Source organism: Lissotriton helveticus, chromosome 6 (genome assembly GCF_964261635.1).
Source record: "Lissotriton helveticus chromosome 6, aLisHel1.1, whole genome shotgun sequence".
Taxonomy (NCBI): Eukaryota; Metazoa; Chordata; class Amphibia; order Caudata; family Salamandridae; genus Lissotriton; species Lissotriton helveticus.
In genome coordinates this window covers 916,000,102-916,072,190 of record NC_136067.1, presented here as the reverse complement: position 1 = coordinate 916,072,190, position 72,089 = coordinate 916,000,102, and positions in this window count along the sequence as shown.

The window sequence follows — 72,089 nt, the reverse complement described above, 5'->3', positions numbered from 1 at the left end:
AATTTGTCAATGAGGATGGGATTTCTTTACCCTGAGTATGCTTGTCTTCAAAATCATTCTGTAGTAGTTTAGTGGTAAGTTACGCTATACGTAGGATGGTATACTTAACCTTGTCACCACTCAGAATGTAAATGAGCGGCTTGTGACCAGTCTGAATAATGAACCTTGTCTGAATAATGAACCTTGTTCCCCATGCATAACCTCTGAACTTTTCACATGCCCAGTAACAAGTCAAAAGCTCTTTTTCTATAACTGAGTAGTTCAACTTAGACTCACAAAGCAATCTAGATGCACAGCTAATGGTAACCTCCTCATCAGTAGTGCTTTGAGCCATTACCCCACACCCAAACCATCTTTACTAGCAACCACTGTGATGGTACAAGGTATGGCAGGGTCATATGAATTCAATGCATCTGCTTTTGCCATTTCTGATTTGGCCATGTCAAATGTTTCTCAGCAGTTATACCAGATAAACGGGTTTTTCAACATGTTAGTGAGAGATTTCATTTTGGTAGCGTATTAAGGAATAAACCTGGCATAGAATTCTCAGAGGCCAATAAATTAAATTAAATCCTCCTTATTTTTGGAACTGGGACATTCCACCACAGCTCTAATCAGCCCAGGCCTTGAACAAATGCCTTTTCCAGGTATACTATGCCTAAGAAACTCTATGTCAGCAAGATTGCAGAGGAACTTTCCATAGAGATGAGGTTGTGATGAGATGTGACAAGTGTGTTCCTCCCAATACTATTCGTGCTTTGTTTGAAAAATCATGCTCATGAAGGACATCAAGGGTCAACCATGACGAAGAGAAGATAGATAGATAGATAGATAGATAGATAGATAGATAGATAGATAGATAGATAGTGTTCCAAGTTATTAAAAACCATCAGAGTATGAAAATCACAGTCAAGATAAAGCAGCACATAGCATAATCATTCAATTAATATAGCAGCACGCAATTCTGTTAGGAACCAGTTTCCCTAAAGTACAAAGTGCAATGCAAATCGCGTATAGAAATGATTTATCAAGAGTAAAAACCAACTCTAAAAATTCTAAAAGATAGAAACTGTTCTCCAAAACAACTATAATATTCACTTGGCCAGTTACTGGCAATATGTGTGATAAACAAGCCCCCTCCAACAACCTCAATGTGATTTTGTCAAAGCACCAGGGCGTATCTCCTACAATTATTAAAATAGGAGTACCAAAATACCCTGCTAAAAAGTACTACATTTAGACTGAGTCTAATAAGAAAATTCAGCACATGAAGCAGCACATACGCCCCGGCTCCTTTGGCTATGATAAAAAATAATAAACCATACTATGGTCTCAGCAATAATACTGCATTCTTTTTCACAGTTCCATAAACACTTGAAGTTAAAAAATGTCTTCAAGTTTCATTGTTGATCACAAAAGGGAACCAGTATTCAACCCCTATATAAATAAATATAGGAGAAGTGAGAAAAAAAATCACCTGCGTAAAATGGCAAGAAAATAAAAGTCATTGATGACACTAGTAATTAGGAGGTCGGTGGCAATAAAGTCAGTCATTTTTTTACTTCTTTGAAGAATTTCACACATCTGGCTGATAACTGCAGGCTCACACCTCTCAGACATGCGGAGATAGCCGTGTTACATTGCATTATGCAAAGTTTATGAAACAGGGGTTTCAGCTGGAAACAGCTTACATTTTTCAAACTTGGGCAGACACATATTATGTGGGCGAGACTTTTTTCTTAAAGTTACATACATGGCACTGCTGCTCCATAGACCCTGTTAATCTTCCAAATTTCTCAGCTTTTAGAGAAATTAAGCGGCATCTCAGCCTCAACAGCTCTTTCTTGACTGGCAAATTAATGTGGGAGGCTAAATATACAGTTCTCCCCGGCTCTTAATACAAAAGGGCCATATGTAGCATACTTCCGTTTTGCGAATTCCAAAAAGCGAATTTTAAGGAATCGCTATTTGGAATTCGCAAAACGGTATGTATGTACAAAATCGCTATTTAATAGCGATTCCTTACCAGTCCTAATTTGCGATTAGCAAATTGCTAATCGCAAATTACCCATTCATTTCTATGGGCCAGGAGGCCCATAGGAATGAAGGGGCAATTTGCGATTAGCAATTAGCTAATCGCAAATTAGGAATTTTTTCAAGGGTGCAGGGGTGTCTCAAGAACACCCTGCTGCACCCCTGAAAAAGACATTTGGGGGCATATGGCGCACATACATGCCCTAAGGGCATGTATGGGCGTCATATGGCACCTTTTGTTTTTTGGAAAAAAGATTTTTGAAAAGAATTCGCAAATTACCACCAACTAGAAGTTGGTGGTAATTTGCGAATCCATAATGGCATTTTTTTTATATGTTTTGTTTAATACATTGCATTTAAGGAATCACAACATTTGCGATTTCTTAAGTGCAATCGCAAAATAAGGAATTGCAAATTTTGCTATTCCTTATTTTGCATCAAACATGTTTGATACATACCATTTGTCTAATTAGCATTCGCAAAGGCCGAAATTCGCAGAATTTCGGCCTTTGCGAATGCTAATTAGCTTGATACATATGGCCCAAAGTCACATAAACTAGCATGAGCTTTCGAGACAGTTCTTGAATGTCCATGACCCTCGATTGTATCCTCGCGGTTTCTAATAGCAGTTTTACAGAGAGCTTTGGGGTTAATTTAAACGCTGTGATGTTGGGCACCTCCAGGACTTCCACTGCATTCCTCAAGTAGGATTCCAAAGTTAGTGCTTTATCATGGATGCCTTGCCTTATCATTTCCTTTAATGCCCCTGGATCCATTTTGCTAAGTTTCCCATTTCACAAGAATCGAGCCTTTAGTATTAATGTTTGCTTAAAAAGACTGAAGTCCAGCCATAGTTGTGAAGATGGAGTGGCATCAGGGAGATTAAAAAGACCTGTGTAGCATCTCAATTACGCTTTATCCACCCAACCCGAGAAAAACAAAATCAATGTGCCGTATGTAAGAGTAGGCATGTAGGCATAAATTTGGCATTAGTTATGTTACAGTTGCCTGTAAAACCAGGCCTGCTTATCTTAGAGACCAGTTTTTTAAAACTCATTGTCATTCACAAAGCCGAGATTTTAATGTGCCCTAGATGTGTGCCATGAGAACCCCATTGTTAAAATAAATGCCCAGATATTTTAGGCTAGTTCCAAGACCACATTATTGATTGAGAAATTGAATTTGGCCAGACTTTTATTTCTCAGTAAAGAGAAAGGTTAGTGCCCATTATTGGTGGCCCTCTATGGACAGAGATATGGATATGGTGGTAAAGGGGTGCATGGTATGCAGTAGAACGGCGAAAGGGCTCAAAGTAGTGATACCACATTTAATACCAATTCAGTTCCCTAAGAGGCAATGAGGGAAAGTAGGGATAAACATGGTGTGAATTTTCAACTTTCTACCCTTTCATCAGAAGTATGCGTTTTTGTGCTGATGGATTAAAATAGCAAAAGGTCTGAAGTTCATTTCTGTTCAACCCCCACTGCGAGTAATGAAGTGTTAGTTCTGAAAGATATCTTTATGAGGGAAGGTTTCCCAGAATGTCTCAATCCAACAATGGGCTTCATAGTATAAGTCAATACATGGAGCTTTTCTTGAAAGAGTCTGGGGTGAAACGTCAAAGGACATCACTCAATCATTCCCAAATGTATGGTTTGGTGGAAAGGGTGAATAGGGTAGAAACTGAGTGTATAAAATGGGCTAAGAACAATAGGTGTAACATTGAAGAAGCCATGAAATCTATATTGTGGTTCTATCATACTACGCGACATTCCCTCTCCAAGGTGACCCCTTTTGAGTTGCTAGGAGGACATCAATCCACATCGATACTTTATCCAGCCTGGTTAGACAAAATTGTCCAAAGAAAATTCACGAGAAATGTGGACCAAAGGGCTATGCTTAGATGAGTGGAAAATGAACAGAAGAAAATAAAAGAAAAATACGATGTTAAAAAGTCCACTACACATTTGGCATTCCAAGTTGTGGATGGGGTACGAGTAAAAAACTCTAATTTTGTGAAGAAAGGGGATGCCAGTTATGGAGAGCCTGAGAAGGTGGAACAGGTGTGTGGTAACACAGTGAGGGTTGAGGGTGACTTGGTGGAATGTAGGTACAATTGGAAGGTACAGAGTGATATGATAAAGGGGTTGGGTGAAAAGACAGCCCACTCCTCAAACCATGTGTCTGAGTGTGTAGCTAATTTATCAAGTGAACATGGTCCCTGAAATGGGGTCAACGGACAAGGTCCTATCTAGGTCTATGCTTGAAAGGTATATACCATGGAAGTTGTGGTAATGTTCTATAAACAAAGCCCACCATGGGACTCTTTGAAACCTGATGGAATCCTCTCTGTGAGAATCATGGGAAACCTGCAACAAATGTATAATTTAGACAACCCACTGGAAGGTTCTCATTTTGGTTGAAAAAATAGACAATTAGACTGGAAATGTTTTTGTTGCCTTAGTGTATTCTCCTCAAGTATAGATGCTAATAATTGTGTGACTTTTGAACACAGAACCAAAGGAGATGTGTGTCAACGTTTCGACCCCTCTTAAGTGAGAAGGTCTCTTCAGGACTAGTCTTATGGCTCAATATCTGTATGTTATGGAAAACAAAAACCAGACAAACCATCAGTCTTCATTGGATGACACTATACGATATGTGTTATATGCTGTGTGTGCTGTTCAATAGGTAACCAATCTGCACCAGAAGCAGGTCTGAGTGAAAGTCTATTCTTTCAGTATATCAAAAACATAGGGGGGAGGTAGAGCCAATCGCTGGATTTGTGCTCCAATGGTACATGAATAAACAAAAGAAATCCAACTAGTGTTGTGGAGGTTGAGTGATCAAATGGATAATGAAGCACTCATTGTTTGTAAAAATACCCCTCACACACCAACAGGCCCCTTGGTGTCATGCTTCATCATCGGGGTCTTCGCACCCCTCTATCGGGATGCGGCGTGCTGCGACCTACGGCTACGCGGGAGCACTACAGGTGTTGGCTATGTGTGGTGTCCAGTGTGTGGGTTATGTTTATAAGTGAGTAGGGTGTGCGGTGAAAGTTAAAAAGTACCTGGCGCTAGAGTGAAAAAGAAATTTTATTCTGTGCTCTGGCTGGTACTGTTAAAAGAAAGTGCAGGGTGAGGTCTGACCTGTTATGTTGATGAACAGGACCTCTAGTGTGCTTTTTGTGTCGACATGTTTCGGAGACAGGCTCCTTCTTCAGGACAGGGGCACAAACTCCCTTCCCTACTCACGTCTTTTTTACATAAAAAGTGTATTTACATAAAAAGTGAAAAGTTTTAAATTGGCTAAGTGTGCCTGTAGTAGGCACACTTAGCCAATTTAAAACTTTTCACTTTTTAAAGAAGGAGCCTGTCTCCGAAACATGTCGACACAAAAAGCACACTAGAGGTCCTGTTCATCAACATAACAGGTCAGACCTCTCCCTGCACTTTCTTTTAACAGTACCAGCCAGAGCACAGAATAAAATTTCTTTTTCACTCTAGCGCCAGGTACTTTTTAACTTTCACCGCACACCCTACTCACTTATAAACATAACCCACACACTGGACACCACACATAGCCAACACCTGTAGTGCTCCCGCGTAGCCGTAGGTCGCAGCACGCCGCATCCCGATAGAGGGGTGCGAAGACCCCGATGATGAAGCATGACACCAAGGGGCCTGTTGGTGTGTGAGGGGTATTTTTACAAACAATGAGTGCTTCATTATCCATTTGATCACTCAACCTCCACAACACTAGTTGGATTTCTTTTGTTTATTCATATTCTTTCAGTATAACTACTGCACAACCACAATAAACGAGTGTCACTTGCATGACTGTAATATCTATAGGGGAGACTATCTTCTTCCGAGGGGAGGTGGGGTGGGGGGAGAGAAAAGGTACTATCTGAATGTGCCAAGTAACTTCATATGATCCAATCTGGAATCCCGTTACATGAAACAATGTACAAGTAACTCCATGTGAGTGCTAGTTATGTTACATATGTGTATCAATGTATCAATAAGGCCCGATATGAGGCATGGATCCTCCTCATGAGAGTGTGGGAGAGTTGCGTAGTCACCCCATGCATTACGTGAACAAGCAATTTGATTAACTGATGTCTGATAAGATAATCAGAGCATGGCAAATCGTGGTACACGTGCAATAGAGGCCTTGCTTCGTGATGAGTGACAATGCTGGTGTCCATGTTAAGAGGAATCCATGTGACCAAAAGGTTAGGCTTCACAATCATGCATCCTAGTAAACCCATAAAGTAAGTGGCCATTACCAAGAGCAATGAATATTCCAGAATGCAGGAACAAATGCCACGAATAATGCAAGCTTACCCTACTGCTCTTTGTCTAATATTCATGCAGGACAGATAGTTATTAATGCTGTTAGTGACGCAATACATGTGCCATGATGGCATCTTGTCCTGTGGGCCGTGGTATGAGATTCCATTAGACTACGAGGAGATCTTTTAACGGTGGACGTTTGCCATCAGTACTGTATTCTTTCAAATGGATTTGCCCAAAAATGGTATAATGTGTGTGAGAGCATGCTCGGATCATTACTAAATCAGACCAGTCAATCACAAGCCACTAAGTGATTTGTACTAGTGCGTGCCCATTAATGTGCTTGAGCGTTACTTATGTCTTGTAATATTTAATCAATGTCTATCCATGCACTATCAAGTACAAATTTTTTAGCGTGAACCTACAGTGGGAAAACAGAGAAATCTAAATATGTAGACTATGTGATGTTCAGATAACACTCACCCAATAAGACTTTAGAGCTTACTGTTAGTGGTGTGTTTTCAAAAGCAGTTATTCAATGAGTGTGGCAATCTCATTTTGCAGACTATGGGAGACTGGCAGACACTGCTGTTTATCTATTGGCTATCTATGACACACGAAACCACCAGCCGCGGCTGCCATATTGGCCCTGAAAACTCCTGTGTGCAGGCAAAATCACAACTTTGTTTAGCTGCAAATGCTACATCAAACCAACCATGCTCTATACCATAGAGTGAGTGTGATTTGCAAGAAAGTGTGTGAGTGGCGGTGTACATAATTCACCAATATGCAATCTTGTGTCAATGTAGAGAGTGTTGGCCAAAATATAATTGTGTTCCTAACTACACCGAATATTGCCAATAGGCTACATCTATGATTAAGTCATACAGACAAAAGTAAGTAGTGTGGTCTCACGGTTATGTGACGTGGTGACTTGTCGGGTGCCACATTCAGTATAACTGAATGTGTCTGAGAGATCATGTGTATCATAATATTCAGTCTGTTGCATGTTTGTGTGCCATGTGTAACATCACTCCATCATGTATGTGCTTATCAATTACATATATATTGTGATGTTCATTCATACATAGCAGTGACATATAGGTTTTTAGTCTCTTTACATACAGATGTGTAGGCAACCATTGACAGTAATTGGAAAGTGACCATCTCACAAGAGAATGTACAAGGAGCAATTTATGTGGGTAGGATTCAGAGACATCTTAGCTCATCTGTTAAAGATTGCAGGATTCGCTGTTAGCATGAGCTGATAGCCATTTTATTCTTGGCAGCCATTTTAGCTAGCCATGTGCTCGCCATGTGCTTTCTCCCTCTTCCAGAGCCTTGCACATGCTCAGAAAGGCCTAGCTGGTAGAAGGCACCTGCTCCTAGTATAGAACTGTCAGGCTATTCTTACTGATGTGTTCAGTTTGTTCTCCCCTCCCACTTTGTTGAGCAAGCAAATTAAATATAGCCATATTAGTCAGTAAGCATGCTTGTATGTGGTAGGTTCCCCCCTTGGTTTTATGCTGACTAGGTACCCTATGCATATATAAGGCCCCTATTCTCTGTACTCCTTAGACTGGCTCCTAAAGTTGCCTGAGGGTATCGTATGGCGCAGTCTCCCTCATTTGAGGTTAATAAATGCATTGCTTTTAAATTACAGCTTCCGTGCCAATTTCTTCTTCGTTGGTTTAAAGGAGAACGTGTATCAGTGAACCCCTAAGAAGGTTTTTATTTCTTCACATCAACAACAATTAGTCCCATGGTAGTACTGTCAGCATGTCCATCCACTTGCATTCTCTGTGGTTGAGGATTTCACTATCTATACTGGCAAAAGGCCATGACCTCTTGCCAGTATAGATCAGTTTCTATATGCTGTAGTAAATAGAATAGAATGGGGACCCCCTCTCGAAAAAATCTCATGTCAGGGAGTAGAGGGGAAGAGAAATACCAAAGCAACTAGAAAACTCCCTCTTGACCTATAAATACTTTTATCACGGGTGTTACCCCTCAATCACAGGGCATACACAAACCGTGTCTACACCTATTTTTGAATTTTACTCATTTTATTTCATTTTTCTGTAAAAAACTTTTTTCATTTCTGTATATCATTTTTTTCTTCATACAAAAGTTATAAAATGTACATTATTCAAAGAAACTCCAGGAGAACTTCTTTCAACACACTGGAGCTATCGATATATATCATTAGTTACACAAATTCATACATTCTAGAAACAGAGTCAATTATACTAAACCAGGTAGAGAGCCACACATGCATACTCATACATACTTCCTAAACATACATACCATCAAAAACAAACATTAAACATCCTATTGCATTGTATCTGTTGTCCAATATGTGACAAAAGTCAAATAGGTCTAAATATGAAGAGAATTGGTCGACGCGTTTCGGTGGATAAACAGCAGTGGGGACCACCTTCATCAGGACCAGCCAGAAACAATTCAGTATAGGATCTCTAACCTGGGATTCGAATCTTTTTGGTAACCGTGATATCCGTCAACCTACGATAGGTATCTCATAAAGATATTCATAGTGTTATTGGGGTAAAGCCCATCTCAGCAAACGATCTGAAAATTTTGCTGAGTATACCAAATATCGAGGGAAACCATATTCGAACTCTTCTTATCAAAATGCAGAGCAATTATTTTCTGCAACTATTGCACAGAAAGCAGGTCGGGCCGAGGCCGACTTATTCCAAATCTTTGAGTTAAGTTTACTCTTCGTATGTCATGTGGGGGGAATGCCACACTTTTTGACAATCTTTATCGATATGATTTGTATGTCCTATTCACCACCTTGATTCTATGTAACTGTAAGATTTGAAGTGCGTTTTTGATAAAAGGGTGTTTCCTAATCCCCGTCGTAAGTAGCCTCTGCCTCCGACCGCAGTTAACTCCACGATATCTATATGCTGTAGTTCCTGGTAGTGTTGTACCAAAGGCTCTCTTTCCATCTTGCAGAGAACACTGCCCCTGTGCTGAGCTATTGGCTGTTTAATCATTTGCGTTGTCTTCCCAATGTATAATTTTAGGCAAGGGCGTCTAACCACATAAATAACTTTCTTGGTGTTACAATTTGAGAATGATTTGAATGTGAATTTTCTAATGTTAGTATCTAAAACCTTGGTGTTGTTAGTGAAATTGCATACTACACAACCTCTGCATTTGTGGTGCCCAACCAATGTGCGGAGGCTCCATAAGTTACTTATGTCACTGTTCTTTGGTGGTTCTCTGTGCACTCTAACAATGTGGTCTCTGATATTTTTATTGCATTTGAATGCAAATATAGGCCTCTCCTTACATATTTCAATGAAAGAAGGCCAGTTTATTATCACAGTTTGTTGTACCTCATGACTCATAGGTGAAAATGTGCTAACCATCACAATTTTGCCATTGGTGTTCTTCCTAGGAGAAAATGTGTCCTCTCTTGGACAGACCCAAGCCCTTTCATGGCCATGGACACTATTTTCTTGGGATAACCTTTCTCTGATAGTTTAGTCTTGAGTGTACCTGCATCCTTGAAGAAATCCTCCCTGAGTTTGCAGCTTCTGAGAAGTTGTAAAAACTGCCTTTAGGGTAGATTATCCCCCAGAGTACTGACTGTTGTATCTGAGTAGTGCATTAGTGTCAGTAGGTTTTTTATATAGGGTTGTGTATAACATGCCATTCTCATGTTTGACTTATAGATACAGATAGCTGATCTCTGTGTTGCTGTAATTCACCTAGAACTTCAAATCTAAGCCCTGTTTATTGATCCATTCGATGAACTCTTTGAGTTCATCTTCCGATCCATGCCAGACCAAGAATATGTAATCTATGTAGCGTCTCCACTCCCTGATCTTGTCAGTAAAAGGGTTGTTGGGGAGATATAACACCCTATACTCAAATCTCCCCACAAATAGATTTGCTACTTAGGGCGCAAAGTAAGCGCCCATGGCCACGCCCTTCTTCTGAACAAAAAGGCTATGTTTATTAGTGTCAATATGAACAGGCATGTCATTGTCCATTTCTGTTCCGGCTAGACATTCGTGTATCACTTAAATTGCCCCATTGTGTGAGATACTGGTGTAAAGTGACTCAACGTCCAGGGTTACAAGTATGTCCTCTGCCATTGTCAATGGGAGCATACTATCCCTAATGTATGACTTGAGTTTAGGGGCTTCATCTTTGATGGGAGTATCAATGTTCCTTCTGATGGGTTCCAACACAGACCCACAATGTGAGACTATCGGGTGTCCCGATGGTTTGTCTAGTTTCTTGTGGATCTTGGGCAGTGTGTAGATGGCACGGGTGCCATGGATGGTTTTTATGATGACACGTATGTTCTTTGGTGTTAAGGATCTCCTCTGTGAATGCAGTAAGAGTAACCTGTCGTTATTCCTCCAGGATCTTTTTTAAGGAGTCACATGTAATCCTCCGATAGTGCCTACAGTCAGTTAGTTGCCTCATGATTTTTTCACTGTAGTCAGTTGTGTTCTGGATAACAATGATGCCACCCTTATCTGCTCATTTATTATTGATTTCTCTATCTTTGGCTAAAGTTCCAAGTGCTCTCCTCTCATTGATCGAGATGTTTTAGGGAATGTACCTTCTCTGAATTTTCTAGTGCAATGACCTGCCTCTAAACCTTATTTTTTAATGCTAGAATCTTGGGGTGCAACAGTTGGCTAGGTGGGTCAAACTGTGGTGGAGGGGGTAAGCCAGTCCCCTCTATAGGGAGAATAGGTTGTTTATCCCTAAAGAAATGCTTGAATTTGATGGTTCTGAAGCAACAGTATAGTTCACTCTTGAGTTTGGAGAAATCTGATTTCTCGGTTATTACAAATCCCAGACCTTTCTTCAAAGTATTATTCTTGTTATGAATGAGGATGCATTCAGATATGTTGAAAATGGGAGTTTTGTGGTTAGATGTGTTAGCCATGGAGGCAGGGGCTGTGTGGATGTTTACCAACTGGTTAACTCGCCGCTGTAGTAGAAAGCTGACCATTTATTTTGTTTGCCTGCTGGTCCCACTTGCCTGAACAGTCCCAGGGAGACTGAAACGATTTTCCCTGCCGCTACACGCTGACCAACTGGGAAGGGGACTACACATCCCAGCATCCTCCAGTGGTGCCCAAACATCGCGTCAGAGCTAAGCGCCAGGAGGCGCTTTAAAAACGCTTGAGGGCTCCTGCAGCGTGGGTCCCCCGATTAACTTGCCGCTGTAGGAGAAAGCTGACCATTTATTTTGTTTGCCTGCTGGTCCCACTTGCCTGAACAGTCCCAGGGGGACTGCAACGATTTTCCCTGCAGTTACATGCTGACCAACTGGGAAGGGGACTAAACATCCCAGCATCCTCAAGTGGCGCCCAAACATCGCGTCAGAGCTAAGCGCCAGGAGGCGCTGTAAAAATGCTTGAGAGCTCCCGCAGCACAAGTCCCTCGGTTAACTCGCCGCTGTAGTGGAAAGCTGACCATTTCTTTTGTTTGCCTGCTGGTCCCACTTGCCTGAACAGTCCCCGGGGGACTGCAACAATTTTCCCTGCCACTACTCGCTGACCAACTGGGAAGGGGACTACACATCCCAGCATCCTCCAGTGGCGCCCAAGCATCACGTCAGAGCTAAGTGCCCGGAGGTGCTTTAAAAACGCTAGAGGGCTCCTGCAGCGCTGGACGCGTGTGGGCGTGCCCGGGCACTGCCCGGGCAAAGCCCGGCCAAGCACAGGCCCGTCCGCACCCGTCAGAGCCCGGTAGAGACTGGACTCGGCTACCCCTCTAACATCGGGACTCTGGTAGCTTTTGTAACTTAGTGGTAAGCTTGGATTATTGCATTGTTTGTATTCCATTTGTATCCCTAAGTAACCTGTGAATCATCAAGTTTGTTGCCCCTCATTTCTTACAGTGTAGAGAGGTATTGATATAAATATGAGCAAACGTAGGGGCCCTGCTGCCACACTAGATGATTTGATTATTAGGGCAGAATCCGTATTAAACTGTAAGATCCAAAGTGCAGAAAGGTGTTTATCTCTTGAACCGACACATGCTCAACTGCGTTCCCCAGGCTGTCGGGCACCCTACATTTATTTCCATTGGTATCTATAGAAACAGGCACCAATGATGGGTTCTAACCTAACTGTTCTATTGACTCCTTACCTCCAAGGCAAAGTGGTCCAAATAGCACACCAAGTCCGATAATGGGAGCAAGATTAAGGAAGTAAAATCCGAGACTGGGGGAAAAGGGGGATGATCAGAGAGTTAAAAAGAAAGCCATCCCAGTTGCAAGGAAATCTAGGGCCTTGAAAGTCTTGTGAGCAGACCAGAGAGGCAAGATAGTGACTGAGTAACAACGTCGCGAGGATGCTCCGCTGGGTCTCCCCACATTCATCGATCTCTCGTAACAGTAATCACGTCTGGTAGCAGAAAAATGCGGAATTCCTGATCGCGGTGTAAACCCCCCGAAATGAGCCGTGGGAAGTCGCAGTAAGGACATAAGCAATGCGGGTGAACTGCTCGAGTAGAAACGGACAGGCTGTATCTTGTCAGTGGGCACTTACACTCTGCTTCACCCGCGAGGACGCACAGACGCTCTGCGTTCGTTGATGGGATCTGTCCTACGCTACCTTCTTCCGCCACGACAGACCGGCACAGGAATTCTCGAGTGCCGCAACTTCACAAAGGAAAAGCATCTGCATCAACGGCGCCTTGGTGGAGGAGTGGGGGCCGGAGCAACAGGACGGACACACTATTGCAGCATCTCTGGCAGTGCCGGTAGCATCAAACTAGTAAGGATGACCGGCAGGGGAGCGAGGGCTCTTAAAGGGAAAACTGCAACTTCTGACTCTCTGCAACAAAGCGCGCTCTCTGTCACTCCCCAAAAGAAAACTGAGGTAGTTAGCTCTAAGGGCAGAAGCAGTAGTAAGAATAAAGTGGATAAGGAAGATTCCCTAGACAAAAACACGCCGGAGAGAGACTTATCAAACTCATCACATTTAACAAATATGGGAAAAAAAGCCATCACTCGAGGCGCAAGGGAATCAGACTCCTCACAACCGTTAATAACGAACAGTTTCATGTCTGTAAAAAGGGGGGGGAACAATGACTCTACTTTGGGAGCCATTAATCAAAGGGCAATAAACCTGGCAGACCTCACCAATCCACCCTTGCCCTCCGTGATGAACAGCAATACGCTAGACTCGGCTCCTGAAGTATTGACCGTGGCGGATGGCGCACTTGAACAGGCATACTATGCCCAAAAAAGCTCGACCGCCACAACAGTGAGTGGTACGAATCTGTACGGATTAGTACGGCCAGTAGAAATCTGCGGGTAGCCGCAGATCTCGACTAGCCGCAAAAAAACCCCAAGGGGCGGTCAGGAAGGTCGGAAGAACTTGCTCCGACATTGCAGATCGGATGGCTACGGTGGAGGGGAGAACAGAGCAACTAGAAAAATATGTTTTTACACTCCAGGCACAACACGAAGAACACGAGGGAGTGGTGAAAGACTTAATGTGGAAGATGGAGGAGCATGAAAATCGGCAGAGACGCAATAACCTCTGCTTTCTTGGGATTCCAGAAGGGGTGGAGAAAGACGATCCCAGGAAATTTATGATAACTTCACTCAAAGGGGGCTCTACCAGAATTGCAGACTTGGGACTTAGACCAGGAAATCCAGCGAACCCACAGATTTCCTCTGTTTCCAGGGAAACACATGACAACATCACAGCACCCCCGGGCTATGCTGGTATTCTTTGGGAACTACTTACTCCGCCAAATCCTTTTTGACCTCACAAGACCCACTAACAAGCGAACCTTTGAGGGGGTATCTTTTTTCACCAGGCCTGATTTCGCACACGCCACTGTGGAGCGTAGATGGCGACTCTGGCAACAGTTTGAGCCATTTCAAAAACTGGGAGCTGAGGTCTATTTACAAAATCCAGCTAGGCTCAAAGTGGTTTTCAAAGGGGCCATACGTAGTTTTATTTCTGAACTTCAAGCACAAAAATACCTGGAGAAATTGTCTAGTCATAAGTGAGATTGTCAACATTGCTCCTCTGGAGATTGAGGGATGGGGTTGAAGCGACCAGGGGAAACTTGAAATAAGTCTGTCAATAGGAGGGTGGTTCAACTAAAATCTGTCAGTAGGAGGGATCAATTGATTAAGGGTTATGTGGGAGATGCGCTTCTGTCCTGCTCTGTCCTATTTACTTTTACTATTATTTTTCTTTTTCAAGATAATAGATAGCCTCTTGAGAGATGGGGGGGTGGCGTTACCAGAGACAAAAAAAAACTGTGGTTTATAACTGTTTGGATTTTTTCTTGGGCAGGTGGGGAACTCAGCGGGCTTGCGGGGCTCTGTAAATCGGATGCCAAATTCCTGGCTCGACTAGGTAACCTTAGATGGTGGTGGGGGGTGGTGGGTGGGAAGGGGTGGGTGGGCTGGGTCAGACAGGGTGTTTCAGAATCTCACATTTGGGTGTAGACAAATCCGGTATAGTGATAACACTAATGCTCAACAGGTGCCAGACTTGGAGTACGAGTGTAGCTCAAGAAAAAAGATGAAATGGGTTTGCTAAGGTTATTATCAATGAATATATGTGGTTTGAATGATAGCAAGGAAAGACAAATGGTTGCTGCTGGACTACAGGCCTGGCGAACAAATGTGGTATGCTTACAAGAGACACATGTGCAGGGGTCCCAATTGCACATTTTAAAATCACTTGGGTATAGGCTGATCTGTGCTTCTACGCAAGGTGCAAGAGTTCGGGGAGTTGCTATTCTCGCTAAGGGAACTGGGCTTGTTTTCAATCGCTCTAAGGCAGACAAATATGATCGGTGGGCGATCACAGAATGCCAGTATGGGAAAGGACAAAAATTGACGCTCTGCACTATTTATGGTTGTAACAGTGATGACCCGTCGGTACTGGAGGTAGTCTCAAATGAACTTATGCATTGGCCTTTACCCCTTATGGTCTGCGGAGATTTTAATATTAATCTTCCGGTTAATTGGTCTTTAAACGATAACTGGCATTATACGGGTTGCAAGCCCAAAGTATTTAGAGCTCTGAGAGATTTTTGTAGCGTGCACTGATTAGTAGATGGTTGGGAGACAAGAAATCCTAGCGACCCCGGTTTTACATTTTTTTCTAATCCGTATCTTACCAACGATAGACTGGATTACGTATTTATGTCAAACGCAATTAAAACTAAATGTAATATGGAAAACTCTCGCAAATTCTTTCGGATCATAAGCCTTTAATTTGCTCTATAGAAAATGATAAAAACACTCCAACTTCATGGTCTTTTGAGAAAACTCTACATTTAGACAATAATTACTGTAGTCACATGAGGGAATGGATTCCGAATTTTTTAACAGTCAATATGGGGAGTACATCAGATGAAATTGTGTGGGATGCACTGAAAGCAGGGATACGCGGGGAGACTCTGCAATACTCTTTAAAGGTTAATAAACAGGCTAAGCTAGTTATGCAGCAGGTGCAGGAAAATCTAAGGAAGGCGGAGGAGGGGTTGGTGAGAGTGACAATGGGAGATACACTGGGAGGAAAGGAGAAGATAGAGAAGTTGCAATTGACATAGCAAAAATTACGAGTGTCTTTACCGATAAGGCTGTTAAAAAAATGCATTCACAAAAAGAAACAATATACGAGGTGAATGAGCAGATTTGACACCAACTGGCTCTGCGTACAAGACAACGGACAAACTCGAATCTGATTCGGGAAATTCTTGACCCCCAGGGAAATTGCGTTTCTGACCCTGAACAGATAAGAAAGTCTTTCTGGCAGTTTTATCAGGCTTTATACACAGAAACCGGGGGGGATCAGGCAAATTGTGAGGGACATTTAGAGAGTGTTACCTTTGAAAAATTTGAGGATAATGATGTAGGCTCCCTAGAGGAAGCCCCAACACAAGATGATCTCTCGATCATTATTAGAGAATTACCCAAAGGGAAAAGCAACGGGTTTGGATTGTATCCCATCAGAGTTTTATGCTTTTTTAAAAAAAAATCAAATTAAAGACACCTTATTAAACCTTATTCTTCACATTTTTGAAGGGGGATCGCCACCAAAATCATGGTCCCGGGTAAAAATTGTTATCTTCTCAAAAAAAGGGAAACCCCCAGAACAACTTGGCTCATATCGCCCCATCACTCTTATTAATTCGGACTCTAAAATATACTCTAAAATATTGGCAAACAAACTAGCGCCTATTCTGCACAAAGTGGAAGCTCAAAGCCAACATGGCTTCATTCCTGGCAGATCAACTATCAATCACATTCAACGGGTGATCGCCTTGTTTGACTCCATGGAGGTTACAGGAAACCCTATGGCACTGGTACTGCTTGACGGAGAGAAAGCATTCGATAGGGTCTCCTGGCCCTTCGTTTGGGCTACCATGGCTAGACTGGGCATAAGGGAAGGATACATACAGGCAATCCAAAAATTATATGTGAACCCAAGGGCGGTAGTTATGGTGAATGGCAGGCTAACGAACGAACTAATGATTTCACGGGGAACACGGCAGGGCTGCCCTTGCTCACCACTGCTTTTCACCATATACATATATCCTTTCATCCGTAAGTTAGAAGGGAATGGCGTAATCAAACCCATAATTTCACAAAAGTATGTCACCAAAACACTTGCATATGCGGATGACATTGCAATCGTGACAGCTGAACCCAATGCCGCCATGAGTGCCATTGAAGGTGTGGTGAACCAGTTTGGCTTGGTATCTGGATACGCACTTAATCAGGGTAAAATTCAGATTGTGTTGAACAAAAATAGCGATATGGGGGGCTCTCGAGTTGTGGAACAAGCTACCTATCTGGGAGTCAGTATTACATCTGATCTGGATACGCTGGTTGATATAAACTTGAAACCCATGTTGCCAGCAATGCAAAAAGATCTTCAACGCCTGGACAACTTGCACCTTTTTATCATCGGAAGAGTGAATGTGATTAAAATGATCTTCTTTCCTAAGATTCTATATCTTTTAGGGCAATTTGGCTGGAATTCTCACCTTCTTGGTCTAAATCACTAGAGCGCATGTTTTCAAATTTTGTCCGGGCGTACTCACAGCCTCGACGGGCATTTAAACTTCTCACACTACACAAAGATAGAGGAGCACTAGACCTCCCTAATTTAAAAGCATACTATTGGGTGACTGTGTTATTGTATAGCAGAGAGTTGCTACAGAACACCCGAGGACCCGAGGGGAGGGAGGTGCACACACCTTCTATATTTCAGTTACTTTTAGGACGAGAGAACAGAGGGTATTTTTGGCAACATTTACATGATAGCTATCATAAGAAAGAAAAATCGAAAACGCTACTCAGTAATTTTAAGGTATGGAAGACCGTAAAGAAAATGATGGGCTTAGGGAGATGGTCTTTTTACATTCCCTTAGAAAATAATGCAAGTCTCCCAGGAATCTTTAAGGACAGGTACATGAATAAATGGTTGGAAGCGGGGGTTGTATAAATTGGCTGCTTAGTCTCTCTGGAAGGGATACAGTCCTTTGAAGAGCTGAAAAACAAATCTGGTCTGGTTTGGCAAGATTTTTTCAAATACCTGCAAATAAGGGACTTTCTGTTACATAAGGTTGGGGGATGGGGGGCTTAAAAGTAGCAAACTAGTGGAGGTCTTAATTCACGATAAACAAAATATGATTGGGGGGATCTACACACTTATCAATGCATATTTTCTGGATGATATGGTAAAAACTTCTCAGAAATGTCAAGAGAGAGTGGGGGTATCAGACGTTGAATTTAATTATGCTATTTCTATGTCGCAAACCATTCTCCTATCAGCCAAACTACAGGCACAATTTTCTAAAACTTGTTTTTTTCTATATTATACTCCGGATAAAATAGCTCAATGGGGGAGTGTAAAAAGCACACGCTGTCCTAGGTGCTGGATGTACAGCGCTGACGCAGTGCGCATCTTTTCAACTTGTATTGGGTTAAGATCTATTAAGCAAGAAATTGATAAGTTTCTAACAACAGTACTAACAAACCCAGTAGTTTTATCTAGCGATGTTATCTTACTTGAGGCAGCAGATCCTAATAAGGACTTAGTGGGACATGAACCTATATTTATAGCTATGGCGGTATTTAGATTATGTATTGCCTTTGCTTGGCTAGATGCTGATGCCCCCTCTTTTCATCAATGGTTATCTAGATTCCTGGCCATTTCAAATATGGAGACTTCTATATATAGGCAAAAGTGTAGGAGACGACACAAAAGAGGTTTAAAAATGTGGTCTCCCCTGTTAGAATGGTGCATATCTGCAAAACGGGAATTGAATGATTGAACTCTGAATCAAAACTGAAGATAGTAATAAGAATTATTGTGTAAACTGTATTTCAAATAGTAATCAATCATAAGTGATATGAGATATTCTATATAAATATTATGTTATTGTATTGTATATATTTCACGTTCTGTCTGACCGGTGGGCGGGGGCGGAGGCTGGGGGGAAAAATTATGGTGTGTTAAAAACGGATATTTTTTTTAAAAAAAAGGAAATCTAGGGCCAAGACTACAGAGGGGCCAGTATAAGGAGCAAAATCTAAACCCAGCATTGATGCATCAAGAGTATCTGTAAAAAGTGTTAGCACCCAGACCGAGGTTAGTAATGACCAAAACTATACTGATTCAAGGAATTCTTTTGAAATTTTGAATGAATTGTAAAAAGATCTCTTGAGTCTGCAAAGGAGGCAATGCTAAACCAGATAGTGGATCACATCAGTAAGACCCTGAAGTCTTTTGAAGGGAAGCTGGGAGAAATGAACAAAGCCATAGGTCATTTGAAGAATAGCAGCAATTCCATTAGTCATTTTGCCCAGGAGGGAGGGTCACAAATAATACGGGGCGATCCACTGCTATCAATAGTGCAGGGAGGCGATAGGCCAATATCGGTTGAACCCAATGTTTGTTTAAGGTCTAATGTGCCTGTAAATTGCACCAGGGTATATTCTAAAGATGATAGGGTGGTTACAGCAGAAGGAGAGACATGGGATAGCACTGAACACCAAGGGAACAAAATTGGTAATTTACATCAACACACAGCTTACGATAGATCAGGCATTCAATCTGGGAAGGCAGTAATATACAGCCCAAAAGGTACAGACCTAATGCCAAACAATGATGTCTTAAAGTTACCCCCTGCCTCATGTTCCTATGTGATAATCTTAGGAGGTGTACCGGCCCTCAGAAGGAACCAGAATGAGGATTGGGTCAACTTAAGAAATAAGACAGTAGACTGGTTAGCAAAGTTCAAGCAATTTAACTTACTGAGAGCTGCAGATATTTTAATGGTATGTAGGGTGGGATGGGTGAGAGAATCAAGGAAGAACATTGCGGGCGATTGTGTGGTGGTAAACTTTAGACGGCCTCAGATGAACAGGGCCATTTTAGCCACTAAAGAGGAAGTTGCACTAGGGAACACTAACATTTGCGCATTACAGCTGGGATACTTTTACAGACGATCAGGGAGAGGAAATGTAAATGGCACAGACTCCATGGTCCCACTCTTTAACAGCTTTGAGGGACTGTCATCCCTATAGGACATAGATTGACATCCGAAGTTCTCTTATCAAACAAACCTAGGAAAAGCAGAAGGAACTCAGAATTTGCAGGTGTCAGGCATTGAGGTGCATACAGCTATGCCAACAGGAAGCTATGACTCCAATTCATCCACTAGAATTTTTGGCAGAGAGCCATCGCCGAACAGGGAGATGTAAAGGACACCGAAATTATGCCTCACATCATGGAACATAGCAGGTTTAAACAGGAATATAATTGATACTTCTTGGAATGAGTACGTAGAGCACAGCAACATTACTCTTTTGCAGGAGACTTGGTTATTAGAAACACCTCATAGAGTTGGGTTTAAAACATTTAGTGTGGGGGCCAGCCCCTCAGTGAAAGGAAGGCCCTCGGGGGGCTTGGTGTTATGGATACAGATTTCTCTGGAAATCAGAATCAACCCCTTTAAATGTACCTTCTCGGGTTTAAAATTAATTTCAAGGTATGGAGATGTTTTATTTCTACTCAATATCTATAATAGACCAGGCTCACGTGAATCAGCAGTAATCAGCCAGCCCGAATCTCTAGATACACTAGGATATAAACCAAGCATTATAATTGGAGGTGACTTCAATTGTAATTTTGAACCTGTACGGGGCTTGGTAATTTATCCGAGGAAGAAGATATGGCATACAACATTCCTGCTATAGAAAGTGATAGGAGGTGAAGTGCTGAGTACCTGTGGCCCAAATACTAAAGCTTATAATGGGACATAGCCTGAGAGCATGTAATGGACGTCTGCCTTCTGACAGACCAAATGCACACACTTTCTGCAGAGGCAGATATCAAACCAATATAAATTATATAATGGTGACACTAGGGTTCTGGTGTCACTTGGTTGACTTAAAAATGTATCCCAGAATGGAGAGTGACCATCGTCCCCTGAGGTTAATGATACTACCAAAGTTTTTCCTCTCCACTCAAACTGGTAATAAGGAAATTGGCACCACAGAAGATGAAATCATACTAAGTAACAGCAACCGAGCTGTAAAGTGGCCACATATCTTAGGTACCATTAAATCCATGACTAGTATCTACTCTACTTTTGCAGATACTATTACACTATTGCTAGAACAATCTATAGGAAAAATCCAGATGTTGGACCAGCATGCTGCACTGGTCAACGCACTAAGTCCGGTGCTAAGTAAAATACCAAAAGGAGGTAATGCAGGAAATACCCATAGAAATAATTTTGGGAATCCCTGGTACAATAGGAATTGCCGGATAGCTAAGACAGAGTTAATTCAGGCTGTCAAAAGTAATAGTATAGCTGCAACAAGGGCAAGAAGACACAATTACAAACAGACCATGGAGAAAGCAAAGCAACTATGGGACGATGAGATCTGATCAGGCTTAATCTGTGCGGCCAAAGCTAGGGAACAGGCAGGTGTTTGGAACCTTATAGCCAAAGGAAATAGGGCAGGAAGGCTGCAAAAAGACCTATTCCTCGATGAAAATACATGGGTGGAACATTTTTCTGGCCTCTACTCTGAAATCGATGGTGATGACTTTGTGGTGACAAAAGATATGGAGAATATTGCTAAGGCAGCCAAATTGCACTTCAGCCTAGAAGACATATTAATAGTATTGGAGTCAACTAAATCAGGCAAAGCACCTGGACCAGACAAAATTCTTGGTGATCTTTTAAAACATGATATTGGAGTTTGAGGACCCTATATAAATTGTCTTTGTAATGCGATAGCTGATTTTGCAGCAATTCCAGACACATGGAAGGGGGCAGTAATAGTCACAATTTTTAAAAAGGAAAATGGGCTTGATCCGGCAAATTATCGCCCCATTAGTTTGATTGATATCCCACAAAAAAAAAATATAGGCATATTTTAAGTAGACTAACTGCATGGATTGAAAAGGTTGATTTACTTTCGAAATATCATGCTGGGTTCAAGAAAAAAACTAGTACTATTGACCAAGTCTTTAGATTTATGTGTATATGCTGGAAATATATAAATCTAAGGAAAGGTAGTTTATACATTGCCTTTGTAGATTTAAAGGCTGTGTTTGATTTGGTACCCAGGACTTGTTATGGGCTTCCCTGAAAGACCTGGGGGTGCCACTCGAACTGCTTGTCCAAATAATTAGCAAACAGAACAAAAGGCCAGTCAGGTTTACTTTTTTATCATTTGATCACACCCAGCCTGTAAGTGCTGAGCGATCAATGTTTTATTTCTATTTTTTATCTTCTTGAACTTTTTTGTTATATTTTTTGTATGTCATCAAAAGAACAGTTATCAAACAATAAAGAATACATTAAAAAACCAATGTGCGCATTATATACAAGTGTTCAATATGTACACCAACGATACTAAATTTCAAAAGCACCAAAAATACATCCCAACAAGTAAATGAATACAATGCCTAAACATAGTTTCAAAAGTAGGCACCAGTCCTTCAAGTTATAACAGAAGACAGGCGGACAAATAGGTTAATAGATACTGCCTGCCTGTCTTTCTAGGGACAGGAAGCGTGGTATTGTTTATATCTCTAGTTGCACCCCTCTTCTTTATCCCTGGCTCGGGGTCAACGCGTTTTGAACCACAAAAGGATTGAGGGTTCTCCTCAGGACGCGGACTGGATGAAGCCGTAGCTGTAAGTAATCATAATGCGAGGCTCCCGCTCCCATCTTAAAAAGGATGTGCGTTCGTTCCATCCAGACAGGTAGGACGACTGTTCATTCAGCCGTTTTTGCTTGAAATGTCACAGTGCGTAGTGTAGATACAGGCTTCCACTTATTGATATACCTGTTTCTCTGCAGAAATTCTGTCTTTTGTGAGGCTGCTGCCCCCATTCAAACAGACCACGAATGCTACACCCAGGTATTTATACCGGTTTTTAGAGTCTCTGAGTCCATTGTAATGTGACTGCTATACAATACTTACACCAAACTCCATTATGATTACTTACAGCTACGGCTTCATCCAGTAAACCTGACTGGCCTTTTGTTCTGTTTGCTATATTCGAGTGGTCCAAGCCGGTCAGAGACAGGACCCAAATCTTTCTTGTTGCCCTGTCCAAATAATTAGGCTCCATGAAGGGAATTATGCGAAAGTAAGATGGGGGCCGAGGGGTGAACTTACTAAGGAAATACCTGTAAGACAGGGAGTACGACAAGGGTGCGTACTGGCGCCAACCTTGTTCTTCCTGTTTGTAAATGACATCCCTCAGTATTTGGAGGGTTGCAAAAATGACTCACCTAGTTTGGGAGGCGAAGTAATATCAGCGTTACTTTTCGCTGATGACACAATCTTAATTTAGCAAACCCCTAGAGGACTCCAAAACCTGATGAATTCTTTCCAGTCTTATTTCACCAAGAAGAGCCTTGAAATAAATTCCAGCAAGACTAAATACATGTCAACTAATCCTCATTGATCTTTCAAAAAGACTCTAGAGCTAAATCATCAGAGATTAGAGCACGTACATAGTTTTAATTATTTAGGCATCACAATAGATACAAAATTGACCTGAAAGCCACAACTGGAAAAAACTAGAATAATTCTGCTCCAAAACTCTACTCCCATTTAAAAAAATCACAGGGGAGTACTACAAAGGCAGTATCTCCTGCCATTGAGGTTTTTAAATGTAAGGCTCAATCTGCCGCCTTGTACGGAGCAGAAATATGGGGGCCCTACTGCAAACGAAATTTTGAAGTTGGAGAGAATAGTTTCTTTCGGAAATTATTATCTCTACCGTGCAGGACACCTTTGATCCCAGTTGTTATGGATTTAAATTTCAAGCAAACTGATAATCATGCTTTATTACGTCCCCTCCTATTTTGGGTAAGAATATGGTCAACATCGGAGCTTTTATATTATAAAAAAGGTCTTCAGGAGGTAATGAACACTGGACTATTTAAAGCTATTCCATGGCTCCAACATGTGTCAACTTGGTTGGAAAAAATAGGGTTACTCCATTTTTGGGAGGAGCCTTCAGAGTTGACCATGGCTTGCAGCAAGTTAGTAAAGACATCTTTTTGGGCCTATATTTATGATAAATTGCTGCATGATTCCAGTCTGGACGCCTTAACATCAACATTTCTCCTATCTATTTAAAGACATTGCTCAGTTTGAACCATTCCTAGACGAGGTATGCCTCCAAATTGCAAAATCCTTGTATCTAAAATGTAGATATTGGGTTTTACAAACAAATGCGAACAAATCTAGATTGGGTAGTAATCGTGATGATAAAGGTTATGATAAGTGCATGTTATGCACTAATGAGGTGAAGGAAGATGACTTACACATATTATTTTGTTGTCCTCGATACGACATTCCGAGGAAAAAATGGATCAAACCTCTCTGCAATAATTTGAACATTAGGCACTGCAGAGAGGCTGAGCGTATATTGAGGACAGATACCACACAATTGGTGTTTTTTGTTGTAAGCAGATTTCTATTTATTGTGAATATCATAAGAGCTAAAAACGGTTTGAAATTGTAATAGCCTAGTATGTAGCTTTTTAGTAAATATTTTCCATACCCTGTACTTGCACTTTAATAATTGTGATAACCCAGTGATGAATCTTTCTCTCTTTAATGTCCATACTTGGTGGAAATATCAAATAATTTGGATGTTGTAATTGTAAGGATGGCGATCGAAGAATAAAAAAAAAATATTCTGCCTATTTTTAATATTTGTAAAAAACCTTTTTATTGTATTTATGTAGCTATTTAGCTTTTTTAAATTGTGTATTTAGAATGGATCATGTAGTTGTGTTTAAATGCCCCACCACGTGCTAAAATCAACTGTTCGACAAAATGTTTAATGAGAATGTTTTTAATATGTGCTTTTATAGTCTAAAAGACCGAAATAAAGTTAAATTGAATGTATTGAATGTTTACCAACTGTAATGCTGGTTCCTTGTCTGTCCATCTCCAATCTGGTATTTGTTGTTGTTGACCTTCCATGCTCTCCCTTGACCTCTGCCTCTCCCTTTCTGTCTGCCTCATTCATGTTCCTGGTCTAAAAAACGAGGTGAATGATGTCGGATCCCTATTGTTGGGGCCAGTTCCTTTGTCATCAGAGCTAGCAAAAGACTTTGAGAATGTCACCCTCTGCGATGTGTACTGATTGTACTAGTTATTCAGTGCTGTTTAGAAGTTTGGTCTCAGATAAAGGTATACTACTTCAATACTGAATTTATACTAGTCTTTTTGTATCTTATCTATTTTCTCTCCCAATTGGATTGAATGGAACTCTATTGTTTTTTTAAATGAGGGGAAGTCACCTAGGTAAAGCTAAAGTTCTGATGTGTGGCAGTTGGAGTGTATCCTGATGAGCTGACAGTGATGGCTTCATGGTTGTTAACAGCTTTACAATAAACAGAATTTTTACATATTATACATTTGAGGTGCATACTTTGGCCCTACGGGGTGTCATTTGCAACAACCACAAGGTGATGGATGAAATTCTTGAATTAATCTCAGCTACTGGCAATTGCGCTGTCCACATTCCATTGTTTTTCACCCACCATGCCAATCTAGATAAATGCCCTCTGTATGCATCAGTACCAACCCTGCTCCTCATGGGAACAGTCTGTATCGAACTGCCAGAAGAGACCCCTTCCAGAAGGGACTAGGAGTAACCCTAGCCTGGATTTGCCATGCTTGAAGTACATCAATAAGGCACAGTGAGCAATGGACCCACATCTGGGCATAGCTGCTGCTCTTAGGGCATCAAACGCAACATCAATAATTTGATGGATGGAATGCTTGAATTGATCTCAGCCACTGACGATCAGTTGGGGCACATTCCAGTCCAAATCAGTATCATCCCTGCACCTCATGAGAGCAGTCCATCTTGTACTGCCAATCGACAGTCCCTCCAGAAGGGACAGTACTACATTGTTTCTATTTGAGAAGCTGTAGCTTGGGTGATATTCTCAGTGATGTGATCATTATTATCATCAATTATGTGATTTGAGATGCCAGAAGTTGTATCATTAATGATGACATTTAAAATGTTATGATTGATGTAAAATGTGACATTATAAGGTGGCATGGCAGGGGCACAAGATATAGTTAGCTCAGTAAACTGTTCCGGATGAATCGTAGGGTTGTTTGTTTTTAAACATTGGGTTTTTATCTTACTTCAACATCTAACTATAATGTCAATTTGGCCTTTGTTTTTTGTCCAGCAAAAGTTCTAGTTGTTTTTTTAACATAAACTAAAATCGTATTACCATGCCTAACTGCAAAGTCACTTTAACTTTTTTTTTTTCAGTAAATATCTATCTATCTATCTAGATTAAATAGGTACAATAGCTAGGTGAAAATGTCACTTAAAATATAACATCTCAAACAAAACAAAAAACACTGAAATTCACAAGTTATAGTTATCTTGAATAACTATAACTTGCGTTTCAGCCAAACACAGAGTTGTCATCAATGATGTCATTTCAGATGTTGAAGTCATGTTATCAATGATGCCATAGAACATATCATGAATGAAGTAATATGTGAGATATTGGCAGTGCATGGTACATTAGGGCAAGAGTTATAGTTACTTGAGATAACTTTAGCTGGTGAATGTCAGTGTTTTTTAAGTTTAAAACATTATGTTGTAACTGATATTTTAACCTACCTGTAATGTCCCTTTAACCTTTGGTTTTTCCAGTGAATTTCTAAGGTTTTTTATATATAAAGTAAGATATTATTTCATTCCTAACCATATAGTCACTTTAATCCCCCAACAATAAGACCAGCTGAACAGACTTACTCAAAGTATAATTTACCGTTTCCCATGTGGGCGTAAAGCCGGAGTGGCCAGAGGGGCACGTAGTATTTTGTTGTACCTATTGGTAGAGCAGTATACATTGCGGATTATGGCACCAGGGGAATAACCCATACATTACAGTCATAGTGAGTCGTACATCATCATTAGGGCAGCAATGCCGGTTTCACCAGGCCCTTCTCAGCACAAAGGGAGGGTGCATTGTCATTCGGGGCTTGGTAGTAAATAGTTCAGCCAGTAGAAATAAGCACTAGGGTTTATCACTCTACATAGTGATGTCATTATTCAAACTCTTCAAATGATGATCTACTGTCAGAATTGTTTCGAGCTGCTTGGTATTTTTGGAGGAAGATGGTGACATCCTTCAGGTCAGCAAATACTTGTGCATTGCCCTTCCGTGTGAAGTGCAATAATTCTGGGTATAACACGGCATACTGTATGCAGCATTCTAGGAGTTTTTTCTTGAAAGGGAGCAACTTCTCCGGGACTTCTGCATGGATTGTGTGAAGGTAGGAAAAGATAAAATGCACATTACTTCCTATTGAATTTCCTCTGCTTCCATTGCCAGTTTTAAGAGCTGATATCTGTCTCTATAGTTTATGAATTTAGCAAATATTGCTCCTTCTCAATGGAGCTTTCAAGTCTTCGTTGTTAGGTCTGCAGTACACACTAAAGTGTAGAAGCTTTGTGGAAGCTCCGCCCACTCTCTGACCCATCTTCCTCATTGGCTTAGGTTATAAATGCTGCCTTCCGATTGGTTTAAAGCTTGTTAGTCCCTCCCCAGGGCAGCCATGTCAGTCATTTGTATCCTTCCATGGCTACTGACCCCTTCAATGCACAGACTACTTTCTTCCCGTCCCTCCCTAACCCCCCTCCCACAGTCTGTGACTTCTTAGGGCCCCATGCCCCCCTCCCGCGCACTTCCCGTCGTGCTTGTGCCTTCTGGCGCCCGCCCGTTTTCAATGGAATAGGTCTTGCGTAAATCCAAGTCATATTGCATTGCCAATGCTTGTTATAATACCGACCTGTCAAGAAAACACAGATGACAGCAACTGATACAAAATGATGTAAAGGGACTATCAGTGTCAGTGATAGAAGGAGAGCTTGTTTCTGCTCACAACAAAAGATTAGAAGAGCACAGCTTGTGCCCCATTGAGCTCACGCAGTCGCTTCCGAGGTCAAATGATGCATAAGTCCTGCAACAGCATTTTCAATTTTGGTGGCACGGGGTAAGGATTTGTTCTTCCTGAGAATTTGGGTTCTGGCAGTGTTAGAATTATATCTGCATTTTTCTAAAGTTCAGGCTGCACGCTCATACCCCCGGAGGAAGAAGAGAGACTGACAGGTGAGCAAGCTTGGGACTCCACCAGTGCTGATATGCCAGCTAAGGGGCATGAGGTGAGATCTTTGGGAAAATAGCCCACCACGTCCAGGAGCCTCCAAGGGTTTAAATGTGAGTGTAGAACAGGACGTGAATTTACGGTAACAGGGCTTTCTCTCGCGTTTCTCATTCAATTTGCCAGTTGCTCATCAGTGTGTTTTTTCCTCTGTGTCTTGGGAGTTGTAGTTCTGTTTATCGCACTCTCATGTCTACCAAGTGCTGCGCAGAGACACATTTGTATTGGATGAGCTGCGTACCCACGGACCCAGCAAAGTGACCGCTGACAGACGACGCTGCAATGGTAGAGCTCGCTGCTCCCCTTTGCCTGAAACAACATACCCATTAGACACTCTGTTTAACCCTGGTGCTACTCATTTATTACCATGATTACATTTCATATGCATGCTTAACGATGTCCGCTCTTCCCAAACCTCTTCAAACCAACATTGCCAGTTTTCTTGGCACACTTAATCTTCACCTATTATGCATTTCGCAATCTTGCTACTCCGTTCCAAGGGGCATTCCATCTTAAATTAAGGCAGCTACCTAAAAGAAAGGGCAATATTGCCGTCATTTTCAAGGGGCCACTAAACTGCAAACGTTTTACCATTTTGTCTTTTGCCACTTTTGCCACTTTGTCTCAATGTAGTCTTCTCAAGCTCCATCTAAAACCCCCTTTTTTCACATTTGTCATCCATTCAGGCTCGTTAGCGCTATGACCGCGCTGCCCTTCCCCTGCAGGCGGCTCTGTCCACTGGGGCTGAGTGCTCCTGTGTGCTTAACCGCTTGTCCCTCTACTGCCGGGTGCTGCTGCTAAATCTCAAACGGAGAGTGTTGGCTGGGATGTGTAAATCTGAAACACTTTTCGCAAGTCCTTCCAAGTAAGGCACCAGACAAAGGGCCCGATTCACAGAACTAACTTAAGACAAAATCCTAAACTTACTACCATTTTGGTATTCACAGAAGGCACTTACTCATTTTGGTATTCACAGAAGGCACTTACTCATTACGGTATTCACAGAAGTTAGGAGTCCTAACTTTAGGACTCTTAAATGCCTTCTGTGAATACCGAAAGTCTTAAAATTAGGATTTTTCTCAATTTAGTAGTAGTAAAGTTAGGACTCCTAACTTTAGGACTCCTAAATGCCTTCTGTGAATACCGAAAGTCTTAAAATTAGGATTTTTCTCAATTTAGTAGTAGCAAAGTTAGGACTCCTAACTTTTGGACTCCTAAATGCCTTCTGTGAATACCTAAAGTATTAAAATTGGGGTTTTTCTCAGTTTAGTAGTAGTAAAGTTAGGACTCCTTACTTTAGAGCTCCTAAATGCCTGCTGTGAATACCGAAAGTCTTAAAATTAGGATTTTTCTCAATTTAGTAGTAGTAAAGTTAGGACTAACTTTACTACTACTAAATTGAGAAAAAGCCTAATTTTAAGACTTTTGGTATTCACAGAAGGCATTTATGGGTTCTAAAGTTAGGTGTCCTAACTTTACTACTCCTAAACGGAGATAAATCCTAACTTTAGGACTTTCGGTATTCACAGAAGGCATTTAGGAGTCCTAAAGTTAGGACTCCTAACTTCTGTGAATACCGAAATGAGTAAGTGTCTTCTGTGAATACCAAAATGAGTAAGTGCCTTCTGTGAATACGAAAATGGTAGTAAGTTTAGGATTTTGTCTTAAGTTAGTTCTGTGAATCAGGCCCAAAGTTTTATTATGCATCTTATTGAGCATTGAAGACAAGTGAGCATTTTTAATAAGGAAAACAGCACCCCAGATGACATTGGAATACACTTGCAGTGCACGTTTGTCAGCTTTCATGACATTAGCGTTCACAAAAGTTGGCGCATGCAAGTGTCACACTCATTTGCTTTTGAGGCAGCACAATGTGATATTAACGGCCATGACTCTTTTTCAGTTGTGCCTTCTGATTACAGTTGTGAACTGAGACAATGTGTCGGGATGGTGTGTAGGCTTCTTCTGTCGCTGCATTTGATGCAACAGCTCACACCTCGTTGTCTCAAAACTGGTTCACCCGGTTTCCTGCTGTTTTAGTAACCCTTCCCCCTTACGTGGGGTGATGTACTGGGGAGGACACTCTCAGGTAGGGGAGTTAGTAGGGGCCTACGGGAATGAAATGAGGGACATGCACACCATTCAGTTCACTTGTGTGGGCTAACTCACTTGAGCGGAAGTTGCACCTTTATTTACCACCTCCCATCCGTGCCCGGCCGGTAAGGTGAATGTGATACATTGTGCGGCAGTGGCCGCTGGCTCACTACATCCCTCCTAATCTTTAATTCTCAACAAACAAATTGACATTAAACAGGTATCAAGTTCTCCCCACCGTTGGTGGTATTCACTGCTCCTGGTGGGAGCACACAAAGTCTCTCAGCTTCTGACTCTGTCTCGGATTGTCGCGTAGCCGGTATGGATAGCCCCTGGGCAATCCTCCCAACTCTTCTCCTCCAGCCATGCATGTGGCTCCCTCCGACATCCTTTCCTCTCTGTCCTCAGTACTCATAAGCCTGACGTCCATTTTGGTATTCCCTTCAGTGGCTCCGCTGCTCTCCTACCCTCCAGACGCTTCTGGCATCAGGGCCGGGGTTTCTCTCTCTGGTGCTCCATCCTTCGGCCAGACTTTCTTAAACCACAACGCATTCCTTGCTACACTCCTCCTTCCATTTCTGACTGTAATCAGGGTCCTTTTCACCCCAACCACTGTCCAGGTATCTCTCTCAAATGGTGTCTTGAATTTTGACCCTTGTTGGCAACCCTTCATAGCCACCCTATCTCCAACCTGCATATCCACCTGCTTAGCCCTCCTGTCACGCTTGCCTCTTTAATTGTTTCTCCTCTGTTTGCTCTGTGCCGCTGCCACGTCCAGGACTCCCAGCACCCACTGGCCGCTGACTGGAACCACGTCCCGCACCGCTCTGTGCATTATGAGGTCACTTGGGGAGCAATTAGCGGTGCTGTGAGAAGTTTGGCGATAAGCTCTCAAGAATTGATGCAAACACGCTTCCATGTCGGCTTGCTGGTCGACCCCAATCCTCAGTGCATTGTTAAGGGTGCGCATGAAGCGTTCCACCTCTCCATTTGCCTGTGGCCACTGTGGCATCACCTTCCTGTGTCGGATGTTGTGCTTGCTTATGCATAAACTCTTTAAACTTCTCCCTTTGAAATGGCGGTCCATTGCGCGTTTTGATTTTGTGACGAAGTCCCAGCATAGCAAATGTTTTCTCTAGCACTGGCCTGACGTGCTCGAACGCAGTTGAGTGCACAACTTCCACCACCGGGAACTTAGAAAACTGGTCCATCAGTACCAGCGTGGCACGCCCATTCGAGAATGATCCAAAATCCATGCTCATGTTCATCCATGGTCCAGCAATCGCTTCTTCCATAATGACTGGATGAAGAGGAGGTTCACTCCCCGTTATGAGACATGAGTGGCAGCCCTCACGATCTCTTCCACCATCTGGTATACCCCCGGAAACCACAACTTGGATCTGATCTGAAACTTGGTCTTAGCGATCCCTTGGTATCCTTGGTGTGCCAATTCAGCAGTTGTCCACAGACTCCTCGGCATGACTATGAGTGATCCTCGGAGCACCAGGCCTTCTTCGCTCTCACTTAGCTTATCACAGCAGTGCCACATTCCTGTTCGGTTGTCCCTTTCTTCATCCGGCAGCCGGCAGACTCTATCCTGAAAGTTTTTCCAATTGTGTCCCCTAAGGGCTTCTTTTACCTCAGTCAGGCATCCATCTTCTCTGGTGGCTTCCACCAACTCTTCCATCAACAGTGCCCTCTGGCATGCTAGTTCTGTAAAGAGCTGTACATAGCATTCCGCCCCTTCATCCACTTCCTTCTGTTCTCCAGGACTACCAGCCACCGAATACCTCGAAAGGTAGTCCGCCAGGTTGTTGGTACATGGGCGGTACTGCACCTCAAAGTCGTACTGTTGGCAGCTGCACGACCTACCTTTCAATGCGCGGTGGCCCATTCCTCACTGAGCCTCCGAACAATGGCACCAGCAGTTTGTGGTCCGTTAGCACTTTATATTGGTGTCCACAGAGGTACAAATCAAAATGCTGGCAGGCCCACCGGATTACCAGCGCCTCTCTTTCTATTTGCACGTAAAGCGTTTTGACAGCCGTCAACGCTCTGCTGGCATATGCGATAGGAGCTCACTCATGCCGGTCCGTCTCTTGTAGCAACACCACTCCTAGCCGCACTGGGCTGGTGTCGACGATCAATTCAGTAGGACTCTCGGGTTTGAAATAGGCAACTTTGGCTCCTTGTAGAAGAGCATTCTTTACATCTTGAAACGCCTGGGCAGTTTTGCAGTTCCACTCCCACTTGATATCCTTCTTCATTAGAGCCCTGAGTTGCCAGCAGTGGCATGAAATGACCACAATAATTTGTCATTCCCAGAAAGTTCCGCATCACTGTTGAATTCTAAGGCACTGCAGCCGTACGTATTGCTTCCACATTCGCCGGTGTCAAAGACTTTAAGTGAACTCTTACCACAACTTGCACAGGAACAGGTAGCTGCCTTTTTCCCAACTCCACCTCAAGGATACCGAGGGTCCGTTGTAGAAACTTGACCCTCAAGGACCCCTAAGGGGGAAGGAGGAATGGATAAAATAACAAACAAAAGAAGAGACTGCTCTGGAACTGTTCTTTCAGCTTCTCTTGTCTTGTCGGTTGATTGACAGAACCTTTAGAAGTCCTGATACACCAAGAGAAAGAAAGAATAAATACTCTTCCTATTCTCCCTAAATTCCTAATGCACGTCGTATCTACTTCTCACCTAACATTCCAGAGACTAGTGCTTCTCTTCGTTCCTTGTCCTTTTTTCTTTTAGGGAACTTACTTCCAGAGATTTATTATCTGTAAATACACGTGCATTAAATTCAAGTCTTTTCTGATTCCATACGTGTTCTTTTACTCTCTCTCTCGCTCTACTCTTACCTTCTCCAGAATTAAGTCGCTCTTAACTTGTATTCTTCTTGTTGAGTTCAGTTTTATTCTATAGAGTCTTACTTGTCACTCATATCATCAGCTCAATAACTTCTCTTTACTTTTCAGGTTCTTTCTACTACATGTATCTATGAAGACTAAACAGGGTAAGTATTGTCTTTCAAACTCCTAAATTCTTCTCTGTAATTTCTCCTTATTTCTTGCAATACATTGTCTCTCAGTACTTCTTCTCATTAGCATAAACACACTCGCTCTTAATACTGGCACCGCTTTTACTTATCTGTCTTCTTTCTTTTCCCTTGACGCTGAGGATGCCGCTTGAGTTCCTGACAGGAAAATATGCTAGAATGCGAGGTGCGCGAAAACTTGAAGTGTTCTTTTCTTTGGGCCAAAACTACAAGCTCGGGAATGAGGAAAGGAAAGGGGAAGGGGGGAAGAAAAGAGTCCGACTAGGATAGCAGACTAAAGGAAAAAGACGCAACGCAATAGGTAAAGATATGGGCAAGGTACAGGAGCTCGAAAACTGCAAACCGTCTCTTCCACTGACTCAGGTGAAGTGTGCATTAGGGTTAGAGCACACGCTTCACCTAATCGTAGGCACCTGTGGGGGAACATAACAACTAGGCTGCTGACTCACCTCCCGAGTCAGCGGCCATCTTGAAATTCCGCTCATGAACCAGGAAGCTCTAGCAGCGGTTCCGAGTTGAATTAGCTTTGTTTGCCCAGCAGTTCTTGGTCTCCAGGGGGCATACTGTATGAATTTGTCCAGTCAGAGTTTTGGAAGGCCTGACAGCCGGGTCCACCTGTAACCCCTCTTTTGAGAATCAGTATCCAAAAAATTTGACTTCCGTCTTGTAGAATTGACACTTCTTCTTGTGCAGAGTAAGGCCTCTTTCTCTTAGCCTTGTGACCATCGCCCTTAGTCTTTTATGGTGCTCCTCCAACGTATGTAAGTAAATAAGCACATCGTCACTCACGTTCATCACTCCAGCCAGCCCTGACAGAGCTTCTCGAATTGCTTCCTGAAACACTTCGGCTGCCGAGGATACGCCAAAACTCAGTCTTTTGAACCTCCACAGCCCTACATGGGTGGAGAAGGTGGTGATGTAGCGACTGGCGTCATTCAACATCAGCTGATGATATCCAGAGTTCAAGTCTACTTTTGAGAACCACCTTGCCCCGTTGATGTCTGCCACAATTTCATCTATTATTGATGTGATGTGCCTTTCCCTTCTAATCACCTTATTGGGTAGCCTCATATCCACACACAGGCGGATCGCCTCCAGCTGCTAGGGCTTGGGCACAATCACTAATGGCGACACCCATGAGGTGGGTCCTTCCACCTTCTCTATGACGCCTGCTTTTTCCAGTTTGTCCAGTTCCGCCTCGACCAGAGGACACAAGTGGAATGGCACCCTCCTATGCCGAAGAAAAACTGGCTGGACCGTTATGTCAATGTGCAGTTTTACTTCAACTCCCTTCAGACACCCTAGGCCCTAAAATAGCTTCGGGAACTCCTCCATGATGTTCTCGGCATGCGGATGAACTTGGCACGCAAACATCACAAGCCCCAGGTCTTCTGCCGAGTGGCAGCCCAGTAGGGTCCCCTCGTTGTCTTCTGTGACGTGGAACTTTATCAGGGCTGTTGTCTCCCCATATCTAACTTCCGCTTCTATCACCCCCTGCAGAGGAATCAGTTTGTCGCCTCCATACGTGTATATCCATGCTCTTGATCCAGCGCTCCTATTTAAAAACTGTCTCAATAACACTACCTATCACCTCAATACTCACCATAAATCATGAATCACTAATATCGGCCCATAACACCAATGAGACAATTTTTGAGCAACTGAATCAGGTGGCCTGATTATTAAAACCTATTCACATTTTATTTACATACTATATACATCTGCAGTTTAACTATTTCAACCATGGTTCAATATAAATCAAATTTTAATCAAGCCACTATGGCGATTAAATCAACTGATGGTAACTAGATCATGAATAAACAAGACCAGCTTGTCATTTCAAAATCTATTTATTAACTTTATTATCATAAAGAAAAATGCATTTACGTTTTTAAATCTTTATTCATAGGTAATCAAGAAAGCAGCATTTTTAGTGAGGAAAATGAATTAATAAACTGACATTTTTAAAGCAAGCTCAAAATCATGAATTGATAGTAGAATAACAGTTTCCATTCCCTAAATCTATTTCCCTGTCTGACTCTTACGCTCCACCTAGAAAGGAAAAATCATTTAAAGTCTGCTGTCCTTACGTGCGCCAAAAGTCCGACAGCATCTAACGACAATCTGGAATCGGAAAGAAGAGAGTTTTTTCTCCGCTCCAAGTGTCAGGTTTTATACCTTTCTTTCTAGCTAAACTCACTACAAATTACATCTTTTCATGAAAATCCAGGCTTCTCATTGGTTGTACAATGTCAGTCCACGATAAAATATGAAGTCATGTCCGACTCTTTACCAAGATCAGGCTTTTACATAAGCCCTATTGTCTCTTGCTTGCACAACTTTCTGCTTCCTCGAAAAAGTTACTTTCCTCAAGTTTACAAATTCGCTTCCTAGCCTTGGCAGATACATCAGTTTCCTCTCCTTGAGCCTTTTTCTCCGAGAGCACATTTAATTCAGCTGAAAGAACTGCTTTTCCAAATAACATGATGACTCTGAAGTAAAAGTCTTCACAGCTGCGCATGTGCAAGGTATCGCTCTGGACAAGCTGAACCACCATTAAGCCTCACATTGGAAACTATTATCAAACAAACACAAGACATCAATTAATTAAAGAATTAAAACCCATTCTGCTACCCACCCCCTTTGCTAATTAATCCCATTAATTATGTTACCTAGCTGAAGCACATATAAGCAGCTTTATATCTACCATTCCTTTAGGAACTGCAGGAACTCTTTTATGCATATTGACACAGAAAGACATAACATAAGCACACAAAATAAGCACATGCCATTAGTTAAACAGCCGCATTTAATACTGACAAAGACAAGGTTAGTTTATTATTTCTTCTTTGCGTTTGCGACATGAAAGCACATTAGTTAACCCGCGTGTTGTGATGCAAAAACTCTTATACTAAGTTGATTAGTATTTTCACCACAAACATATTAATGCAGTTATGATTATGGGAGATTAACTTCACAAGTTTGAACAAAATATTGTTCATTACCTTGCTCCATCTCTCTCGTGGGCATCAATGGAGGGCTGGATTAAGAAGTTTGTAATGAGCCGCGTCTATGACGTTCACTGACGCCCCCGTGTCAATGAGTGCCATTGGCGGGGTGTCACCCACCCAGCTCTGGCACATCAGCAGTAGTTGTTTATTCTTGTTGACCGCAGTTGGACTCACCTAGGCAGTTGGCGTTGACTTGCACGCTAATGCTACTTCCATTTCTCCCTCCCTGGCATCTGCCAGCTCGTGCCACCTCCCTAAAATGAGTATCTTGTCCAAAGAGATGCCTGGCTGGCCTAAGATGTTTTCCTCAGCTCCGAGGACTTGCACCCATGGATCAGTTGCGCCCTTATCTCTAGTTGTTTATCGATACCTGTACACAAGCTTGCAAGCCTTCTCAACCTGGCATAGAACGTGTCGATTGACTCCTCATCTTGCTGCCTCGCCTGTTGCTTCTTGAAATATTCAAAGTCCAGGTTCAGTTGTGGTTCAAAGTGATTATTCAGCACAGTTACTGCCGCAGCATAGTTATCCGCGTTCCCCGTATTTGGTAGATCCTGGAACAGTTTGTATAGTTCATCTCCTCCCATGTGAAGCATGGTAGAGCATTTGACCTCCCCATCTGTCTCTTTGATGGCCTGGAAGTAGTTGTGTGAGCGTCCGATCCACTTTCTCCACCTTGGTGCCACGGTGGCGGGATCAGCTAGCTGGCTGAGCGGCAGTAGTGCAGACAACGTCGGGCGCGACCTCATTGGTGCTCCTCCCCCATTGCCTCCTGCCGCTTTGATTCCTGCCGGAGTGGTCATTGTTCTCCTCACTCTCACTCACTCTCTACTTCACCAAGCCCCTCGGGCCTTCGTTCTCTCCATGGCCCGCAGTCCTGCCAGTTGCACTCTGCCCTCCCCTCAGCGGGGACTCTTGTTGTGCACCACTGTTACTCCTGATATCCTCCTTGGGGGCACCCTCTCACTCTGCCTTATTTCTAACCTAATGGACGTTGGGCAGTATGTGCACTCAGATTGCTTGCCTGTGCCACTGCTTGTTTGTTGGTATCCACACGCTGTCTCCCTCGAGCAGCTGGGACCTCACACGTAGGGTCTCTGCTCCCTCTCACTCCCAGCGTACTTCCACCCGTGCAGGGGCTTGCAGCCACACGGGGCCTCCCTGCACGCACGTGCTTTCTCTGGCTGCCTTGGCGCGCACACGCGCATGCAGCACTTTGACTGAAAACGTTACCGCGCTAATGGGAGCATTAGTGATGCACCTTTGACAAAGTGCATGTGTTTGTGAATACTTTTTAAAAATTCTTTTAAAACTTGAGACTTGGAAATTTAATTGTTTTACATTACCACTGTGTTCACTGTAACTGTCGCGCCACTCCCCGTTCCACCGCAGCGATCTTGTGCTGTTTGCGTGGAGGGAGAAAAGCGCTCGTGTTGCCTGATCATTTCTTGCGAGGCAGCCATTTTTGATAGGTCGCCGGTCTAGTCTCCCCGCACCTCCCTGAGTACAAAAGGGTGGATCTCTAAGGCGGTCGAGAGATTGACTGAAAACGTTACCGCGCTAATGGGAGCATTAGTGATGCACCTTTGACAAAGTGCATGTGTTTGTGAATACTTTTTTAAAATTCTTTTAAAACTTGAGACTTGGAAATTTAATTGTTTTACATTACCACTGTGTTCACTGTAACTGTCACGCCACTCCCCGTTCCACCGCAGCGATCTTGTGCTGTTTGCGTGGAGGGAGAAAAGCGCTCGTGTTGCCTGATCATTTCTTGCGAGGCAGCCATTTTTGATAGGTCGCCGGTCTAGTCTCCCCGCACCTCCCTGAGCACAAAAGGGTGGATCTCTAAGGCGGTCGAGAGATTGACTGAAAACGTTACCGCGCTAATGGGAGCATTAGTGATGCACCTTTGACAAAGTGCATGTGTTTGTGAATACTTTTTTAAAATTCTTTTAAAACTTGAGACTTGGAAATTTAATTGTTTTACATTACCACTGTGTTCACTGTAACTGTCGCGCCACTCCCCGTTCCACCGCAGCGATCTTGTGCTGTTTGCGTGGAGGGAGAAAAGCGCTCGTGTTGCCTGATCATTTCTTGCGAGGCAGCCATTTTTGATAGGTCGCCGGTCTAGTCTCCCCGCACCTCCCTGAGCACAAAAGGGTGGATCTCTAAGGCGGTCGAGAGATTGACTGAAAACGTTACCGCGCTAATGGGAGCATTAGTGATGCACCTTTGACAAAGTGCATGTGTTTGTGAATACTTTTTTTAAATTCTTTTAAAACTTGAGACTTGGAAATGTAATTGTTTTACATTACCACTGTGTTCACTGTAACTGTCGCGCCACTCCCCGTTCCACCGCAGCGATCTTGTGCTGTTTGCGTGGAGGGAGAAAAGCGCTCGTGTTGCCTGATCATTTCTTGCGAGGCAGCCATTTTTGATAGGTCGCCGGTCTCGTCTCCCCACACCTCCTAACCCTTATAGGCAGCTACCCCCAGCGCAGCGGTGACGCGCAGCGGGAGCGCCTTTGACGTGCCGAAGAGGCGCCAAAGAGAAGCCAGTCTGCGCCAGCCCGCGTCAGACGCTTCGGGCTTCGTGGTCAGGAATTATGGTAGGGCGCCGCATTGTATATAGTGCTCCTACGCTGCATGCCCTGCGACCCACTAGTGTTTATTCTTGTCCTATTATTGCCCCTCCCTATCCCACCAATTTGCGCTGCAAAGGCTGTAACTGGGGTCTTTCTCCACCCACTAGAGCTGATCAACAGCCCCCGCACACCTTGAAGCTGCTCCTCCTCAACTGCCGCTCTCTCTCAAAGCATCATACTGAGTTGGCGCTGCTGATTCAGGAGTACAATCCAGAGGCCCTCTTTTTAACAGAGACATGGCTCCAGTCCCAAAATAATCCCACAGTAGTGTGGGCCATTCCTCAAGGCTATACCATCAAGTATCATAATCGTCAGACAGGCAGGGGTGGAGGACTAGCGATTATTTATAAAGATACTTATAGCTGTCGCATCACCCCCTCCACCTCCCCATCTTGTGAAAGCCTATATTTCTCATTATGTCTGTCTCCGACTATTACCTTCTCTGGGATCTTGGCATATCGACCACCAGGCGCTTCTGGTGATTTCATTGCCAACATAACAGATCTAGCCGCCAACTCTGTACTTACTTCCGCCAACTTCACTTTGCTGGGCGATCTAAATCTGCACTTAGACGATCCCCTCAATGCTGCTGCTAATGACCTTCGCTCTAGCCTCCAAGCCATTGGTCTGACCCAAAAGGGGTTTCAGGCGACACATAATAGGGGTCATTTGCTGGACCATGTTTTCAGTAATTTGGACATGCTCTCGGTGGAAACACCAGTGCCATTGCCATGGTCTGATCACTGTCTAATTCCCATTACATGGTCCATCAATATTCCCACTACTCCTGCACCCCACAATAGGCATTGGGGTAGGAAATGGAGTGCGCTTCCAATTCACACCTGGGAACAGGCCCTCTCTGAACAACTGCCCCAAAAAACGGAGAATCCTGACCTAGCAGTCCATAATTTTCATAACTGGATCTCCAACTCTCTAGATCGAGTCCTTCCAAAATGCTCCCTGCAAACAATCAGAAGGCCCAAAGTCGCTCCCTGGTACTCTCTCGCCCTCAGGGCCCTGAAACAAACGTGCCGGAAAGCGGAGAGAGCCTGGAGGAAAGACCGCTCTCAATCAAAAAAATTGGAGTACAGGGCAGTTATAATGCATTACAAGAGGGAGATAAAACTTGCTCAAGCCGTTTTATGAAACTAAAATTAACATGGCAGCTAATTCCCCTAGGGAAATTTTTAAGATCGCTAAATCTCTGATATCTCCTCCTGCTGAGAGACTTATATCAGAGGGTGCTCAGGCACGCTGTGAGGATCTTGCCACTTTCTTCTCACAGAAGATTCAGGCTATTTATTCCCAATTAGCAGCAAATGATGGGGGCACCATTCTACTGCCCACCTCAGACCCAGACCCGCCTCCATCTTGCTCCTTGGCTACCTTTCCACTCCTGGACCCTAATACTTTAGACTCCCTTGCTCAGAAGGTTACCTCAGGATCCCCAAATGACCCTGCCCCACCCCAGACCTTAGTAAAAGCAATGGACACCATCCGCCCCTGTTTGCTGGAGGCTCTTAACACCTCCATTACCTCCAACTCCGTACCAGCCGCCTGGAAGTGTGCAATGGTAAGGGCCCTGTTAAAAAAACCGAATCTGGATCCTAACAATCTATCCAATTTTCGCCCTATCTCGCTGCTTCCTTGGATGAGTAAGTTGCTGGAGAGGCATATCAACAAAGCATTAGGGGAATATTTGGAGTCCAATAAATTGCTCCAGGTCTCTCAAACAGGGTTTCGCCCACAACATGGCACTGAAACCGCCCTTTTAGCGGTCACGGAGGCAGCCAGAGCCATAATGGACCAAGGTGGTAAAACAGCTATCATACTCCTGGACCTCAGTGCCGCGTTCGACACTGTAAACCACGCCACATTATTACATCGCTTGAGTGGCTTGGGAGTGTCGGGCGCGGCCCTGTTGTGGCTGACCTCCTTCTTAGAGGAACGCTTCTTCCAGGTATTTGAAGGCGAGGTGGCATCATCAAAACATCCTCTCAGCTGTGGGGTTCCTCAGGGCTCCTCCCTGAGCCCCACGCTGTTCAATGTCTATATGCAGCCTCTGGAGAATATCGTTCTCCCCTATGGTGTGCGGATTGTCACCTACGCAGACGATACTCAACTTGTGGTCTCTTTGGACCACGAGGGGGGTTCGTCGAACACTCTGGGTTCATGTCTAGAGGCTGTAGCTGGGTGGATGCAACTCTCCCACCTTCAGCTCAATGGGGAGAAGCCCATGATCATGGTGCTTGGTAACTCCCCCCCAACCTCCTTTCTGGATGACTGGCCTCTGTGTCTCGGTACTCCCCCCCCTCCTAAAGAGCAGATAAAGAGTCTGGGAGTCTGGCTGGACAGAGCGCTGGACTTCTCGTCCCAAGCTACTATCACTGCCTCTGTATGCGTGGGGCTAATGAAAATGCTCCGGAAAGTGCTCCCTCTGCTCCCGTTCCAGGCGAGGAGGGTCATGGTCCAGGCCCTGATCCTCTCCCGCCTGGACTACGGAAATGTTTTATATCTTGGGGCCCCGGCAACAGTGACAAAAAAACTTCAGGTCACTCAAAACTGTGCCGCCCGCCTACTGTTTAATATCCCTCGCTGGCAGTCGGCGAGAACCGCCCTAAAGGAGCTTCACTGGCTTCCAGTGGCCTCAAGAACATTATTCAAGGCCATGTGCATTCTGCACAAATCCCTTCATCAAACTGGCCCGGCAGTATTGTACCCTCTAATACCGCCGTATGTGCCGCTCAGAACCCTACGTTCAGCTTCACTGCACCTGGCAACCAAAGTAAAAATCAAGAGAGCCCGATGGGGTGGCCGCTCTTTCACCTATTCAGCGGCAAAGGCATGGAACTCCTTGCCTCTGTCCCTCAGGAAAAACAGCAACCTGATGTCATTTAGGAGAGAATTGAAAACCCATCTGTTCTCAAAAGCGCATTAATCCTTCCCTGCAGTCGCACACAGAATTCAGTCTCTAGCGCTGCGAGGCCTTCGGGTGGTTATGCGCTATATAAATGGAATTTTCAATTCAATTCAATTCAATTCAAGAACGGGCTGGCGCGGCAGAGTCTCCTGCCTCCACTGGTGCCTGGCAGCACCCCTGCGCCACACGCTCACTGCCGATCATCACCGTCCCATCACTTGTATCCGCTGATCCACTGATCGAGGGCCGCTCTCCACCGCAGGCCGCCGCACGCAGCCGACAGCACTCGACTGGGGGCACGATCACCGCCCCCATGGGACACCAAGCTCACTGCAGGTCAGGATATCCCATCCTCGTCGCCAATTTCATGGGGCGATGTACAGGGGAGGACACTCTCAGGTAGGGAAGTTAGTAGGGACCTACGGGAATGAAATGAGGGACAAGCACACCACTTAGTTCACTTGTGTGGGCTAACTCACTCAAGCGGAAATTGATCCTTTATTTATCATTTCCCGTCCACGCCCGGATGGGAGGGTGAATGTGATACATTGTGCGGTAGTGGCCAACTGGCTTACTACATCCCCCAACTTCGCTTGAGGAGCTACTCTTCTCTTCGAGCCTTTTGTTTTCATGAAGACTGATTAATATCCGATTGCACTTGGAAATGGTGGTTACAGGTTCCTCAGAAACACAAAAGAAGGAAGGCAGCCAAGGTAAAAAAAAAAACTACGTAAAAGAGAACTGCAACTTACTTTACCTTTAAAACATGAGTCTTCTTGTTTTATGAAGGTTTCATCTGTCAAAGCTTGGCGACATTACTTGATTCATGCAAATTTCCCCAATTCTCCTTGTTATGCTTTGGCCTGGACGAATCACATGTGAAAAATACACAAAATGTCCAAAATGTCAAATAAAATTAAGCATTCTTACGTGAGGTGCCAGTCTGGCTTTTATAGCGATTTATTTAGTGAAAATTGGATCGTGTGTGACGAAAACAGTTGTACGCATTCTGTATTGCTCATTCATGCGTTGTTCCCATGTACAATAACAGGATTTTTACCTAAAGCAAATTTCAGTTACTCAATGGTGTAATGGCATTTCTGTTTCAGGGCTGTTATGCTCTTTATAAGTTATAACACAACAGAACAACATAAGATTGGACATTTCACGCATAGGGTGCCACAGAGACTGACTAATCATACATGGAAGATAAGACATCCACCGTCGACCAAAGCATGATACAAACTATTTTTGTGCCATAGTCTACTCCCATGAAATAAAGTACCAATTGTGCTTACTCTATAAATGTGTTTAACTTTCAACTACAAACAGCTGCAGTGGAAAAATAAAAGGCACATTTTTGTGTCTGTTAGTAGCGATTGTCAGAGTCAATAGCTAAGCCCTAAGAACTGGGTAGTAAATTTAGTGGAAAGGACAGAAGCATCAATATATTGTTCCTAGCACCCTTTCCTGCTTTATTTACATCTGGAAAATGTAATTTTCGGAATAACTGTATGTAATTGGCACATTTTAGAAATTATAGCAAAGTTGAGATAGTAATAACACAACAACACATCATTCCCATTTCAATACCCACAAATCCCGGAGAACTTTTTTGACTGGTGTAGTGTGGAAAATGTCAGGTAGATTGTCATTAATGTATTTTACTCAGCCCACTTCTGACTAGTGAGATGAAGAAACTGGGGGGGAAGTCTCTCAAAGGGGCGTGGCCAATCTAATAAAGGGTGTGGCTTAAAACATGTAAGCTTTCAAAATCTGTGCTTAGCATAGTGTGCCACGGTAGAGAGACAAAATATCGAAATTAAAATATCGATATACAATAATATCGATGTTTTAATTTCGATGGTATAGAATATCGATGTGCAATAATATCGATAGACAGAATATCGATATTAAGGTATGTTTGTTAGTAATATCGAAATTTTGTTTAGTGTTATGTATTTTATTATGTTGTTTATATGTTTGTTAAACATGTTTTTTAATGTATGTTTAGAATTTGTAAATTTGTTTACATTTTGCGTTTTAGTATCAGAGCGGGTTGGGAGTTTATAGGGGAATAGGGTGGGAAGTAATTTAATTATAATGAATTGATTAATATGTTTTTAAAATATGTTTGATTAATAAATAATTATTAGTTAATAATTAATTGGTAATTAATTATTATTAATTAGTTAATTAAAAGATTTAGAGTTAATGTAGTAGTATTTATTATTTTTTGTTATTGTTAATTGGTAATTAATTATTATTAATTAGTTAATTAAATTATTAGAGTTAATGTACTAATATTTTAAATTTTTTGTTATTGCTAATTAATAATTAATTGGTAATTAATTAATACTAAGTGATTAAATGACAATTACATTTTTTATGTGATTTATTTATGTGTAGTGGGTTGTGTGTTTATAGGAGAATAGGGTGTGAAATAATTAAATTAAATTAATTAAAGAGATTGTATTTATTTTTTGGTTTTTATTGTTAATTAATTGTTAATTAATTAATTGATTATTAGTTTTTTAATTATTTCATAATATTAATTATAAATAATTTATTAATAAATATTGTTTGTTCTTGTAAATATCTTGTTAATTATTTGGTAAATAATTTTTAATTGGTAATTAATATGTGTTAATTAGCTAATTTATAATTACGTCAATTTAAGATTAATTGTTATTAATTTATTAATTGACATTTATATTAATTGTGGTTTTTTGTATGTGTAGTGTGTTGTGTGTTAAAGGGGGAGTAGTGTGGGAAGTAATTTCTACCCCCATGCTATCCAACACTTTCCCTACTGTTGCACCCTCTGGAGTGGGAATAGTAATTTTTCCCCGTACGCTATCCAACGCTTTCCCTACTGTTGCACTCTCTGGAGTGGGAATAGTAATTTTTACCCCTACGCTATCCAACGCTTTCCCTACTGTTGCACCCTCTGGAGTGGGAATAGTAATTTTTATCCCTACGCTATCCAGCGCTTTCCCTACTGTTGCACTCTCTGGAGTAGGAATAGTAATTTTTACCCCTACGCTATCCAACGCTTTCCCTACTGTTGCACTCTCTTGATTGGGAATAGTAATTTTTACCCCTACGCTATCCAACGCTTTCCCTACTGTTGCACCCTCTGGAGTGGAAATAGTAATTTTTACCCCTACGCTATCCAACGCTTTCCCTACTGTTGCACTCTCTGGAGTGGGAATAGTAATTTTTACCCCTACGCTATCCAACGCTTTCCCTACTGTTGCACTCTCTGGAGTGGGAATAGTAATTTTTACCCCTACGTATCCAACGCTTTCCCTACTGTTGCACCCTCTGGAGTGGGAATAGTAATTTTACCCCTACGCTATCCAACGCTTTCCCTACTGTTGCACTCTCTGGAGTGGGAATAGTAATTTTTACCCCTACGCTATCCAACGCTTTCCCTACTGTTGCACTCTCTGGAGCGGGAATAGTAATTTTTACCCCTACGCTATCCAACGCTTTCCATACTGGGCACTCTCTGGAGTGGGAATAGTAATTTTTACCCCTACGCTATCCAACGCTTTCCCTACTGTTGCACCCTCTGGAGCGGGAATAGTAATTTTTACCCCTACGCTATCCAACGCTTTCCATACTGGGCACTCTCTGGAGTGGGAATAGTAATTTTTACCCCTACGCTATCCAACGCTTTCCCTACTGTTGCACTCTCTGGAGTGTGAATAGTAATTTTTACCCCTACGCTATCCAACGCTTTCCCTACTGTTGCACTCTATGGAGTGGGAATAGTAATTTTTACCCCTACGCTATCCAACGCTCTCCCTACTGTTGCACCCTCTGGAGTGGGAATAGTAATTTTTACCCCTACGCTATCCAATGCTTTCCCTATTGTTGCACCCTCTGGAGTGGGAATAGTAATTTTTACCCCTACGCTATCCAACGCTTTCCCTACTGTTGCACTCTATGGAGTGGGAATAGTAATTTTTACCCCTACGCTATCCACCGCTTTCCCTACTGTTGCACCCTCTGGAGTGGGAATAGTAATTTTTACCCCTACGCTATCCAACGCTTTTTCTACTGTTGCAATATGTAGAGTAAGTATATATATTAATTTATATGTAGTTTTAATTTATTTTAAATGTGTATGTATTAGTTATTAATTTTTTAATATATTTTAATGTTTATATTTTTAATTTGGTAAATTATATGTATTTTTAAATTATTTTTACATTATTATTAATACATTTAAAAAAACGATATTTTTAACTTCGATATTTTTGTATTACTATATTTTTTTTCTCGATATTTTTGTACTTACCTTTATGTAGATAGAGCTCCGATATTTTTGATTTCGATATTTTTGTATCGATATTATTGTATGTCTATATTATGTCTGTCGATATTATGTCATAGATTCGTGTGCCACACTATCTAGTCACTATCTATGTCAGCATCCACTTATATGATACAACAAATAACTTTACACCTACAACAAGCCAGGACTATTGGCTTTGTCAATGACTGTTAGTTGCATATCTAAGGACAATTGAAAGATGTACTGCTTCTCTGTGGTTGTTTTAATAGCATCATGGTGTTTGAGGCCGCGTCATATCTAAGACTAAATTATCATAATCTCACTGAACCAGTTATGGCATCCATTGGCATTCTAAAATATAGAATTTGTGCTCATTGTTTTCTTTGTCTGCCTTGCTAAAAACTTATAAGGTCCCAAAAGTGAGATCGATTCCATTGCAAATGCTTATTGAGCTTGGTGTCATGCATTTCCTCTTGCATTTCTTTTACAGTTTTGGATTGCTGCATGTGGTCGTCCTCTAAGTCCGAGATCCTTTGCTCAGCAAATGTAATGCATGAAGGTTGTTTGTCAAGCCGGTCCATTCTTTGCGCGAGGGAGTCAATTTTAAAATCTATAGAACTAAGGCTTGTTCTCATCTCTAGTAGTAGGGACTTGATTTCCCCTGCAGGGAGAGATTTACTGTCTGACATTTCCTCCTGGTTAGTCGGATGAGTGGTTTCAGATCTTGATGCTTAGCATTTTTAATGGCATCAGATAGCAGCCAGTGTTTTTTGGCATCTATCCTGCCCATGATATACTACTGCGTGATAAAATATAATATTAGTCCACACAAACCGGGGCCAGGATCAGGCCTGTTTCTACTACCCCATCAGGCTGCAAGTTAATCCAAGACAGCGCTCATATTTATTATAGGGTTCGGCTATAGATCCAATAGCGGAACTTTGGCTGAAAAAATCTGCGTTTTCTGGGGGCCGAACTACCTTGTAACTGATTAGTTTTAGCCTGTTTCAAGGTCTAGACACTCTCTAGCTCACCATTCTGTCCATCAGGCCAGCTCTCTCCCAGCAGAAGAGTGTCAGGATTCAGCCACTGTTGCAGCGTTCTGCTGTATGGAACTACATTTCCCATGATTCCTGTGTGCTAACAGGAAGTGATAAATCCTGACATGACACGTGAGAGGTTGCGCGTATTTCTTCCTGTTTTGGTTCTTCGTCGGGTTGGCGAAGTGAGTCCTGGTTCTGGAGAGCGAGTTTGGAGCTGAAGATTCCTGTGACAGAGCTTCAGCGGAGTCTGTGAGTAAACGGAGCGGTTGCGGCTGAAGCACCGTCTCTCTTCTGTTGCTGTGTTCTGCTAGCGGGCGTTTGCCGCTTGGCGGATCTTTCTCTTCTGCACAGCGGGTTACTGCGAGCTGGATTGCCGCGTAACACCGTATGTGAGGATTCTTCTTGATTTGGGTATGAACATTACAGCGGGTTACTGCGTGCTGAAGAGGCAGCGTAACGCCGTCTGTTACACATGTGTGGAAAGGTGTTCAATGGACATTACAGCGGGTTACTGCGTGCGGCTGCAGCGTAACACCGTCTGTTAATTGGGAACCTTACAAACAGTTACTAAGTGCGGAGCTTGGCGGTGGTCGCAACCGCAAGTTACCGTATTTGAGGATTTTCCTTTGGAGTGAACTTCTATGCTTATGCTGTGAGAATAACAGCGTACATGGTTTATTTGATAATCAGAGCAACTTACATTCCTAGGTAGGGGGTGCCCATGTGTCTACTTCCAAGGAAGGCTTCTGTATCTTCGCTTGGGTAGCCTTCAGTCAGGGGGATTTCCAACCATGTCTTTCTGCCTTCGGATTCAACATTTCCCTGGAGGTTTTCAGGTCCTGTGATGCTCATAGGATTTACAAGCAGGGTAGGGGTCCTGATAAAATCATTTTTGTTGAGAGTCTGTTTATCAATGAATATACACTGATGCATAATTCTGCTTTCCTCATCAGATGGTGTTACAGGGTGTTATATGGTGTTTTGTTATATACGTATGCAGAGGACAAACAGGTATTATTGACAACTGTGATTTAGCGAGAATTGAAGAGAGTAGATTGTTTGACATTATCTTATTGTTGTGTTTATGTCTTTTCAGAGCCTTTGTCCCTGCTGACCCCTCCCCTACCTAGTGTCCCTCGCTTGATAACTCGAAGACCCTGGGGGGGAACCCCATGTCAGGGTACTTGGTGCTGTCAGGAGATGGTCCTTTATTCTACTGCTACTGAATCCTGCGAAGCTAAACCTGACAAAGAGGCCCTGTTCAATCTATGCACAGTGAGTGTGTCTGTCAACTTCACTCTCCCTCTGGGCCCCACAGACTCACCGGATCTTCTTTGGCAGTCTTTGTGCTTGTCGTTCTCGGAGCGCTCCACCAACTGGGATAGCTGGCATTTTCGAGCAATGTCTTGTGCAATGTGAATTATGGCACACTGGTGAGGTCAGCGTCCGTGCCCAGCTATCCCACCTGTGTTTCTCTGTCAGGCAGGTCTCCACAGCAATTGGCTGCTGTGCCCTATACAAGTCGCCATGTAGGCAGCAGAACATCGTTAACAAGAGCCCGGGCATGGATTGGGGGTGGCGGGCGTGGGGTAGGGGTGGGGTGTAAAAAAAGAGAAAAAAATGTACCCCCTTGCGGCGCCTCTCCTCTGTTGTCCCGCCTTCATCTCTCCCGGGCAATGTTCCAGGCACAGGCAGCACCCAGGTTAAGGCTTCCCTGAGCAAATCACAATGCTGCAATGCAGAGCTATGATTGGTATGAAGGCTGTGGTTTGGTGCTCAGCCAGGAGATGGGAGCCTGGGCATGTTCCCCATCCAGGCTGTAATGGAGCCTGGTGGAGAACATGCAAAGTGCGCATGAATGTTTGGCTGACCCAAGGTGGCCGGCCAAACATTCATGAGCACTTAGTGAAGGCAAACCACTCCATCCTGCTCTGTTAGACAAGCAGTCTTGCCCTGTCCACAAAGCTGCCACAACAGGGAAAAATACAAATATAATAACCTTGAGTTATTAGCATTTTATTTTTCCTTTATTTCAGTGCTGCAAAGCAGTGGGGCGTTGCTCCTCAACCTTAGCGTAGGAGCTGCCGCTCATCCTTCCCTTCGTCCAGCTGACGGACTCCAAACCAGGTGGCAATCTCACTTCTACAAATTTCTGCTGCTGTCCTCACAGCTTTTGCGGTAGGGGATCAGTTTATATAGTCAAAGTGATTTTGGACAGAGGACTTTTAAGAGATTTGTGCTCTGGCCGTCAGAGCTCTTTCAAATCCCTGCCATCTTGTTGCGCTGCGTGGCCACGTCTCCCTGGTGGGCTATTATTGACCCAGGTCAACTTTTTGATTGTAAATTGTGAGTCTTATGACTTGTTTGGTGGGTGTTCCAAATAATGTGAATTAATAAATAATACTTTTTTCATTGATTATCAAACTTTATAAAGTATTTATATCCATTAATAACTGTAGAGGCAATTTTTTTCCTTAGACAAATCAATATAAGTAAAATGAGGGTGAGAATTACTAAATGTTAGTGAGTTAACACATATGAAATCTCTATTGCACAAAATTTGGACCGACCACCACTGCATACACTTTGCTTCCACCAAACCTACAGTACACCAACGCCCTCTCTGCCGTAGCTGGAACAACGTCACTGAAGAACAGCTCGCCACCTCCCTAAGCACTACCGCAACGCCGACAGACGCCAACACCAACACCGCAGCATGAGATTTCCACCAATGGATCTCCAACTGTACTGACACTTTGGCACCCCTCAAGTAGGCACCAGGCTAGCAACACTCCAAGAAAGCCATCTGGTTCAACCCCGCCCTTCACAGGTCCGGGTGCACCTGCAGACAACTAGAGAAGATATGGAGGAACACCAAAACCCCAGAAAACCACACAACCTTCAAAACCGCAATCACCACACACCACCTCCTCCTCAAAACCATTAAGAAAACTGCTCTCCAGGACATAATAAACACCATTGCACACAAAAGTAAAGAACTCTTCGCCATTATCAAGAAGTTCACAGGGCCCAACAGCGAGACCACGTACGTCCCACCCTCCCAAGTCTTCTGTGACAAATTTTGCACCTTCTTCCACAACAGGATCAGGCAGATCTACGACAGCTTTGACAAACAATACCCGGCCACCAAGCACAACACCACCCCACCCAACCACACCACCCCCCAACAGATCCTGCTCAACTGGACCCCGCTCACCACTGACAACACTCTCAAGACCATGAAGAGCATCCACTCTGGAGCCCCCTCGGACCCAAGTCCGCACCACATCTTCCACAGAGCAGCTGCTGTCTTTGCCCCGGAGCTCCAACACATCATCAATTGCCCAATCGAGACTGCCAATTACCATGATGACTGGAAACATGCCGAGATCAACCCTCTGCTAAAGAAACCATTTGCCAACGCGACAGACCTCAAGATCTTCAGAGCCATCTCTCTGCTCCCCTCCCCAGCCAAGGTCATCGAGAAGGTCTTCAATGCCCAACTCTCTGAGTTCATTGGAACAAGCCACGTCCTCAACATCTCCCAATCCGGCTTCAGGAGCCACCACAGCACAGAGACTGCACTTCTCGCCACCACTAACGACATCTGCTCCCTCATCGACCGAAGGAAAACCGCAGCCCTCATCCTCCTGGACCTCTTGACCGCCTTTGACACCATCTCCCCCCACACCCTAATGAAGCCGGCATCCGTGACAAGACCCTGGACTAGATCCACGCCTTCCTCATCACGCAAACACAGCAAGTCTGACTACCTACGTTCCCCTCTGAACCCACAGAGATCCGCTGTGGAGTTCCCCAGGGCTCCTCCCTCAGTCCTACACTCTTCAACATCTACATGGCCCCTCTCGCGACCATCATCAGGAACCATGGACTCAACATCATCTCCTACACCAACGACACCCAACTGATTACTTCCATCCCTTACCAACAAACAATCAACTGCCAGAAACAACTTTCACAGCAGAATGAAGGCCGACGTCACATGGATGAAGAGCAGCTGCCTCAAACTGAATTCGGTCAAGACTGAAGTCCTCTTCCTATGACCCCTACCGTCAGCATGGGACTGCTCCTGGTGGCCCTCCACACTGGGAACCCCACCCACCGCCACTGACCACACACATATCCCCCGCATCATACTGGACTCCTAGCTCACAATGAACCATCATAATGATGCTGCTGCCGCTTCACCTGCATCAAAAGACATTCAGATGAATCACCACCGAATCCAGAAAAACAGTCGCCCACGCACTCATCATCAGCAGACTCGACTACGGCAACACAATCTACGCCAGCATCACCCAGTAACTCCTCAGGAGACTTCAGAACGTTCAAAGCACCGCAGCCAGACTGGTCCTCGACATCCCTCGCCCCATCTCCAAACACCTCTGAGAATTTCACTGGCTCCCAGTCAACAAAGGAATCACCTTCAAGCTTCTCACTCACGCTACAAAGACGTCGACGACGCAGGACCAGCATAGCTGAACAACCAAACGCCTCTCATTCCATGTCCCTACCAGAAACCACCGCTCTGCCCAGATGGATCTGGACACCGCCCCTCATATGCACATGACAAGAACCAGAGGAAGAACCTACTCCTATCTCGCCACCAAGACCTGGAACACCGTGCCTACCCACCTCAGAGAATCCCCATCGCTGACTCAATTCAGGAAGGACCTCAAGACCTGGCTCTTCGACGGAACACCTAAGCGCAGACGGACCAGCCGCCAGCTCCCCTAAACCCGGTATTTTGTAAATAATAATAACTCAGTATTTGTAAAGCGCAAAATAATCACCCCTAAGGGTCTCAATGCGCTGGGGCCGTCATGAAGATTAAGCAAGCTATTGCCCAGAGTCACATGGTGCTGCAATGAGCTGCCACCGGCAATCACACCATGAGCCCCGTGCCCCCGGAGTCAGACTCCCTGGCCGCTGCGCCACACCTCTCCCTCAACCAACCCCCTTCAGTGCCTTGAGGCCCTCATGGGTGAGTAGACACGATTTACACACCCTGATTGGTTAAATGACATGTCATCAGTGATGCCATCAATGATGTAATTTAACAAGCAGTAAATGATGGGTCACAAGTTACAGTTAGTTCAGTGAACTGTAACTGGTGAATTTCTGTGTCTTGTCCTTTTTAAACATAAGCTCTTATCTCATTTGACTTTAACCGATGCATTTTTTCAGTGAATCGTATATACATGTGTACTAAGTGCATTAATTTTACTGAGCTACACTCACATGCTGCAAGTTCACATGAAAAACATATAGATGACTGATTGTGAGACTCAAGGTGTTAATGAAACCATCTTTGAAAGAGAACATAAGAAATGCTATGTGACAATAGGTTCCTTCTGAAAGGTCGAGAGGAGCGAGTGACGTTGCATTGCTAATCCTTCAAAACACGTGGGTGAAATACAGCAATAAATCCAGGAAGCATTACAGATTATAACTATTCCCACAGGGAGTCTTGAAGAATGGAATTCATTTCTCTGACGAGTCCACCGCACGCGCAGGTTCACATCTACTTGATCTTATTGAAGGTAGAATCCATTGTTTTGCTGATCACGTAAAGAAAAGAAAACATCTTAAAAGAGCTCGCAGCCGTCAGTGGCAGAAATTATGCAGAAAACGTCGCTGTGCTAGTTTATGCACTAGCATGCAAATGAAGCTTCGTTCCACTTCTTTATAGCTCGCTTTACTAGAAACGCTCAGGGAAACATTCAACACTTTCATTTTTTTTTTTAAAGATTCCTTATTCTGTTGCCATGGCAACTGGGTACCATTCAGACGATGGCAGAGCCCACTGTGGTGAAGGTGGATTTCAGATATAAAAAAAATCCATAAAACAACACCTTATTTAAAGATAGCATACAAATTATCCCACTGGTAAACAGTATTTACAGCCAGAGTGTTTTAGGCTCACACTGCTTAGAATGCTTTAATCAGCTAGTCTGGTCAGGCAAGAGAATAGCCTGGGGCCTTCTTGGTTAAAAGTTTATTATGTAGATGTCTGTAAAGCAAAGCAGTTGACATACATCAGAGTTTTGTAAAGCCATGCAGTTAAGTGCCAGCATAATATTAGCTTCTGCGGACATGTTGTAGGAAAATGAAGGAGCACCCTCTTGGGGTGAACGACCACGTCTTAATTCTGTTTCGTAATTACCTGACATTTCGTAAAAATGACACGTAATTGTGCAAAATGCAAATTCGTTATTTAATGGTGAGTGGACTGACTTCATGGCAGCGGTGGTTTCATCTGTGGGGATGGTGGGCCAGGCAGTCAGGGTTTCAGTGCTTAATTTTTTTTAAATAGAAGTGCCAGGGCTCTCTTCAGGAGGCTAGTTGCGCTTGCACCACACATTGCCCCTGCCAGCGCTGCCAATAACAGGAACAACACAACTATTAACCATCACACACCTATATGTGTGACAATTCTGACGATTCGAGATCCCAAAAGCAGGTATTAGTAATTTTTAACCCGTTGACCGCGGCCCGAATTCTGCCGCGGTGTGGGTGATTTATTGAGTGGGCGTGTATCGGACGGCCCCTAACCGTCCTCCGCACACGCCCACTGTGACGCCGTCCGATGCACGGAACGGGTTAAAGTGCATTGAATTAATGGACAGCTGTTGGTATGCTCGTCTGTAAATGAGACAAAGAGCATCACCATGCAGCAGACTGCCATAAGTGCCAGTGCTGACAGTTAAGTGCCAGTGGGCGCCGAGCTTCTGGAAACCACCGGCTCAAATTAAGCACTGCAGTGTTTGCTCCCTGATCTTAATGGGGAGTTGGGCAGCCAAGATCACGCTGCATAAGTTACCATAGATAGTATTGATTTTGTTGCTAAATAATTCTTTTACTGTGTCACAGAGGTCTTGTGAGGGAATGATGCTGGTGGAGGCAGCTGGGGAGAGGTAAACTCCTTGATGGTGAAAATCTCCTTGTTGCTGCTTGTGCGGGCGACCATACGGTCTGCAGTGTCTGTGAGCTTTGTATTCCAGATCAGCTGGTTGTAGCGTTTAAGGGCGGATTTCAAGTTGCCATTGTCCATGGTTTCCTGGGTGGGTCTCCACTTATGCTGCAATTGTTTGCGTTGTTGTTTTGTCAGCTTGAGCTCTTCTTTGAGCCAGCTTGCATTTGGCCTGGATCTTGCAGTGGTGGTTTTATGTTTGAGGAGACCCAGAGCGTCAGCACAGGTAGGAATCCAGCTGTTAATGTTTTCAATTTCTTAATCACAATGGCTCTCTTTGGTATCATCAAATTTGTTCCTCATTTATCAGCTATTTTGACTGAACACAATTGATGCAAAAAGTATGAATAAGTATCCAGACCACCATGTATCAGAATTAGCTTACATTCAATACCATCAACTTACTATATCACAATTAATTTCTTTTGTGGACAGTGCAGTATGTCCGAGTGACAAAGAAAACCACAAGTCAATGTTTCGCAAGAGTAGTGAAAGTTAGGTGTAACCACAGTTTCTTGATGTGTGTTTTAACAAACAACAAGGTTGATAATCAACTATTGGGTCAATATTCAAATTCGTTGTTTGTTCACTGAGGGCAGTGGTCTGCTCTTGCCCCCCCCACTTCACACTTGCATGTGGTTGCGAGGTGGGGCCCAGATCTTTCTGGCACTAGCTCCCTCATCCTGCTGAATATTTGATTCCTGGACTGCTGTAGGTGGTGCATCATCCACAATATAGTGTCCCACCTACCGCCCATCTCTGGCAGATTCTTCTGGCACTGTACAGATTGCATTGCGGTGGGCAAATTCGAAGCCCGTCAGTCTAAGCTACATTTTTACTCCCACCAGACCCAGCAGATGGTCGAAACTGGGGCAGAGATACCTGCTGCAGTCGGCTCATCCCCGGATGCACCCTCAGACTCAGCTGATCTGAAAGCCCTGCTGCTGGTGATGTAACAAAGTCTGACTTCCATCAAATCTAAAATGGATTCAATGAGCAGCAGGATGGACACTATGACTTGCAATTGGAGAGGCATGATGGTCAACTCCAGGAGTGAGGATACTGTCTCTGCTTGAAGGGACACCATCCTTAATATGGAAATATTCCTCAAGGTAATAGGGCTAAGAATGAGGACCTAGAGGCGCGTTCCCACAGAAACCATCTCCGCATCTTAGGGATGCCTGAAGCCACCAATACGGGTACTGTGGAAGATTATGTGGAGAATATATTAATTGCTCTGTTTGGAGCAGACTACTTTTCAAGGTTGCTTATTGTGGAATGCGCACGCGACACTCTCTCGGCGCAAACCCCGCCGGGGGCCGCGGCACACCCAATTGTTGGTAAACTCCTCAATTTTTTAGATCATGATACTTCTCTTCAGTTGGCCAGGGATAAGCATGCTCTGATATTTGATGACAATGAAATCCATCTATTTCCAGATTTTACTGCAACAGTCCAGGAGGCATGTTGCAAATGTATTCCAGTTAAACAGAACCTGCAATAGGCTGCTATTCCATATGCTATGCTACAGCCTGCCCCCCTTTGAATATCTGTAAAAGGAAATGATCATTTCTTCACCAACCCTCAGCATGTCACACACTTCTTGTGCAAACATGCAGTTTGTGACCCTGACTTGGCATCATCCTCTGTTCCATCACATACCGCCTCATCATCATCAGACTTAGGCTAAAAACTGTATCCACTACATGGGGCCAATATCGATCTTCTTGGGACTTTGATGTGGTCTGATAGTGACACTCAGTGGTTTCTTATGGCTTCCTCTTCCGTTTGCTGAGACCACCACTTCACACACTCTTTCCGCTTGGTAAGGCCATGCTTGTTCCTCCCTGATGCCCTTGGCCTGACGAGGATGATCACTGCGGTCTCCCTGCAGGTTACCCCTCAATATGGTTGATTGGTTTACCTTTTCGTTCTACCTGAACAGCTTGATGGCTTGTTCTATATTCTTATGTTTTGGGCGACATGGAGTGGGTGTGTCTTCTTGGTGGGGTTGGGCCATCAGTGTGGAAGGGGGGTTATGTTTTCCTTTAATGTAAAATTTTGTGGCATATATTCATCCTTTGTAGTGTGGCATTGCTTCAGCCCCATGTCGACTGGCCTGATACTCGTCAGAAGCTCACTACACTCCTTCTTTCACATAGCTGTATGACTACTACTTAGAAAGATGTTCTACTTTCCACCACACCCTCTATAACTGCATCACATGGAATGTACATGGCTTAAGTGATCTGCGTAAGCATAGATATTCTATACTATCTAGACTGGCATGGTATACACATAGCTCTGTTGAAAGAGACTCATTTGGCCCCATCTACCCACTCATAATTCGCTAGGAAATGGGCTTTCTAAACTGTATTCTCCTCCTACTTGGCACTGTAGAACTAGTTTGCACAGGAGTGCTGTATATCCCTCAGGGGTAATTGAGTGATGACTGGTGTGGATATGCATTAACATGGGGAAATTATTCTCCCATAACATAACTATTGTTAACTGTTATGGGTCTATTTTTTCTGACTGCCTGTGGGGCCTAATAACATCCACAGGACCGTCTTTGGTGCTCTCATGCAACTTCAATTGTCTTATCGCTGAGGGTTTAGACTTCTCATATGTGCCACTCAGCTTTAGTAGTAATGCCTCACACCACCTTCAAGATATTATGAGGAGCCATAAGCTGCTAGAAATATGGAGAATTCACCACCCACACACCAGAAAAGTTACCTTCTATTGCAGGCTACATGGAATCTGATCCCGGGAGGGGTGCGATCCTGGGTGTGGGAGGTGACTCTTTCTGTTCACTCCCCTGTATTGGTTGCACTGTCTATTCTGTCACAGGTACCACTAGGAGTTAACTTGTACCTTTCTCCATTAACACTGTTAGACCAACAATTTAAGGAAGAGCTAGGACAGGACATCTCTGAATTCTTTAAACGTAATGAAGGACCTGTGCCGTTAAATGATTACCATGCGAGGGTTCTGCCTTGCTAAGATTGAGGGAGTGTTGTGCTCCCTAAAGGATTATCTATCCAGCTTAGAGAAGGATCTTAAGAGTTTAGAAATTCAGCAAGCTGGGGCCATGGACCCCCTGTTAGTCCAACAATTTAAGTCATTGTTATCAGAGAATCATGAGGTGGCCACTAAGGAATGCCATTTTCGCTGTAAATATGCCACTGCATGAGCCAACAGAGAGGGTGAGTGCCCGGGCAAAGCTATAGCAACTATTATTAGGCATCCCTGGGTTAGTAACAATATGTTGAGTATTTGAAAGGAGCAAGATCAGCTGCATGTTGACACCCCTAGTATCCGCCAGGCTTTTTCGACCTTCTAAAGCTCTTTTTACACATAATGGTGTGGGGTTCCTATTTTGGTGGGATCCTACTTTGGAGGATGTAGCATTTGTTTGGCTCAGCCACACACAGCAAACTTTCCTTGAACAGGATTTTACTATGGAGGAAGTCAACGAGGCAATACAATAGTTACAGGGCGGTAGAGCACCATGCATGATCTTGGCTCCAGTCTTTCTCACTGTTTTAAATGAAGCAAGGGGCAGCCATGCACAAGGCCTTGATTATCAACTGCTTAAACCTCAGATTGCTGTGAGTTTTATACTCCACTCTCCTTGATCAACTGCGATGTTAAAATCTTAGGTAAGTTACTTTCATCCCCGTCTCATGACCTTTCTGGTGTGCCCGACCAGTTGGGTTTCATCCCCGGAGGCTCCACCTCCTGCAATATGCGAACACTGTTTGCAGTGCTGCAGGATATTAATACAGACCTGGCTGCATTGGCAGTCTTCGCAGATGCTACTAAGGCCTTCAACTCTCTCGAATGGGACGACCTGCAGGCCATTCTCTGCTAAATGATATTCCCCAGAACCTTTCTTTCCTGAAAGAAAGGTACACTACTCTATTCTCACCCTGTCTCCAGGATGAAAATAGAACAGTGTGATTTCCCCCTCTTTGCGATTACATAAGGTATGCAGCAGGGCTGCCTGTTATCACCTTTACTTTTTGATTCAGTGGTTGAGCCGCTGACCACCAAGACGAAGCTGCACTATAGAGACTATACTCAGCGCTACCCTAGTTGGCACCTGTTAATTTCTCTTTACGCTGATGATGTTACCCATTTTATTTGAGATCCGCATCTGAGCCTGAATGGCATCTTGGAGGAGTCTGTCAGGTTCAACGGGTTGTCAGGCATTCAGATAAATTGGGAGAAATTGCAGCTCTTTCCCCACACAAAGACCACAATATCTTTCATCCCAGACTTTCCTCTACAGTGGTGCCCGGCAGAACTTAAGTATCTGGGGATAGTGGTCTCCCAGGACAGAGGAGAAGTGATACAATCTAATGTTGGCACCACCTTTTCTGCAGTCAATGATCAAATGAACTGTTGGGCTTCTCTTACACTGTTGTTCGCTGGTCAAATTGCACAAATGGAAATGGTGCTTCTGCCTAAGTTATTATGTCTCTTTTTGCATTTACCCATTCCATTGAATTAACCTATTTTCAGGCCCTGAAAACACAATTGATGTGTTTAGCATGGGTGGGGAGGCATAGCTGTATGCAATGGGACACCCTCCCATTACCCTTTCAAGAGAGTGAGTTTGAGGCCCAGGACTTGGAGCTTTACTACCTGTGTGCTCATTCTTATCATGCTGTTCACTTGGTAGTGCCCCACACAGTTTCTCCTCCATTTGGCTGTCCAACAAGGGTATATGACACCTATTCCTCCTACTTCATTCCTAGACACTTCGTCAGGTACTCCCTCCATTCACTCATCCATAGTCGCGTGCACCTTGGGCACTTGGCGGAGACTGTGTCGTAAAGTTGTTAAGAAGCAGTAGTGACCAGTGTTTGCAATGAGTGTCAGGCGGGCAGATGAAGGGGTGAGCGGGGTCATAGGAGTCATGAAGGAAGGGGGCAAAATAAAAAAATACTAATAATTTAAAAAAGAAAACTTTCAGCAGGCCACGTCCTGCATCGCTCTCCTCTGCTCCTCTTCTTCAGGCACAGACTCCCAACCTGCCCTGAGGCCAATCCTAGAGCTGCTGTCCTTAACTGAGCTTTGTCATCGTCCCATCAGCACTCTCACTAGCACAGAAGTTTGACAATATATCCATCGGGAATGATCAGGTAGAAGGCATTGCAGTAGGCCAGTTATCCTATGGACCAGACTGTCTGCATTTGCAGACAAAATAATAGCTGTTGGTCAAACAGCACCCTCACTTTGTTTCCTGTGGATATTGGAATTCAGCACACCCTCAATAATTGTGGCACGTTTCAGTGGACCAGACATAGCTGTCTCCTACTTATACATATTTTCTGTTCCACCTCGTAAATAGGGTAGTGTGTTTGTCATTGTGTGTGTACTTATTGGGAGTTTACGAGCTGGATGAATGTTCAGTCTTGCCCTCTAATCTTTTAGCAACAGGTCAAACATTCCCATTCAAATAACCATTTCCTGGTCCTTTTTTCTCTAACGCAGGTCAATACCTATATGCAAAACTGCTTTTTTATCTGGTCGTTGGAGGTCATGAATAGTGAATGTAGCACACGCTTTGTTGGCCCATGGATTGTAGCTAGTGACCCCAATAGCCATCCAGGTCAAGCATTTGAAATGACAGTCGGTAGCACCAGCTTTGAACTCAGGAGATTAGACTTCTGCTCTGTGTGGCTGTTCCTACCATGGCTGAAAATTAATCTAGTTCTAGCTGACATACTGTTGTAATCTGCGCGGAAGAGAGGCTTTACTGCCCTGAGTGAAGATAGCACCTCATGACCTCACAAACAAGACCAAGGCCTATCTGTCTGAGTCTTCAATGAAGCACAACTCTAGCAGAAAGACTGTAGAGCAGTCACAGGAACCTGTAGCCTAGCTGACCTGAGCTGAACCGGAACTAACTCTAGAACATCTGCAATGCGAGAGTGTTAAGGGTATACAATCTACAGCAAAGGACGGACAGTGCCTACTCGTGAGCCTGCGCTGTCCCATTGACCTGCCCACAGAACACCAAGTGGGCACCAAACAATCGTGAGCTTGGTTGAAGTAGTTTAACTCTGTGGGAGAAGGCATTGACCTTCTTGTGCAGCAAAACAGCTTTAGAGTTTTTCCCTGACATTTTTTTATGGCTGTTCCTCTTGAACTGTGGTGACATATAGTTATTAATACGGGTGTGCAAAATTCACACAATTTTCGTTCACATAATATTGTAGGATTTTGTCAAAATGACAATGAGTAATTTGTTGAAATGTAAAGGTGTGATTTTGCACAATATCTTTGCCTGAAATTCATCCTTGCATCAATTTTTGACATGAGGGCAGTTTTTGAGCTAAAAATAGTGCTAAAACAAAAACTTTGAGAACAGTCACTAGTGTGCTTTGTTCACATGCATTTATTGTAAATGTTTCCTTGAGCGGCACATAATTACAGAAAATGGCATAATAGTGTAGTTTCTGGGGTTTCATGTAACAAGTGAAAAGTAAAAAAGTGAAAAATGCAAGCGTAAATTAAATTTCTCCTAGACCTAGTTATGAAGGCACAGCTTTAATAATGTTTCACACAATGCATCAAGGGAACTTGCTGCACTTTGTTGCATGAAAGAGAGAGGGCAGAAATTAACAATATTTATTTAGATATGGTGCATCACTGCTCTCTCCTTGAGCGACGCACTTGTGGCAGTATAGAGCCAGTGCAGGCACCCTTGCACTATGATGTCCCAAAATGCATTTCCCATGCAATTCCCATACGGAAAATTAGACACCAATACAATAAAAAACAGCTGAACAGAAGTGCACTAACTTGGGCTGAAAGCTAGATCTTTACCCAGAAAGAATGCTTTTTGTGGTTTGCTGTAATACTCTTCGGCTGTTTTTGAGAAATTAAGGTTCTAAATGTATAGATATCTGCTACTGCAGGACTCTGGCGAGACTGGAAGATAAAAATATAAGATTGGATTGGCTGCTGTCAACAATCATAGAGATGGGAGAGGTAAAAGAGGCGGCTAAAAAGAAAAACTACCTCGAGAATATACTGGAGGAACTTGAGAATCATTCTCGGAGGTCTAACCTCTGGATTGTTGGGGTTCCAGAAGGGATAGAAAGCTCTCAACCCCTCCAATGGGTAAATACATTTATTAAACAGAATGTTCTGCCTGAGTTTGAGGGCGAACTTACTATTACACAAGCTCACCGAGTTCCAGCGCAGCCTTTTCTTAATTCTACAATACCTAGAACTATTCTGCTGAATTTCGCGGACTTTTGCATCAAGGAGAGCATTCTGACGAGATCGATTCAGCAGAGACAGTTTTCTGTGAATGGGACTAACAAGTGTCGCATATTCTGTGATATGACTGCTGCCGCTGCACGCAGAGGAAAATAATTTGATAAAATCTTGCATTTGTTTAAAGAGTCAGAGTCAAATACACTTTATTTGATTATTTTAAAATAATAAAAGTATGCTATACATCCACTTTCGATCATACAAACACAGATAGTAAAAAGCAATTTTTTAAAAGTTATAATTAAAAACAAGAATTCAATGTAAACATATCTTCAGTAGTGATCAAGGTTACCTATATAACCAATTTTTTTTGGGGACCATAACAAAATGTGCAAATCTTACAAATTTATAATTTGTTTAAAGCCCATGGCATGCAAGCATCAATCACTCAGCAGTCAAAACTAAGAGTTTTAGTCAAAGGAAAGTTTTTTAAGTTTTCAGGCTTTGAAGAAGCACAGGCTTTGCTAAAAGAGATTTCAGCAGGGTCTAGCACATAAATATTGATATATATATATAGAGTTATCAGTAGCAATGGCAATATTAAGGGTGCCCTTCCCAGAGATACAAGTTTGGCTGGCTAGGAAATGTATTGACGGATAGGCAACTGTCGATTGTAATTAAGAGTATTGTTGCCATTGGTTCTTATTTAGATCAGACTTTCGGTAAATTAAAAAGGGGTCCCCTCATACCTAGCGTATTGACTCTGGCATACACTTAATTTGATTTTTTCTTCTTTAAGATTGCCGGGGGGTCAGGGGTTTGCGGGGTCACTGAGGGTGTAATTTCATGACACCCAGGAAGTCTGATGGGAGGGGTGAAATGTGGGTAGCGTGGGTGGCAGGGTTTTTTCCACATTTCAAGGGGTGGGTATTTTTTTTCTGGGGTGGGAAGCGGGGCACAGCAGCAAAAAGAGCACGAGCAGAGGGTTCGGAAAGTATAGGATATGCGCATGGGCTAATTATGGAAACCAGTAAATGTAAGATCCTATCAATCAACACTAATGGATTATTAAATAAAAGGAAAAATGGCGCTCTCTTTAGATGGTTATCTACATTAAATCCCCAAGTCTTGTTTTTACAGGCGACGCACTTGAAATCTAATTCTCCTAATCTTTTTTTACCTCCGATTTTTCTAAAGCATTTTTTGCATCTTCAGGTTTTGCGGTTAGAGGGGTAGCAATCTACTTTTCTAGCAAACATCCCTGGGAATTCATACAAGTACATATGGATATACATGGGAGGTGGTTATGGGTAGTATATTAGCAAACAAGGGGAATGGGGGTCTAAGGGACAGTTTAACGACCCGACAATACCATGGTCCCAGTAAACAACCAGTACAAACAAGAGATAGTAAGGGGTCTAATACAAAAATGAACTAAGTTGCAACCCTTGCGTGTTGAATGGAGACCTAAGACAAAAAACTTACAAGGTGTTGTGCAAATCACACAAGGGATCCCTCATAACTCATGAGAAGATTCCCATCAGTCACCACTCGGATCCGCCCTTCATCATCTGGGATCCTTATTTCTCACTTGAATATTTTGGAACCCACAGTGGACTGGCAGTTGGTGAAAGCCTAATCCTACATGTGGTATACAATGTGAGCAAAAAAAGGAATTAAAGTGACTGAGAAGCAGTGCTACAGATTGTGAAAAGTGAAAGTGAACTAGTGCAGTGTACTTATAAAATTAGGTATAGAAGAGAAACAAAACAATTTACTAGGATTCTCTTCTATCCTAAACATAAAATGAGTGCGTAGTGGTATAAACAAATAACCACTAATGGAGATGGAGGGTCGACATGTTTCTGCAGACTTATTGGATCCAAAAGGTATCTGGCTGCTTCGTCAGGACCATTACCGCTACTGCTTGAACCAAAGACAAAAAGAAAAGAAAAAATACATATCACCTGAGTATAGTGATAACGTCTTTCTCCTGGCTCTGTAGTCAAAACCAAGAAGTGAATCCATTCATAACACGATATACATAGAGGGAAAAAAACAAAGTGCATACAGAATTAGGTACAGAACACTGTGTTAGAAATAAATTTTTTCTTAACGCAGATATAACTTTTTTAGTTACAGACGTGTAGTACTTCAACTATATATATCATACACATCTGTTCTCAGCAAGAAAGACTATTAGCTGCTCACTTACCAATTTGGCAGGAGAGAAAAGTCCCAGCTCACCTGGCCTCAGCGCAGGTAAAATAGGGCACCGCTCTAAAGTAGCGAAAAAAGAATCAAATGAAAAGAAAATTAGGACACCCAAGGTCCCACTCTGCACCAGCAAACAACTATTCAATCAAAGAGACTATTCAATGTGAATGTCCCAACTCTTTTTTGTCAAATATTCGCATAGGTTGTTACTAATGCCATTATTTCCAACCATAGTCATTACGTAAGCTTTACAGGCGACCAGCGGACACATTTAATAATGTCTATTGTGAAGCGCCTATGCGTTAAAAACGAATCCTGAAAATCATCGTTGGTATGTGTGCTTTGCAAACCTATCTTAACTGAGACGCATATATACGTGCAACAAGCATGTCTTTACACAGACACATTTAACGTGTCCATTATTTTCACGTGTCCCTTATTTAAGAAGTCCATTATTCTGAACCAGCAGTAAAGTAAACAGTTACCGACCGTCACAAGAAACACTCGGCATTACTGCATGGTTCCCGTAGAGGACACAGGCACACGCGACTCAAAGGTATCTATTCAAAACTACAATGAAGTTATGCCTCTCTTGTAAGTGCACGCGTATGCCAGTGAATCTAGAGCCTAGGAATACAGCGCAAGAGTTTACCGCGCCTACCTGTCCGTCGGTACCCCCGGCGTCCCTCTGGGCTGTCGTGGGAGGTACCGACGCGGTGCGCAGTCAGTCATTATATCCCGGCTTCCTCAACAATGTCGGAGTCGCCTGGGTGACGTCAGTCTCTCCGCGCCGCCCGTCGCCTCATGGGAAATGTAATCGGGGCGAGGCGCTGTGGATATTTTTAGAAAAAGAAAGTATTATTAGTCTTCGAACTGCTCGGTATTAAGATGGTGTCTCATAAAAAACCCATAAATATCAGTTAGAGGTTTAAAGGGTGGAAAGCATTCTATCCAATGCAAAAATATATCCTCCATACTAAATAAATGAGGTGAGAAACTGAAAAATGAATAAATAAACAAATTTTCGAAGCCTGTAAAGGCAGAAGGTGATGTCTGTCAATGCTAAGGTAATAAACACTACCACACGATATTTATAATGCCATCCAGGGAATATTTTCATTGAGGCCCTCTTTGTCAGATCTGAGCTTGAACACCCATTTTTGTTCTTTTTTGAAAAGAAAACTGCTGATGTCAGTGATATGGGGAGGGATCATAGGCTGTTCAATAACAGTCCACTTCAGCTCTGTTGGTAAATGCCCAGCCTCTATATAATGTGAGGTGAGTCTTGTGGCCTGTTTGCAGCATCTAATAGAGCTCTTATGTTCTGATATTCTTAGCTTCACTTTTCGTGTAGTCATCCCTACATATTGTTTATCGCAGGGGCATGTAATCAAATAGATTAGATTTTGACTGTTACAATTGGTGAAGCGTCGTTGCTCCCAGGGTCGACCTGTACCAATATCAATCTGAGTCGACTTCGTTGTAAGTGGGCACGCAACACAATTCCCGCAAGGATGATGTCCTGTAACTGCAGGCATGTCCCATAGGGTTCCTATGGGACGGGGAATCGTGGGCTTAGGTCTGGTATGGACTAACTGGTCTTTGATATTTCGTCCTCGTTTGAAGGCGAATAAAGGAGTTGGTAAGTCGACCAAGTCGTTCCCAGTGTTTAAAATCGCCCAGTGCTTCCTCACTATTTTCTGAATCAGGTTCGACTTAGTACTGAAAGTATTGACACATGTAATCCTTTTTGTGACGGCTTGGGAGGTAGTAGTTCTAGCAAACCTTCCCTGTTGTTGTTCTAAGCACGTTTTTTTGCGGCCCTCACTAGGCTTTTTGGATACTTCTTCTCAATCAGGTTTTGCTCGAGAGTCTGAGAGTGTTCGTCAAATGCTGCCCTGCTGGAACAATTCCGTTGAATACGGAGGAACTGTCCGTAAGGCAAATTATTAAGAAGTGCCTTCGGATGGAAACTCTCATAACTCAGTAAAGAGTTCCTTGATATTGGTTTACGCTATATTTCTGTGTGCAAACCAGTAGGAGTCGCAGTGATCAAAAGATCAAGAAAGGCGAGTTTGTCATTGCTGTATTCCATGGTAAATTTCAAAAAAGGGTTTCTTTCATTTAGCCACCCATGGAACTTATTCAGATCCTCAATAGAGCCATGCCACACCATTAAAACGTCATCAATGTATCGTTTCCATAGACGCACATTGTCTAGGAACGGATTGATAACATTGAGGACGTGATGTTGCTCGAAACTGTGCACGTACAGATTAGCGAGACTAGGGGCAAAAACGCTGCCCATACTGGTCCCTCTAATCTGCAGGTACACAGTGTCCTCGAACATAAAAAAGTTCTCCGTCATAGCCAAGGTTGCAAGAGTCATGACCAACCTCACAGGTGTGATGGAATTAAGATCTCTCGCTTCGAGCAAGCTTTCTATTACCTCCAGAGTTTCATTTTGAGGTATGGAGGTGTATAAGCTCTCCACATCGAAAGAGACTAGCAGATCTTGATCAATATCATAATTGACTTCTGGTAGAGTTCTAAGCACAGCCTTGGTATCTTTTAAGTAAGTTGGCATCTCAAGTACCAACGGTTGAAGAAAGTGATCCACAAAAGTGGATAGTGGCTCAAGCAACGAGCCAATGCCCGATATGATGGGGCGCCCAGGTGGTGGTCTCTGGGGTTTGTGTACCTTTGGCAGTATATAGAAATACGGCATGATTGGATTAGTTGCACCTAGATATTGCGCCTCTTTTGCTAACAACCATCCCTCAGCCAGTGCCTCTTCAACAATAGTACTAATGATTGTGGTCAATCTAGAGGTGGGGTCTATGGTTAATTTCCGATAGAATTTCTTGTCATTTAGTTGTCTCAAACATTCTTCCCGATAACTACTGGTGTCCAGAAGGACTATAGCACCCCCCTTATCAGCGGGCTTTATTGTAACTGATGAATTGGCTGCTAGTCCATTCAAAGCTACTTGTTCTTTTTTGCTAAGATTGACAAAGGGTTTGTGCTCTTGTCGGAGAAGCACCTGTAAATCATGTTCAACAGCGTCTTCAAAAGCCACCACCTTCGCAGGTAGGCCTATAGTAGTCGGGTTGAATTTCGAAGGTTTTCTTAGACCAGTGTTCTCATTATCACTTTCGTCTTGTACTTCTCTGTTGGCAAAAAGGAAGTGCAACCTGATTTTTCTAAAAAACTTGTTAATTTCTATATTGGTAAGGAAAGGATCCACAGTGTTTGTAGACACAAATCCAAGGCCCCTATTTAGTACGTCTTCTTCAATTGCAGACATGGTATGGTTACTGAGATTTATTACGAGGGAGGTCCTGTTGACGTCCCTGGTGTTTCTTGGGGGATCTTCTTCCCATTTCTCAGGGCCATCGTCTGTGGAGGTACGTTCCATTGGACCTGTCTACAAACACTGTGGATCCTTTCCTTACCAATATAGAAATGAACAAGTTTTTTAGAAAAATCAGGTTGCACTTCCTTTTTGCCAACAGAGAAGTACAAGACGAAAGTGATAATGAGAACACTGGTCTAAGAAAACCTTCGAAATTCAACCCGACTACTATAGGCCTACCTGTGAAGGTGGTGGCTTTTGAAGACGCTGTTGAACATGATTTACAGGTGCTTCTCCGACAAGAGCACAAACCCTTTGTCAATCTTAGCAAAAAAGAACAAGTAGCTTTGAATGGACTAGCAGCCAATTCATCAGTTACAATAAAGCCCACTGATAAGGGGGGTGCTATAGTCCTTCTGGACACCAGTAGTTATCGGGAAGAATGTTTGAGACAGCTAAATGACAAGAAATTCTATCGGAAATTAACCATAGACCCCACCTCTAGATTGACCACAATCATTAGTACTATTGTTGAAGAGGCACTGGCTGAGGGATGGTTGTTAGCAAAAGAGGCGCAATATCTATGTGCAACTAATCCAATCATGCCGTATTTCTATATACTGCCAAAGGTACACAAACCCCAGAGACCACCACCTGGGCGCCCCATCATATCGGGCGTTGGCTCGTTGCTTGAGCCACTATCCACTTTTGTGGATCACTTTCTTCAACCGTTGGTACTTGAGATGCCAACTTACTTAAAAGATACCAAGGCTGTGCTTAGAACTCTACCAGAAGTCAATTATGATATTGATCAAGATCTGCTAGTCTCTTTCGATGTGGAGAGCTTATACACCTCCATACCTCAAACTGAAACTCTGGAGGTAATAGAAAGCTTGCTCGAAGCGAGAGATCTTAATTCCATCACACCTGTGAGGTTGGTCATGACTCTTGCAACCTTGGCTATGACGGAGAACTTTTTTATGTTCGAGGACACTGTGTACCTGCAGATTAGCGGGACCAGTATGGGCAGCGTTTTTGCCCCTAGTCTCGCTAATCTGTACGTGCACAGTTTCGAGCAACATCACGTCCTCAATGTTATCAATCCGTTCCTAGACAATGTGCGTCTATGGAAACGATACATTGATGACGTTTTAGTGGTGTGGAATGGCTCTATTGAGGATCTGAATAAGTTCCATGGGTGGCTAAATGAAAGAAACCCTTTTTTGAAATTTACCATGGAATACAGCAATGACAAACTCGCCTTTCTTGATCTTTTGATCACTGCGACTCCTACTGGTTTGCAAACAGAAATATAGCGTAAACCAATATCAAGGAACTCTTTAATGAGTTATGAGAGTTTCCATCCGAAGGCACTTCTCAATAATTTGCCTTACGGCCAGTTCCTCCGTATTCAACGGAATTGTTCCAGCAGGGCAGCATTTGACGAACACTCTCAGACTCTCGAGCAAAACCTGGATGAGAAGAAGTATCCAAAAAGCCTAGTGAGGGCCGCAAAAAAACGTGCTTCGAACAACAACAGGGAAGGTTTTCTAGAACTACTACCTCCCAAGCCGTCACAAAAAAGGATTACATGTGTCAATACTTTCAGTACTAAGTCGAACCTGATTCAGAAAATAGTGAGGAAGCACTGGGCGATTTTAAACACTGGGAACGACTTGGTCGACTTACCAACTCCTTTATTCGCCTTCAAACGAGGACGAAATATCAAAGACCAGTTAGTCCATACCAGACCTAAGCCCACGATTCCCCGCACCATAGGAACCCTATGGGACATGCCTGCAGTTACAGGACCTATTTTAAACAACAAGGGGACCCCAATTAGTATCAGCGAGGGACCTCGGGGAGCTTAATCATATGGAAACAACAATGGTCCCTGGCAGCGAGACAAACTGGAAATCGAGTTCTGCCGACTGACCCGGCCCTCCTGGTTCCAGGACCGCAGCGCGACACGGCGCTTCCGGCATTACCCGGCTCACAAGGTACATGCGGATGCAAGATATTATTCTTCTCCCGCCCCTTGGACCCTCGAAATAACTTCCTTGAATTACTGATGAACCGACCAAGCGGACAATTCATCCTTAATTGTTTCCGGTCTAACTCCATGCCTCGCGCGCTCTTCAAGTGAGCTCTCGTACCAATTGCCCTGGACCCTCGTAATATATACTTTTGTACTACTGATATACCGAATAAAGCGGACAATTCAATATAAAATTGTTCATGAAGTAAGCCCTCGTCTGCGCGCTCTTACATGAGCTCCTGTACCCATTACCCCTCTGGCGAAAGAGGCTTATAAATTAAAAAGGCAACCATTGCTCTGTCCTGATGATGGACCCCATCATTTAGCAAGGGGGTCCGAAACGTCGTCGACCCACTGTGTACCATATACTTGTGGAATAATTTATTATACAAAAATTGTGTAATGGTACCTATAAGAAATTCTCTGTCTAAAGTTGGTATTTTACAGAGACTGTTGATTTTGCCTTACCAGCCCTTTGTGTATGTTTTTGTTTGTGTATTGTTGTGGCTGGGTACAGGCTTGTGCCCCACGCACATGATTTGTTGAAGGTGTTATTGTGTTTTGCAAACTTTGATTTAAATATAAACTTTGAGGACCTCTGCCCGGCTGGGCATGTCTTCTCTAATATAGAACTGACTGAGTCTATATTCATTTTCAATCATTTGTCTCGCTGCCAGGGACCATTGTTGTTTCCATATGCAGTTACAGGACATCATCCTTGCGGGAATTGTGTTGCGTGCCCACTTACAACGAAGTCGACTCAGATTGATATTGGTACAGGTCGACCCTGGGAGCAACGACGCTTCACCAATTGTAACAGTCAAAATCTAATCTATTTGATTACATGCCCCTGCGATAAACAATATGTAGGGATGACTACACGAAAAGTGAAGCTAAGAATATCAGAACATAAGAGCTCTATTAGATGCTGCAAACAGGCCACAAGACTCACCTCACATTATATAGAGGCTGGGCATTTACCAACAGAGCTGAAGTGGACTGTTATTGAACAGCCTATGATCCCTCCCCATATCACTGACATCAGCAGTTTTCTTTTCAAAAAAGAACAAAAATGGGTGTTCAAGCTCAGATCTGACAAAGAGGGCCTCAATGAAAATATTCCCTGGATGGCATTATAAATATCGTGTGGAAGTGTTTATTACCTTAGCATTGACAGACATCACCTTCTGCCTTTACAGTCTTCGAAAATTTGTTTATTTATTCATTTTTCAGTTTCTCACCTCATTTATTAAGTATGGAGGATATATTTTTGCATTGGATAGAATGCTTTCCACCCTTTAAACCTCTAACTGATATTTATGGGTTTTTTATGAGACACCATCTTAATACCGAGCAGTTCGAAGACTAATAATACTCTCTTTTTCTAAAAATATCCACAGCGCCTCGCCCCGACTACATTTCCCATGAGGCGACGGGCGGCGCGGAGAGACTGACGTCACCCAGGCGACTCCGACATTGTTGAGGAAGCCGGGATATAATGACTGACTGCGCACCGCGTCGGTACCTCCCACGACAGCCCAGAGGGACGCCGGGGGTACCGACGGACAGGTAGGCGCGGTAAACTCTTGCGCTGTATTCCTAGGCTCCAGATTTACTGGCATACGCGTGCACTTACAAGAGAGGCCTAACTTCATTGTAGTTTTGAATAGATACCTTTGAGTCGCGTGTGCCTGTGTCCTCTACGGGAACCATGCAGTAATGCCGAGTGTTTCTTGTGACGGTCGGTAACTGTTTACTTTACTGCTGGTTCAGAATAATGGACTTCTTAAATAAGGGACACGTGAAAATAATGGACACGTTAAATGTGTCTGTGTAAAGACATGCTTGTTGCACGTATATATGCGTCTCTGTTAAGATAGGTTTGCAAAGCACACATACCAACGATGATTTTCAGGATTAGTTTTTAACGTATAGGCGCTTCACAATAGACATTATTAAATGTGTCCGCTGGTCGCCTGTAAAGCTTACGTAAGGACTATGGTTGGAAATAATGGCATTAGTAACAACCTATGCGAACATTTGACAAAAAAGAGTTGGGACATTCACATTGAATAGTCTCTTTGATTGAATAGTTGTTTGCTGGAGCAGAGTGGGACCTTGGGTGTCCTAATTTTCTTTTCATTTGATTCTTTTTTCGCTACTTTAGAGCGGTGCCCTATTTTACCTGCGCTGAGGCCAGGTGAGGTGGGACTTTTCTCTCCTGCCAAATTTTTAAGTGAGCAGCTAATAGTCTTTCTTGCTGAGAACAGATGTGTATGATATATATAGTTGAAGTACTACACGTCTGTAACTAAAAAAGTTATATCTGCGTTAAGAAAAAAATTATTTCTAACACAGTGTTCTGTACCTAATTCTGTATGCACTTTGTTTTTTTCCCTCTATGTATATCGTGTTATGAATGGATTCACTTCTTGGTTTTGACTACACAGCCAGGAGAAAGACGTTATCACTATACTCAGGTGATATGTATTTTTTCTTTTCTTTTTGTCTTTGGTTCAAGCAGTAGCGGTAATGGTCCTGACGAAGCAGCCAGATCCCGTTTGGATCCAATAAGTCTGCAGAAACATGTCGACCCTCCATCTCCATTAGTGGTTATTTGTTTATACCACTACGCACTCATTTTATGTTTAGGATAGAAGAGAATCCTAGTAAATTGTTTTGTTTCTCTTCTATACCTAATTTTATAAGTACACTGCACTAGTTCACTTTCACTTTTCACAATCTGTAGCACTGCTTCTCAGTCACTTTAATTCCTTTTTTTGCTCACATTGTATACCACATGTAGGATTAGGCTTTCACCAACTGCCAGTCCACTGTGGGTTCCAAAATATTCAAGTGAGAAATAAGGATCCCAGATGATGAAGGGCGGATCCGAGTGGTGACTGATGGGAATCTTCTTATGAGTTATGAGGGATCCCTTGTGTGATTTGCACAACACCTTGTAAGTTTTTTTGTCTTAGGTCTCCATTCAACACGCAAGGGTTGCAACTTAGTTCATTTTTGTATTAGACCCCTTACTATCTCTTGTTTGTACTGGTTGTTTACTGGGACCATGGTATTGT